The 72,089-nt window shown below is 43.1% G+C and overlaps 1 protein-coding gene across 1 annotated transcript; it reads left to right on the top strand.

The window, feature by feature from the left end:
• The first annotated feature begins 13,376 nt into the window (after nucleotides 1–13,376).
• On the top strand, nucleotides 13,377–61,118 carry GPR50 (G protein-coupled receptor 50). Its single transcript, XM_007530490.2, has 3 exons — nucleotides 13,377–13,453; nucleotides 55,098–55,336; nucleotides 58,288–61,118. Exons 2-3 carry the CDS (start codon nucleotides 55,105–55,107, stop codon nucleotides 59,856–59,858), a joined length of 1,803 nt encoding a protein of 600 aa, XP_007530552.2. The 5' UTR covers nucleotides 13,377–13,453; nucleotides 55,098–55,104; the 3' UTR covers nucleotides 59,859–61,118.
• The last annotated feature ends 10,971 nt before the right edge of the window (nucleotides 61,119–72,089 follow it).

Here is a 72,089-nt window from a genome sequence, read left to right as displayed (position 1 = left end):
CTACCTGTCAATGCACATGTTCAGCAGGGAAGCAAATACAGAAGCCTTCTGCACCCCATAATGACCTTCTACCTTCTGCATAATGACCTTCTACCTTCTACCCATAATGACCTTCTACCTTCACCCCATAATGACCTTCTACCTTCTGCACCCCATAATGACCCTTGGTCCATACTCCCAGAGGACTAAAGGATAGGAAAGCTGGGGGCCGGGCAGTAGCAGCCGGTTAAGCACACTTGGCGCAAAGCACATTTACTGGCATAATGATCCCAGTCCCCGCCCCTGGCTCCTCATCTGCAAGGGGGGTCGATTCACGGGTGTTGAAGCAGGTCTGCAGGTGTTCATCTTTCTATCCTCCTCTCTGTTTTCCCCTCCTCTCTCAATTTCTCTCTTTCCTATGCAGCAACAAGGACAGCAATAGCAACAACAATAATAACAGCAACGATAAACAACTAGGGCAACAAAAGGGCAAAAAATAGACTCCAGGAGCAGTGGATTCATAGTGCAGGTACTGAGCCCCAGCAATAACCCTGGAGACAAAAAAAATATGGAAAAGCTACCAGGGGAGGGGAAGGGAAAGGATACAAAGTTCTGGTGGTGGGAATTATGTGGAGTTGCACCCCTCTTATTCTATGGTTTTGTCGGTGTTTCCTTTTTATAAATAAAAAATTTTTTTAAAGATTATAAATAGTTATAGATGTCACTTAGAATTTGTGGTCATTATTTTGAAAGAAATAAATATTAAATCATGTACATCTGGAGATGGTATAATATTATATGTCAATGTAGAAAGTTTTATATAGATGCAACTCTCCCCACCCAATTTTTTTAGTATGACTCCTATTCCAGTAACCAGAAGAAAAGATCTTAGCTTCAGTACCCTTTTTTGAAGATCAGAATGAGAGCAAGAACACAAGAAACAGTCCCAAATCTGCCGTGAGAGAAATGACATTTGTCCTTGAACAATACTAAAATGAATCAATAATTTCAAATGTTAAAAAAAAATTGAAGGTCCTTAGTCTCAAAAAAAAAGAAGCTAACAATGGCCTTTGTTTTCTGAAACCACACTGCAATGCTCAAAGACATTCTGTGCTGATATTGCTAACTGATGGGAGTTGGGAGTAAGACCCAGTTACAGTGGGAGGGGAGACGGGTTGTAGCAATTGTGTCTCTGTAGTTCTGTGACACAAATACACCCAAGTGTTTCTATTAGTAGTTGAAGGTTGCAATAATATAGTGGAAGAAATTTAGCCTTTGTGAGGCTGAACAAAGAGGGAAGCACTTCCAACTGATGGCAGTAAGTGTGGTTATTCTGATGGAAGCAAAACCAGATTGACAGTAACAGTAACTGATGTGAATACTGTTTTCCAACAAAATTGGTCTCAACTCAGGCTGTGCTTCTATCCCATATCTTTGAGGTTATGCCCCCACTTTATGCACTAATCTGACTTAATATCTATTTTTTAATTATATATATATATATATATATATATATATATATATATATACAGAGAGAGAGTATACAGAGAAAGAGAGAGAGAGAGAGATAAAGGAAGAGAGTGAAAGAGATTATGGCACCAAAGCTTCCTTCAGTGCAGTGGTGGCTAGGTTTGAACCGGTGTTGTGTACTTGTCAAAGTAGTGTACTATCCAGGTGAGCTATTTCACCAGCCCCCTACTCCTTTTTTAAAGTCCAACTGGACTCCTCCATGCAGCTTTCCCTGATCCCCTTCATCTTTCACTTTCACTGGCAGCCTGAGGTGATAGGCTCTAGTTACCTGCAGATAGAATGGCGAGAGCCAGGGTTCAGGAAAAGGAAGTTGGGGAGAGTCCCTGGTTGAAGCACCAGGCTGAGCAGATGATCTCACTCACATGTAGAACTTAAGACAAATAGGAATAGAACAAGGTAAAAGTTTTATTAGTTGTGATATGTTGGAGGAGCCCCCAATGAATCTAAAGGGGGAGGGTAGGACAGGTATAAATGGGGTGAGGCAGTAGTGTCCTCTGGTAGAGGAATATGACATGTTGGTGAAGGGTGTGGTGTGCTGACACTTGTCACAGGGAGATAAGAAACTGTACACATGAAACAAAAGCCATGTAAATCATCATTTACCTTTACAAAATTACTTAATTAAGAAAATGCTCAAAAAATGAAATAGCCAGGCTGAAGGTTAAATTCCACCGACTAGGAGTGGCCCACCAGTGAACAGTGAAGTGCTTATCTTCACTATGGGGAGATTGCTCTCTCTGTGTCTCAGATTCCAAATCTGTTCAGTGAAGTTGTGTTAGCACCTAACCCGTGGGCCACTACGAAAATGAGTCAAGTTGATGAGGCAAAGGATTATGAACAGTGAATCCTCGAGCACTACTTGACAAGCAATACACAGCCACTAGAGTCTGCCTGCCTTCCTTTCTCCATTTCACTTGCTTAAACTCTTAGGCTCCTCCCATAAGAAGCCCAGAGGCTGGTCCTCTGAGCCTTGGGTTCTATCCCACGAGGACTTCTCATCATTGTGGCCATCAGCCTCTGACAAAAATGGATAGAACAGAAACTCTTGTACCAACAGAAGCCTCTTCACTGATATTTGGATTTAAAATCTGCAGTAGCTAACACTTAAAAAAAAGTTACTGAAGTAAGGGTAAACTTTCAGCTCCACTATGGGGGATTAGGGTAGGGACACAGACCTTTGGTAGTGGGAATGGTGTTAATATAAACTCCTATTAACTTACAGTCTTATAAATCACCATTTAATAAATATGAGAGGGGAAAACAGATTGGATGTCTCTAGATTTTTAATGGATAGGCTTCAGTTCTGAGTATATATTCCTTCAGTATAGCACTTAAGGTTTCAAATTAGTAAACTGAATTTTAACAATAGGCTTAAATTGTTAAAGTATTTCTTTTTAAAAATATTTATTTATTCCCTTTTGTTACCCTTGTTGTTTTATTGTTGTAGTTAGTTATTGTTGTTGTTACTGATGTCATTGTTGTTGGACAGGACAGAGAGAAATGGAGAGAGGAGAGGAAGACAGAGAGGGGGAAAGATAGACACCTGCAGACCTGCTTCACCACTTGTGAAGTGATTCCCCTGCAGGTGGGGAGCCAGGGGCTCGAACCGGTATCTTTACGTCAGTCCTTGCGCTTTACGCCACCTGCACTTAACCTGCTGTGCTACCACTCGACTCCCTTAAGGTATTTCTAATAATAACTTTTAAAAATACTAAATCACCAATAATCTTAGACCAGGGAGGCCAGAAGCACCTGATTCAATCAGTATATAGGATATAGTTATTTGTAAATAGCATTAGATGACATAAATCATGGTAAGGTCTTGCATGGTATAGTAAATCATTACCATGGGATTTTAAAAGTAAACCAAGCTCCCAAATAAATTGGTTATAATAATAATTATTTATCACCTTCTTAAACTCCAACACATCAAAAAACCTCTTTCATTTTCTATAAAACCTGTATTTCTCCTAGTCCTGGAACATCTGGCACTTTGCTCATTTTCCTTCATGCTTCTCTGGATCTATACCACTTGATACTGCATCTGCTGAGCTCAACCAAATCAGTGCGACCAGTATCACCTTGACATGTTTCACTTTGGATTATATCCAGAGATGCCAAGCATGGAATGTCAACTCTTCAGCTCCATTATTCTGATAAGACCTTTCCTATCTCATACAACTCCTTCACTCCATTTCAGGTGGTGCACTTCCTCACAAAGTCACAGAAGGAGGATATAGACCAGGCTCCGTAAGATAGAGCACATGTGGATATTTACCCATAAGTTAGAGGAAAATATATACCTTAGAGTAAAAGTGCCCAATAGTTTGCAGTGTCTCAATAAGTGCAATAAGAAAATAGAAAGAACTAAAAAAAAAAAAAGTACTTAATCAAATGGGTTCTGCTTAGACCTAGATACTCTCCTCACCTACTACCTATTTCACTTCCCTTAATCACTCCAAGGCTAACCTTGTCAGATAAAGTAAGGAATACAAAAGCTGGGTAAGGGCAAAAAATCAGCACACTCTAATGATGGCCCTTTTGGTCACTACCAGGCCACCCCATCACTTGGGGCCATAGTCAGGGAATCCTGGGATTCCCACATAGATATGATGGGCCTAGATCTCTAACAGATCCCTCTCTCTACCATCACTGGTCATCTCCATCAGGAACAACATCATAAACTCACTTGTGGGCCTCTACTGGACCTTGTCCTCGATGTAGAACAACAGTGGTAGAAACTGCCCCACTCTCCAAAGGGAGGCTGGGTCAACATATGCTGCTACTTGAGGAAGACTGGTCCTGAAATGAGTGCAGCCTAGAATGTTCCTAGCTATGACCATGGAATGTGAGCTCAGACTGATGGGAATGCAGAGATTACACAGGCTCCTGTGTTAAGTATGAATAGACATGGGCTCTTGGTCAGATTGATGGGGTTTATAGTTAAGGGTATTCATGTTTTTCCATATTTGGGAGCTACTCTCTGCCCTGATGCAGCTTTATTGTCCTATCCACAACTATGACACCATCTTCCCAGATAATTCTTTTAGCCCACCTGCATGTTAGCTGCTGGACTCAGGCAAAAATTAGTAGTCATGGGCCCCTTGGAATATACCTAAAATAGACTTCCTAGCTTCTTCCAACATGAAGACCCCAAATCTCATCTGCTGTACTCTTACCTTTAGGTTTATGATTATTAAACAATTTGTTCTGTTTTATATCTTACTGCCATTCAGCCACCAAGTTGCAGATGCTACCATAACAGCAACCTGACTTCCCTGGGCAGATGACCTTACCAATATGTCCTGGAACCCCACATCCCCAGAGCCCTACCCCACTAGGGAAAGATAGTAACAAGCTGGAGGTATGGATGCACCTGTAAATGCCCATGTCCAGTGGAGAAACAATTACAGAAGCCAGATCTTCTACCTTCTGTACTCCATAAAGATCTTTGGTCCATACTTGCAGAGGGATAAAGAATATGGAACTTTCCAATGGAGGGGCTGGGATATGGAACTCTGGTGTGGTGGGGATTGTATGGAATTGTACCCCTCTTATCCCACAACCCTGTCTATCATTATTAAATCACCAATAAAAAAATTACAAGTGGCCAATATAAAATTTAAAAAATGTTACTTATAATCTCAGAGAATCATGGAGCAGTTATTCATATAGACCAGCAACAAACATACAGGCAGGCATTTACAGTGGGAATATAGCAGCATCTCTGGCCATTGACAGTAACAACACAACATCAATTACACAGGATTTAATATAGCAGAGGATGTACAAGTTCTCTGCACTGATTACAGGGCTGCTTTGACAAATTCAGGAAGGTCTGGAGAAATGAAGATATATATCATGCTTATGGCCTGAAAGAATCAATATTGTTAAGATGTTAATTCTCCTCAAATTGATCTACAGAGCCAGCGAGATTTTGATAAAGGTCACAGTAGAGCCCATGTGTGGAAGGCAGCTATGCTCACCACTGTACCAACAATGCCTCCTTGGGCCCATGTGTGAATTGACAATCTGATTATGAAATGTCTATGGGAAAGGAAGGAAGTGAAGAAGGACAAAGCCAAGAGCATGAACACTGTAGTGTACTGAGATTTGTGATAAAGTCAGAGGGCATTTGGCACCAGGTGAGGAGGAAGAACTGAGCAAGGGGAGATGAGTCTAGAAATGGACCTAGAATGTTATCTGATGTATGCCAATGATGATATAGCAGTCCAGTGAAGAAAAGATGGTCCCTGTGGTACATGTGCTTGTCCACCTGGATAGCCACATGGGAGACCTGCATTTGATCCCTGCTTCACACCATTAAAAAAAAAATCCCACAAATGTCATAAATGACATGAGCACTTTAACAACTAGGAAAAAGTCAGGGAAAGAAAGGACTACAAAACTGGAAAAGTGCAAGAGACTGGATCACTTAACGATGGCCTTCTTGGTCACTGCCAGGCCATCCTATCACTTGGGGCCCGAGTCAGAGAATCCTTGGATTCCGACAAAGATATGGTGGGCCTAGGTCTCTAATAGACCAATATCTCCAACATCACTGGTCATTTCCACCAGGAATGTCATCATAAGCCCTCTCATGGGTCACTAGAGGAGCTTGTCCTCCCTATAAAGTAGCAGTGGTAGGGACAGCACCACTCTCTGGAGGGAGACTGGGTCAATCCTCTCTGCCACTGGAGGAAGACTGGTCCTGAAATGAGTGCAGCCTACTATGTTCCCAGCTGTGACCATGGACTGTGAGTCCAGACTGATAGGGACTCAAAGGTTATTGTCTGTCTTTCAGGCTGAGCTCTCTCTCAATTCTCTGTGTCCCAGTCTTTTTCTTTTTTTTTAAATTTTTTATTTACGAAAGGATTAGTGAACAAAAACATAAGGTAGGAGGGGTACAACTCCACACAATTCCCACCACCCAATCCCCATAACCCACCCCCTCCCATGTTAGCTTTCCCATTCTTTAGCCCTCTGGGAGCATGGACCCAGGGTCGTTGAGGGTTGCAGAAGGTAGAAGGTCTGGCTTCTGTAATTGCTTCCCCGCTGAACATGGGTGTTGACTGGTCGGTCCATACTCCCAGTCTGCCTCTCTCTTTCCCTAGTAAGGTGTGTCTCTTGGGAAGCTGAGCTCCAGGACATATTGGTGGGGTCTTCAATCCAGGGAAGCCTGGCCAGCATCCTGGTGGCATCTGGAACCCGAGTATTGAAGTTGAAGGGTTGTCATTCCACACTTGAAGTCTCTGGATACAGTCTGAGGTGAAGCATGTTGAGGTGGCAATCGTTGCTTTGGTTAGGTTGTGATCGGCGGATGCAATATTATTTGGTTTGGATTGGGAGATGCACACGGGAAAGTGGGCCCTATCCAAGGGTTCCAGGACTGGGGGAAGTAGGTGCTCTATAGTGAAGATGTGAGGTTCCTGCTGTCTTAGGGTTCAAAAAGACAATCGATAGTTAATATTATCATCACATTATTTGTTATTTGGGTTAACTTTGAAAAGTCCCTTTGTTATGGTTTGCTGTACAGTACCCAGTATCTTGTATATAGCTGTGCTATTGGATGCTTCTAATCTACTTGGTCTAGGCTTTTGAGAGAGTCCGCATATCAAATACATAGCCTATATATTAAAAAGATTCAGTTTGTCTTTTGAGAAACTTTGAGACATACAATTGATTTCCCCCTCTCATATTAATTAACTACTGATTTATATGTCTACATTTTGCTAGGAGTGTACGTAAACACCATTTCCACCACCAAAGGACTGTGACCCATCCCTCCCGCCCACTCCCACCCCCCACTGGCCCAGGAAGCTACATGTCTACCACTCACCACTGGGTTTTTACTTTGGTGCCCTACTTACAATTTGATCAGGTCCTGCTTTTAGTTTCCCTTTCAGATCTTCTTCCTCAACTTCTGTTGATGAGTGGGATCATCCCATACTCATCTTTATCTTTCTGACTTAGTTCACTTAACATAATTCCTTCTAGCTCTGTCCAAGATGGGTCAGAGAAGGTGGGTTCATTGTTCTTGATAGCTGCATAGTATTCCATTGTGTATATATACCACAGCTTTCTCAGCCACTCATCTGTTGTTGGGCACCTGGTTGCTTCCAAGTTTTAGCTATTATGAATTGTGCTGCTATGAACATAGGAGTACACACCTCTTTTTGGTTGGGTGTTATGGAGTCCTTGGGGTATAACCCCAGGAGAGGAATTACTGGATCATATGGAAGGTCCATGTCTAGCCTTCTGAGAGCTTTCTAGACTGCTCTCCACAGAGGCTGTACCAATTTACATTCCCACCAGCAATGTAAAAGGGTTCCTCTGTCCCCAATCCTCTCTAGCATTTGTTGCTGCTGTCCTTTTTGATGTATGCCATTCTTACAGGGGTGAGGTGGTATCTTAGTGTTGTCTTAATTTGCATTTCTCTAACAATCAGTGACCTAGAGCAGTTTTTCATATGTTTGTTAGCCTTTTGGATCTCCTCTGTGGTGAATGTTTTGTTCATTTCCTCTGCCCATTTTTGGATGTCCCAGTATTTTTCTTTTTCTCCCTGCAAGTCAATCTGAACTGCTTTGAAACTCTGGACAGAAAGAATCTAAGTGGAAACATTCTTCCCTGAGTGTGTGGTGACTATTACTAAGTCATACTCACTGTCACTGTGTCCAGCAAGAGTACAGGGCCTCCAGCCCACCACAGGGAGGCTGGCAACATGGGGAGAAGGAACATAATAGGAGGGGACCACCCATTTTTCTGCTCCTCTCTCACACTTTGCTGATGAACCCTTGCTGCTGGCATGTAAACCTGAACAGATATAGCTCTGTAAATTATTTCCCCAAGAAAATTAAGAACCCAAGAGAGCACATGGCCTTCTCCTGCAATGTGAGAGGTGACCATATCCCCAAGTATTGCCAAGCATCTGCAGATGGCAAAATCACTTGTGGTTTTGAGCCACAGAGACAAAAGAAGGAAGTGGGAATGAGAAACAGGAGCTTCTTTTAAAAATACTTTTTTTTAGACTTTTTATTTATTTTTGGGTAAACATCGAGAGAAATTGAGAGTAGAGAGGAAATAGAGTGGGAGAGAGAGATATGTGAGAGAGAGAAAGAAAGAGAGAGAGAGAAATAATGCAACACTTCTCCACTGCTTCCTTGTGAAGCTTCCCCCCCCTGCAGGTAGACTGGGGGCTTGAATTTAGGTGTCTGCACTCAGAAAGGTGTGTGGTCTCTTGGGTGTGTCACCACTTGACCCCTTCAGGAGACTGTGGAGGATTCTTTGGTTTTGTTTTGGGGCACCATTGCATGCTAGCATTTCATTTCATTTATTTTTTTTTACGTATTTTATTTTATATTGATGAAAGAGAGAAAGAGAGAGACAAGAGCACCAGTCAACTCTGGCTTATGGTGGTGCTGGGGGTTGAACTTAGGGTTTTGGAGCCTCAGGCATGAGAGTCTTTTGCAGAAGCTTTATGCTGTCTCCTTAGCCCTAGCTTGCTACCTTTTCAGAAGTTTCAGGTATGGCTCAATTGAAATGCAAAAGAGAGAGTGAGGAGACTTCCAGGGGGAAACTTCATGCCACAGATTCTGTTCTAACACATCAGGCCTGCTTTAATGCAAACATGCCTTTGGCATACTCCAAGCAAGCTGGGGCAATCCTGTTGAATCTGGACTTGAGTTGCTCACTTCTCTGTTGAGAAATGCCTAATGTTGCTCCATCACTCCCAGTAGACACCCCGATCCCTGCAAAGCCCTCTGTGACCAGACTTCCCATTTATTTTCTGATCATAATTTCTACCACTTCCCCTGTGCTCACTCTAACTCCTGGCTTTCTTACTGTTCTCAAACATTCTAGGAAGCCTTCAATTCAGTGGGATCTGGCCATGGACTCCTACATGCTGGCCTCTCAGAGGTTAGGATGTTACTCAAAGTCACTCCTGGTGGTCCTTTGCCAATGATTATGCACAAATCATACCCTGGTACCTCCTTGTTTTATTTTTCTTCAGTCTGTCTTGTCTTGTTGTATAGATAACACTTCATATTCAAGATTTTCTTGTGTGTCTCTCTTAAGTAGAGGTAATCCCTGCCTTCCAGGCCAGAGGTGACCCAATCTCTTTGCTTTATAAATGTATCCTAAGAGGGGAAAAATAATAATGTTTGGCTTCACACATATTGTTGAATGAATGAATGGATGAATGAATGAATGAATGAATGAATGAACACCTCTCTTCTGTGTGCTCTCTTAGCCTAGCTGGCAGAAGGAGTGGGGAGCTGAATTTGGAGGGGGGGGCGGTTTCTTCCTTGTTCCAAGTGATGGGCTGGGAGTGGTGCTTCAAGCTGGGCCTCTTTATGAGGAATGTTCTCTCTCTCAGATGCCGTGTTCTCAGGATGCTGGGTGGACACAGGGTGTGGAGTGGAACTGACATCATGCACTTGGGACCTAGTACCTCTAACTGTATGCTCTTCCTTGCCCCAAGGTGTGCAGGGAGGCATTCAGGGTCTTCCTGGGGGAGGACACAGTGGCACCTCAGCTATTGGCTGCCCAGAGGAGCAAGAACATTCAGCGTCAGGAAGGCTACTGCTCAGTAACATTGTGTTCTGAACAGAGAGGCAATGAGCCATTTCAGAGACTCTTGGATGGTGACAGAGATGAGCAGATCAGCTGTGTCACCCAGGAGGCATGAGTACATACACACACACACACACACACACACACACACACACACACACACACACTGCAATGATCCTGTGGAATTGGGACTATTATCATTCCAGTTTTTTGTTTTTGATGGGAGTTCACTGCTTCTGGTTGACATTTTCAGATAGAGAGAGGTAGAGGAGAGAAAGAGGGGAGAGCGGAAGAGGGAGAGGGAGAGAGAGAATAGCACTGAAACTTCCTCCATCATGGTGGGGGCCAAACTCAAACCTGGGCTGTACATATGACAAAGCAGGTGCCCTCCTAGGTGAGCTATCTCAGTGACCCACTCATTCCTATTGTGTTGAAAAGGAAACAAACTCAGAGACGGTAGGCACTTTGCTCAGCAGCATACAGATCATAAGTGGTTGAATCTAAAGCTGAAACCAGGCAGCCTAACTCCCCAGTCACACTCCTGGCTAGCACACTGACTTCCCTCAGGGCTATCTACAAGGAGTGTGTGCAGAGTGGTGAGGAGAGGAACTGTTTCCAGTGAGGTGTTGACACTTTCTCTCTCTCTCTTTTTTTCTCTCTCTCCTTTTCTCTCTCTCTTTCTTTCTTTGAAGGTATTTACTCATTCTTTTTTCCCTTTGATTGGACAATTAATAGTTTATAGTAAGTACAGTTGTTGACATATGGGTAAATTTTCTCATCTCACCATGATGAGTTTCTGCAAAGCACTCTCACCCCCAGCCTTAGTCCTCCTCCTCCATCTTGTATCAGAGCCTGAAAGTCACAAGTCACACACACACACACACACACACACACACACACACATACATACACACATGTGGGACTATGTGAAAGCTTGGTAGAGCTTAGGGGAGGTCTCCCATCCTTGGATGGAAGTCTGGAAAGACACCCCTCTTGTTAGCCTCTCTTCTTATAGAGATAAGCCAAGAGGGAAAAGTCTCACAGACTCAGTTTCTCCTTGTTAGTCTCTCAAGCTCACAGGAATCCTACAGGCCTCTCACACTTAGTTCTCCCTGCTAGCAGGCCAAAATGGTTGCCTGCTTTAAGGTTCACTCAAAGTTCATGAAAGTCACTCAAAGTTCACACATCCACTTCATCTTTTGATCACAAAGGAGAACACACTCTATCATACACCCCTAACACCAGACAGAGAAACCCCCAAAATCCTATTTTCTTGTGTCCTTTGATATCTTTGATTTACATCAAGTATTGTTTTTCTTTCTCTACCTCACCTTACTAGTTTAACCCCTATACTTCTCTTAAATACCTTTGGATAATTAACCTGCCTGCATCATGGAAACTAATTGTTTTGACCTTTATGTATCTGCATCAATTCTTGTCATACCAGCCACCTACCATAGGGGCAAGCTGACCTTTAAGAAACTTGTATTTTCTGACATATTTGAAAAATGTTCTTTGTTTAACTTTCTATATAAAGCCAAACCCACCTTCAAATAAATGAGTATTTGTACCAGAATACTCCCCGATGCCTCCTGTCTAGATCTCTGGGGCCCTTAGAGCCAGAAAGAGAGGGTCAGTGACTTGCCTCCTGGCTGGATCCTCTCCATGGGAGTGTCAGCAAACACACACATAAACACACACACACACACACACACACACACACACACACACACACACACACACCCCGAGTCCTTTGCTTTGGTTCAATATACCAAACAGTCTAAGATCTGCTTTGAATTTCCTCTTCTGTTCTTATTTTTCAACTTCTATCTATGCCTGAGCTCATACCATATTCACTCTTCCCTTTCAGTCTTATCTCACTTCACATGGTTTCTTCAAGCTCCATCCAAGATGAGGTGAAGAGGTGAATTCAACATTTTTCATAAATGAGTAGTAGTTTCTTGTGTTTATAGACCACAAATTGCTCAGACACTCATCAGTTGTTGGACACCTGGGTTGCTCCCGTGCTTTGGCTATTACAAATTGTGTTGCTATGAACATAGGTGCACACAGATCTCTTTGGATGGGTGTGTTTAGTTCCTTAGGATATCTCTCTTTTCTAAATCTTTTTTTAAAAAAATCTTTCTTTTATTTATTATTGGATAGAGACAGAGAGAAACTGAGAGGAGACGAGAGAGAGAGAGAGAAACCTGCAGACCTGCTCCACCTCTCATGAAGCTTTCCCTGCAGGTAGGGACCTGGGGCTTGAACCTGGGTACTTTTGCATTTTAATGTGAGTGCTTAACCAGGTGTACCATCTTCTGGCCGCCTTAAGATAAATCTCCAAGGTTATTGCAAGGTTATTGGGCAGGTACACTTCTAGCCTAGTGAGAATTCTCCAGACTGCAGACTTCTGTTTATATCCTCTCCCCACTTCTGGATGGGGTCTTTTTTGTTGTTGTTGCTGAGTTTGGTGAGCTCTTTATATATTAGTTATTGGCTTTTTTGTAGACCCTTTCTTATGCTGGATCTAGTTAGTTAATCCAGGCTTACCTGATGGTGCTGTCTTTGGTCTGGCCTGGGATGCCTGCAAGTAAATGTTAAGGCCCTTGAAAGAACTTCTATAACAGAGATGCCATTCAAGGTCTGGGACTGGAATCAGGTGGGATGCTTCCCTTAGAGACAGAACTGTTATTTGTTGTTGATGGTGAGTGAAACAAATAGAAGCCTAGAGCCCAGGACTATTAATGGATGCTAGAGTCTGGGCGCTCCAGCTCAAAAGCCAATGTCTGAGAGATTTATCAGAAAATAGCAGGTGTATTTTGGTCCAGGCTACCTGAGAAAAATATCAGACTGATGTCTCTAGAGCCATGTCACTCATGTCTTTCTCTCAGGATGGGGTTTTGGATTTTATAGAGAAGGAAAATGTAGGGGAATCTGAGAAAGTGGCAGTCATGCTGGTGAGATAGAGGGGGTCCAGCCACTAGCCTGTCTCTCTAGAAGCATTGTTCAGTAAGTTCAGACAAACCTGCTAAATTATGAAAAAGAAAATTTCAGGTTACATTCCTGTGCCTTGTTCGAATCTGTAGGTCTTTGTCCTGAGTGCCTGAGGAGCTCCATCCCCCTCTTCAAGGTCGTTTCTTGTCTGTTCTTTGCTTCCCATCTGCAGCTGACCACTGCCTTGGAAAACATTCCTTTTTAGTCATTGTAACAAAATGATGATAAGATGGGGTAGCCTGAAGTGAAGGCCATGGAGATGGTTACTATTGCAAAGTAAAACTGGTGTGGGGAAAGGGTGAAGTGAAGACCATAGCATGGTGGCTAGGCTGTAAGTGAAAATAAACTCTCTCCATCTCATCCACAGGATAAAGTAAGTGATGATGGTACCTGTCCACCCAAGGTGATGTTGTGACTTTGGAAGGGAGGGTAGATCTTTGATAAGGGCTATGCTATCTGTACCTTGGGGAGTAGGTATTGAGATTTGGTAGTTAAGTCTGTGGGGTTACCTGGGGCTGCCTTTGGCCTTAGTTCTGGTTGTATAGAGGTGGCATCTCGGGGAACCCTGGGAGATAACCCAGAATCTCCTTCTAATTTGTGTCCTGAGTATCGAGTGGCCCTGGGTGGTTGCTGTGATGAGACTTTCCCAAGAACGACTTAGAATCAGCTCATGTGGCAGACAGTATAGATCCTGCCACCCCTCACACTCGACCCATCCAAGGGCTGCCATTGGGTGAGTGACATGTTGACTGGGCTTTGCGGGTGGCCTGCTTACACTAGTTCACGGTAACTTGGTGACCCCGATGTTCTCAGATAACCATGGGCTAGAGATGCTACTGCTGTCCCTAATGATGGCATGGGTGACAGGCATCTGGAGGGTGATTTTGCTTAGTAGCCTGAATTATCTCTGGACAATCTGCCTATCTCCCCAGCTCCCTGGTACATGGTGAGCTTTGGGGTTGTCTCAATGCTGTTGACTTTAACGTCACGGAATCAGGGGCCTCAGTCAGGTCCAGTGTCTGTGAGAAGCTGGTTTTGGGGCCAGATCCTGGAGCTGCTGTCCTCTGTGACTGCATTTTCTGCAAGGTGACTGCTCTTCTGGTGAGTTTGGCCTGAGTGGAGGGCAGCATTCCTTAGCTCCTGGGTGCTGGGTAAGGTTAGAGTGCTCTGGGCAGTGGGTGGCAAGCCAGTGGGCTATAGTAACCCAGGCCTGGGGCAGAAGCCCTGGATAGTTCCTCCAGCTTCTCAGCCAAGCTGGGCTCCACAGGCACAGTCACTCACGCCTGGCCTGGAAATCCTCACTGGGTCCCATACTCTTTTATTCTGCCAACACCCCAGCTCTTCCCCATGTGCCTATTATTATTATTATTAATGTTAAGTGAGCTAAGTCAGAAGACAAAGACAAGTATGGGATGATCCCACTCATAAACAGAAGTTGAGGAAGAAGAACAGAAAGGGAAACAGTGCCACTGGCTTAGGCTGTCTAGCTCAAGAGGCCTTTTAACCCAAGCTCCACATAGTAGGGGTGCTCCAGCCATCTCAGGTTCTGAGCACCCCAATGACAAGTCGCCTTTCTGAGCTTGGGCTTTACTTGCCAAGTCCTAGGAGGTGGTGGATTGACACCCCCTGACTCCTAACGTTGGTTTGTGACTTGAAATCTTGTCCTGGACAAACAGCCCCTGCAGACTGCAAGCTCCTCCACCTCTGGCGGTGCAGCAGCACCCCCTGGTGGATAAATCGCCACATGATTCATCTCGAGCTGATCTGCGTTGAGGAACCATGTGCAGTCTGTGGCTGCCCCATCTGGCTTTTTGGGTCAATAGGGATGCTTGCCGCTGACTGCATGCCCTGGGGAGCTTTGTGAGCCCAGCTGAGGCAAGTGTGTGTGTGTGTGTGTGTCTGGAGGACGGGACTCGGTTCCGGCTATCTAACTCTCAGTTCCTGGTACCATAAGAAAAGCAGAACGGGTGGTGGTCCTGCCCCTTCTAGAAAGTTCTAAAGGGATAAGATGGAGAACTCTGCTTCATGCCTTGGGCACACACAACATCAGTGCAGCCTCTGAGCTTGTTTGCTATGCTTTCTAATGAAGTGTCACACACTAGGTGACTCAAGAGAACAAATGAGTGTCACCTCACAGCTCTGGAGGCACGAAGTGTAGAATGGAGGTGCTGACAGGCTTGTTCTGCTCTGGAGTCATGGGGTGGGGGTAATGTATTCTGGCTTTTTGCTTTGCTTCTGGTGGGTCACTGGCCATCCTTGGTGTTCTGTGACTTCCAGATGCAGCCTTTCAATCCTTCTTTCTTTCTTTCTTTCTTTCTTTCTTTCTTTCTTTCTTTCTTTCTTTCTTTCTTTCTTTCTATCTTTCGTCTCTTTCTTTCTTTTATTATTGTTGTAGTTATTATTGTTTTTACTGATGTTGTTGTTGGATAGGACAGAGAGAAATGGAGAGAGGAGGGGAAGACAGAGAGGGGGAGAGAAAGATAGACACCTGTAGACCTGCTTCACTGCCTGTGAAGCGACTCCCCTGCAGGTGAGGAGCCGGGGGCTCGAACCAGGATCCTTACACCGGTCCCTGCCCTTTGCGCCACGTGCGCTTAACCCGCTGTTCTACCTCTCAAATACCCAATCCCAATTTCTTTCTTTCTTTTTCCCCTAGAAGAATATATTTATTTTTCTTTGAAATCAGTTTATGTCTTTATTTATTTATTTATTTTTAATTTCTTTAGTGGTAAATTAATGTTTTACATTCGACAGCAAATACAATAGTTTGTACATGCATAACATTTCCCAGTTTTCCTTAGAGCAATACAACCCCCACTAGGTTCTCTGTCATCCTTTTTGGGCCTGTATTCTCCACCACCCCCACCCACTTCAGAGTCTTTTACTTTGGTGCAGTAAGACAACTCCAGTTCAGGTTCTATTTGTGTTTTCTTTTCTGATCTTGTTTTTCAATTTCTGTCTGAGAGTGAGCTCATCCTATATTCATACTTCTGTTTCGGACTTATTTCACTTAACATGAAGTTTTCAAGGTCCATCAAAGATTGGCTGAAAATGGTGAAGTCACCATTTTTTTTTATTTAAGAAAGGATTAATTAACAAAACCATAGGGTAGGAGGGGTACAACTCCACACAATTCCCACCACTCAATCTCCATATCCCACCCCCTCCCCTGATAGCTTTCCCATTCTCTAGCCCTCTGGGAGCATGGACCCAGGGTCATTGTGGGTTGCAGAAGGTAGAAGGTCTGGCTTCTGTAATTGCTTCCCCGCTGAACATGGGTGTTGACTGGTCAGTCCATACTCCCAGTCTGCCTCTCTCTTTCCCTAGTAGGGTGTGTCTCTAGGAAAGCTGAGCTCCAGGACACATTGGTGGGGTCTTCAATCCAGGGAAGCCTGCTCAGCATCCTGATGGCATCTGGAACCTGGTGACTGAAAAGAGAGTTAACATACGAAGCCAAACAAATTGTTAAGCAATCATGGACCCAAAGCTTGGAATAGTGGATAGGAAGTGTTACGGAGGTACTCACTGCAAACTCTAGTGTACTTCTGCTTTCAGGTATATATTTTGCAGTAGTTTACAGATACGTGTGAAGATATGCTCTCTCTCACAGAAACTGGTGTATCTCTAGGTTTTGGGACTTTGTTAGAAAGTGAACCAACTGAGATGAGATTAGAGTATACTATGAAAGGAAAGGTCTCACCCGAGTAATGAAGCCGAAGGGTTGTCATTCCACATGTGAAATCTCTGGACACAGTCTGAAGTGAAGCCTGTTGAGGTGGCAATCGTTGTGTTGGTTAGGTTGTGATTGGCAGATGCAATATTATTTGATATGGATTGGGAGAGGCATACGGGAAAGTGGGCCCTGTCCAAGGGTTCCAGGACTGGGGGAAGTAGGGGCTCTATAGTGGAGATGTGAGGTTCCTGCTGTCTTAGGGTTCAAAAAGACAATCGATAGTTAATGTTATCATCACATTATTTGGTAATTGGGTTAACTTTGAAAAGTCCTTTTGTTAGGGTTTGCTGTACAGTACCCAGTATCTTGTATATAGCTGTGCTATTGGATGCTTCTAATCTACTTGGTCTAGGCTTTTGAGAGAGTCTGCATATCAAATACACAGCCTATATATTAAAAAGATTCAGTTTTTGTTTTGAAAAACTTTGAGACATACAATTGATTTTCCCCCTCTCAAATTAATTAACTACTGATTTATATGTCTACATTTTGCTAGGAGTGTACATAAACACCATTCCCACCACCAAAAGACTGAGGCATCCCTCCCACCCACTCCCACCCCCCACTGGCCCAGGAAGATGCATGTCTACCCCTCACCACAGGGTTTTTACTTTGATGCCCTACTTACAATTTGGTCAGGTCCTGCTTTTAGTTTCCCTTTCAGATCTTCTTCCTCAACTTCTGTTGATGAGTGGGATCATCCCATACTCATCTTTATCTTTCTGACTTAGCTCACTTAACATAATTCCTTCTAGCTCTGTCCAAGATGGGTCAGAGAAGGTGGGTTCATTGTTCTTGATAGCTGCATAGTATTCCATTGTGTATATATACCACAGCTTTCTCAGCCACTCATCTGTTGTTGGGCACCTGGGTTGCTTCCAGGTTTTAGCTATTATGAATTGTGCTGCTATGAACATAGGAGTACACACCTCTTTTTGGTTGGGTGTTATGGAGTTCTTGGGGTATAATCCCAGGAGAGGAATTACTGGATCATATGGAAGGTCCATGTCTAGCCTTCTGAGAGTTTTCCAGACTGCTCTCCATAGAGGCTGTACCAATTTACATTCCCACCAGCAATGGAAAAGGGTTCCTCTGTCCCCACAATCTCTCCAGCATTTGTTGCTGCTGTCCTTTTTGATGTATGCCATTCTTACAGGAGTGAGGTGGTATCTTAGTGTTTTCTTAATTTGCATTTCTCTAACAAGCAGTGACCTAGAGCAGTTTTTCATATGTTTGTTAGCCTTTTGGATCTCCTCTGAGGTGAATGTTTTGTTCATATCCTCTGCCCATTTTTGGATGGGGTCATTTGCTTTTTTGGTGCTAAGTTTGCTGAGCTCTTTATATATTTTGATGATTAGTTTCTTGTCTGATGTCTGGCATGTGAAGATCTTCTCCCATTCTGTGAGGGGTCTCTTTGTTTGTTTAATAGTTTCTTTGGATGTGCAGAAGCTTTTCAATTTGGTGTAGTCCCATTGGTTTGTTTCTGCTTTAGTCTTCCTTGCAATTGGGTTTGATTCATCAAAGATGTCCTTGAGGTGTAGGTGGGAAACTGTTTTACCAATGTTTTCCTCTAAGTATTTGATTGTTTCTGGTCTGACATCTAAGTCTTTGATCCATTTGGAGTTAATTTTTGTTTCTGGTGAGATAAAGTGGTTCAATTTCATTCTTCTGCATGTTACAACCCAGTTTTCCCAGCACCATTTATTGAAGAGAGCCTCCTTTTTCCATTTAATCCTTTGGGCCCCCTTATCAAAGATTAGATGTCCATAGGTGTGGGGAGAAGTCACCATTTTTAATAGCTGAGTAGTATTCCATTGTGTATATATAGCACAACTTGCTCAGCCACTCATCTGTTGTTGGACACCTGGGTTGCTTCCAGGTTTTGGCTATTACAACCAATCCCCATTTCTATCTCAACATTTGCCCTCCACGTCTCCTCTCCCCTCATCTTTATCTTTATCCTCCCCCTTTAAAAATAATTAGATGCCTGCTCAGCCCTATCTTATGGTGGTGCTGAGGATTCAACCTGGGACCTCAGAACCACAGGCATGACAGTCATTTGCATAACCAATATCCTGTATCTCAAACCCAGGCTTTTATTTCCTAATCCCAGTCTTGTGAATGTCTCTATATTTGACAATTTTCACTCTAGTTGTGATTCAGTTATGAATCTTGAATTGGGGAGGTCATCATGAGCTATCTGGATGGGCACAACATAATCACAAAGGTCCTTATAATCAGGGGGTGGTGAGAGCCAGAGAAGGAGCTATGACAGTAGAAGCAGGACCAGAGAGTGAGAGACAGAGACACCAGAGCCTCACCCAGTTCTATTAAAGGCAGTTCTGAGATCTGACCTGGGGCCTCACTCACATGCAAGTCACACACACTATATCTGAGTCACCTCCTCAATTCTCAATTCTGATATATATGTATATGTATGTATGTATATATATATATATATATATATATATATATATATATCCTGTTATTTATGATAGTTTTTCTTGCTTTTGTCTTTCTTTTAGCACTGCACTGCTCAGTTCTATGTTGTGATAGCTAATATGGAGATAGACTACAAATATTGTCTAGGAAGATGGTGTTAGAGTTGAGAATAGGACTAGAATAGGACTAGCTGGATCATGGCAGAGAGTAGATCCAAAGTTGAAGAAATTATATAAACACAATTAACTGTTTATCCTATCGATTTGACCCAGGGCTCATGCATATTTGCATTGAGCACAGGAGCCTGTATAGCCTCTGAGTCCCTGTAAGTCTGAGATCACAATTCATGGTCACAGTTAGGAACATTCTAGGTTGTATGCATTTCAGAGTCAGTTTTCTTTGAGTGGCAGAGTAGGCAGACACAACCTTCTTTTAGAGAGTGGGGCAGTCCCTACCATTGCTAATTCACAGTTAGGGTATGGTCCTGAAGAAGGATGACTGAAGTTTTAACAGAACTGTATGGAAGAAATTAAATAGATATGTCAATATACATATATATGTATTTGCTGTCATTTTTAGATTTACTTTTTCATACTTACCATTTTTTGTGATCTATAGTGGTTTGCAAGATATTAAAATAACAGGTAGAGCTTCACACTGCACACACAAAGTTCTATGTCTACGCCCTCTTGACGATAGCCACTAGAGTTCTCACAAAGTCTTAGAGACAGATTGTTTGTTTCTTCTTCTTTTCTAAGTTCATGTGTATCAGTTCTCTAGATTTTACATATGAGTGAAACTAGCCGGTAGCTGTCTTTTCTTTACTTATTTCACTAAACATAATCACCTCCAGTTCTATTCATTTTGTTACAAAGAACACAATGTCATATTTTCTTATTGCAGAGTAGCATTATGTGGTGTATATATCCTATAATTTTGTTAGCCATTCGTCTGTTGACGGACTGCTTACACTCTGGCTATTATGAATATTGCACCCATGGGGTGGCTGTGTCCATTCAAATTTGTGACTGTGTGTCTTTTGGATATATTGAAGGTATGAAAAAATAATCTAGGGGCCTAGTGGTGGTGCACCTGCTTGAGCTCACATGTAACAATGCACAAGGACCCAGGTTCAAGTTCCTGGTCCCCACTTGAGGGGGAAAGTTTTGCAAGAGGTGAATCAGTGCTGCAGGTATCTCTCTGTCACTCTCCCTCACTATTTCCCCCTTCCCTCTTGATTTCTGGCTGTAACTATCCAATAAATAAATAAAGATAATAAAAAATCAAAAAAGAAAAAAGTAAATCTAAAAATGCAGCAAGTATAAATACACATATATGTATATATATACTGACATATATATTTAATTTCTTCCATACAGTCTTTTATTACATATTTCCTTTCTCAGGTTGCTTCAGGATATTATGTGTATTTTGTAGTTTGTTAATTTTCATTGCTGTGTAGTTGTTTTCTACTGTGAGATTACCACACTCCACATTTCTATGCTGTGCTTGGAAATCATTTGGGTTGTTTCCAGTGATTGATTATTTCAAACAACACTATGAATATTCTCCCCTACATGCTTAAATACATACATACATTTATATGGAAGTTGAACTACCAGGTCCTAAATCATGCAATGATCAACTGTAAAGTTAGAAAACAAGTCATAATTGAAATTTGTTTCCATCAGCAATGTTTATGATTTCCCAATGTTCTGCATCACTACTAATACTTTCTATCAATAACCTTTTTCTTTTCTCATTTTTGTGATTACTAGTAGGTTACAAAATTGCAAAATTAACATTTTTCTGAATTTTTTTATTTTTAAATGATTTTCAAGTTATAGAAAAATTGTCCAGAATAGCACAGAAAACTCTGTGTCCTTTGCCTAAACTCACCATTTTCCCTGTCTGCTCTAATTTTAAATGTTTATTTTAATAAATGTATAGATTCCCATGAAGTTGTAAAAAAAAAAATGCTATAAAAGATTCCATGCACGCTTCACACAGCTCCCCCTACTGATATATTCTGTGTATCTATAATACAGTATCTCAACCAGGAACTTGACACTGGCATAATAGGTGTGTGTGTGTGTGTGTGTGTGTGTGTGTGTGTGTGTGTGTGTGTGTGTATGTGTGTGTTTATTTCTGTGCCATTTTATCTTATGTGTAATACTTTAATCCACCACTGCAATAAAGGCACAAAATTATCCCATCACCACAAAGATCTTCCTCATATTACTCTGTTACAGTCAGATGATGAAATTATTTTCTACCATTTCCCACAATGATCCTTTCTCCCTATATATCACTAATATTCTCTCTCTCCCTATAATTTTAAGAGTGTAACTTGAACCATACAGAATATGTTGACTTACATGTCTATAGGTGTTATTTTCTTTATTATTGGGGGATTAATGATTTACAGTAGAGTCTTTAACACATAGGCACAACCTCTCATCTCCCTTTGATCAGTGTCTAGGAGATGTTTTGGGATACAATTTCACCTCTCTTCAAATGATGTCCTATCACATCCCACCTACTACCAAAGTATCCATATTCCTCTTCCACAGTGCATTGAACTCCCTCCACCTTTTAGCCCCCTCCCCATCCTCTTCTACTAACTCACTTCTACTTCAGAAATCAAATTATTTTTACTATTTTGAGATATATCCAGATTATTTTTTGTAGGCTTGGAAGTGAAAATTCACATGTGAGTGAGCTCTAACCTCATGCTTGTGAGAAAGAACTATATCAGTAAGACCAAAAAATATAGCAGCAGCAGCAGCAGCAGCATGTGTGGAGGAAAAAGAATCCTTGAATGCTGCTGGTCAGAATGGAACTGGCCCTTGTTATTTCTTCAGAAGCCTTATCTACTCACTGTATGGTGAATATCCTCAGGAAACTGGTTATTTCCCATCATCTTCAGTTGCTCTCAGAATATGAAACACACTACCCTCTCTCCAACTTCCTCCACTTCTCAGCTCTCTGACACCATTCTCCTGCTGATGGGCTTCTTGAGAGTTTCCAAGAGTTTGCTATCATAAACATTGACTCATCACAGTCCCTTGTCCATGACTACGTAGTTTCTGTCTTATATGAGAGTTTTTCTGGGCCATAAACATAGACTTCTAGGGATAGAAGGTATAAACATTCTCTAATTTTCTAAATACTGCCATATTATTCCCTGAAGTATCTTACAATTTAGATTCCTAGCTTCAGAGCTCAAAAGTCCCTGGTTCCCCTCAGAATTACCAATAGTCACTCTCAGGCTGTAAAGAGTGTGCTAATAGAACAGGCATAAAATGTTTTTTCTGTGCTTAGATTAACATTTCTCTGATCACTAGTGAGGTAGACCATCTTATTATCTACTTGGGTTTCTTCTGTGAGCTTTATTTTTCATCCACTGATCAACTTGCTGTGTCTTTTTGGGTTGCTTTGTGTAAGATGCAATGTTTGCTAAAATTTAAATGCCACATACATAGTAAAGGTACAATTTCTAGTATTTCTATTGTCCTTCAATTTAAAATATCGTGCTCCATTTCATAGGAAAGTCTGACTTTTTTAAATTTTCCCTTTTGTTGCCCTTGTTTTTTATTGTTGTTGTAGTTATTATTGTTGTTGTTATTGATGTCATCATTGTTGGATAGGACAGAGAGAAATGGAGAGGGGAGGGGAAGACAGAGAGGGAGAGAGAGAGAAAGATAGACACCTACAGACCTGATTCACCACCTGTGAAGCGACTCCCCTGCAGGTGGGGAGCTGGGGAATCGAACTGGGATCCTTACAGCAGTCCTTGCTCTTAGAGCCACTTGCGCTTAATCTGCTGCGCTACTGACATTTTATGTGATCATTTTCCTCATTCTTTTTTCTTATAGACTGTGCTTTTTGCATCTTCATCAGAAATCCTGCTCTGCTCCAATGCCTTAAATTTGTTCTTATTTCTTTCCTCTGATACATAGTTGTGCTTTCCAAATGTGTGTGTGTGTGTGTGTGTTTTAATCTATTTGGAATTTATAAAAGCCTCTCTGAGGTATGACACATATGAGGAAATGCATCCATTTTAAATATATGTTTTATTTGTTTTTCTTTATTTTATTTGATAGTATAGAGAAAAATTGAGAAAGAAGTGGGAGATCTAGAGAGGGAGAGACACCTGCAGACCTGCTTCACATCTTATGAAGCGTTCCTCCTGCAGGTGAGAACCAAGGGTTTGAACCCAGGTCCCTGCACATGGTAACATGTGTGCTCAACTGGGTGCACCACCACCTGTTCCCAGAAATTCAGTCATGTAACTACCACCAGATTATAAAGTAAACCTATTGCCCCCCCAAACTATTTTATGTCCTTTCCAAGTTAATTCCCATCCTCAGCTGCACCCCAGGAAAACAACTTCTCTCTCAGTTTTTGCTGATACTATATCAGTTAGTTCTTCTGTAATCTGACATTTCAAATAAGTATAATTATGATTACTTTTTTGGTGAAAAGCATCTTTTACTGAGTGTAAAGCTTTTGGGATTCTTTTATACTGCTGTTTGTATCCATATTTTGCTCTGCTACTATTCATAATTGTAACTATTTATTCCATTCATTTGCTCATTCATCAGTTGATAAACATTGGGGAATCACTATATATGGGCTGTTATTAAGCTGCTACACATGTACATATGGTAGTCTTTGTGCAGACATATACTTTCTTGTCACTTGTGAGAAAAGTTTCTCTCTCTCTCTGCCACAGGGTTATCTCTGAGGCTACACAATCCATTGATCCTGATGGTCATATTTCCCCCTTTTTTCCTCCTTTTATTTGATAAGGCAGAGAGAAATTAAGAGGAAAGCAGAGGGAAAAGAGGGAGAGAGAAAGACACACACAGCACTACTTTACTGCTTATGAAGGTTTCCCCTGCAGGTGGAGACTGGGGGCTTGAACCAGGGTCCATGAACATGGTAACATGTGCACTCAACTGGGTGCAACACCATCCAGTCCCCTAATATGCTTTTTGAAGTAGTTGCACAATTTTGCCTCACCACTAACAGTGTATGAATGCTCCAGTTATTCTGAACCATTGCCAGTATATGGAATGGTCACTATTTTTGAGTGAGATGCAATATTTTCTTGTTGGGGTTTAAAATTTTTTTGTCTGCTTGATGGCTGATCATGCAGAGCATGTTCTCATGTACTGACTGATATCTGCTCATCTTTCCTGGTACATGTCTGTTGAATTTTTTTCTCATTTAAAATGTTTAGAGCTTAAGAACAAAGAACAGTAAGGGGGAAAATAAGGTGAAACTTAAACTACATGGGGTGTATTGCACCAAACGATTCTGAGGAAGGAGGGAAGGGGACAGAATGAAGGGAAATGGGGGTCCTGGTGTCTCTCCTAGATGCCAGTGAAGGGGACATGAGAAGCCGTGCCTAGGTGTTAAAGACTAGACTGTAGACCATTACTCCATAATAAAATCTTAAAAACATTTTGGTAGTTTAGTTTCTTTGATTGAGGCATAACTATTCTCTATGCAGTCTATGTGTTCACTAGGTGTACATAGTAATTTTGCCTCCTTAATGAAGCCTGTTCATTGTAATCTGGATGATTGGTGGACTTTAATTTCTTTTTTAAATGTTTATGATGGTAAATAAATAAAACTATGAAAAATTTTAAAATAAAATAATTATCTTTTCAGAGAATTCACTAATTTCTATGGCAATCCAAATGTCCTAATGATTTTTTTCTATTCAAAAGTGTTACAATTCTAGTATGTTTTGAACTAAGTTGGCTACGTAAATGAAATGTTTTCTGCCGTCTGGATTTCAAGGTTTTTGTTCTCTTGACCAGTGGATTCCAGATATGTGCTTATGGTGGATTTATGTGCCTAGTCTTCATTGAGTCTTTTGACCCATAGGTTTGCAGTATTTACTAGATATCAGAGAAATGGACACCATTTTTCAAAATTTAATTAATTTATTTATTTGATGCCACCATTGTTTTTACAGGGGTTTAGTGTCTGCATAATAATCCACCACTCTTAGTGACCATTTTCCTCTTTCCTTTCTTTTTCCTTTTTTTTTTTTAATTTTGTTATTTATAAAAAGGAAACATTGACAAAGCCATAGGATAAGAGGGGTACGACTTCGCACAATTCCCACCACCAGGCCTCAGTATCCCATCCCCTCTCCTGATAGCTTTCCTATTCTTTAACCCTTTTGGGAATATGGACCCAAGATCATTGTGGGTTTTTTTTCTTTTTGATAGAAGTTGAGAGGAGAGGTGGATATATAGAGAGATAGAGGGGCACCTACAGACCTGCTTCACCACTCATCAAGCTTCCCCCTCTGCAGGTGAGGACTAGACTTCAAGCAGGATCCTTGTGCATGGTAACATGTGTGCTCTACCTTCTCCACCACTACCTCGCCTCCTATTTTGCAAATATCTTATACTCCCATCTGAGTCTCCAATCATAAGTAGTTTGAATTGTTTATACTGTCCCCATGATCAAGAGAGGTCTGATTATTTTTCTGTCTTTTATTCTTTCTGTGTATTAATCTGTACAAATTTCATTGCTAAGTTTTCAAAGTCATTGATATTATCTTCAGAAATACTCAACTGGCTGTTACTTTTATCCAGTAGAATGTTCACTTCAGATATTAAGTTTTTATGCACTGAGAATTCCATTTGGCTCTTTTTATATCTGTAATTCCTTTACTCAGTTTCCTCATGTTTAGACATGTGTCCATAGTTATAAAATGATCTTAATGTCATGGCCCATTAGTTTCATAATCTTCAGTGGTAATAAGACACATTTTCTTGCTTCATAGTTTACATGATGTTTTTGCTTTAACTGAATCCTAGAAACTGTAAATACCACCTTACTATCTGAATATATCTTTCTTCCTTTGGAGATCTTGGGATCTACTGTTGTTGGTGAAACATTTGATTTGCCAATATCTCTAATCCCCTTATGTATAGAGTTTAAACAGCTGGGGGCAAGGTTGGAGTCATCTTTGCTCTAAGGATCTCTCCTTAGATCCTAAAATTGATTTCAGAGCTTCCTGAAGTCTTGGCCAAGTGCTCTAGGTGGACAATGAACAGTCTTTTTTCTTCTTTGTCAGAGCCTAAGCACCCCTGAGACTTGTGGGAGCTTCTAAAGTAACTCTGCTTAAACCTCTCACTTGAACTTGGTGGTTCACTTGATGATCTGGGGTCTCCAACTCTACTACACAGCCAGATTTTACTGCTTTGCTTGGGTCCCTCCTCCCTTATCAGGCACCAGCTGATTCATTCCTCTTCTCTAACATCATAATCAGGTGTTGCCTTTTGTCTAACAGCTACAGATAGTAACACTAAATCATACACGTTTGTCCAACTTCTAGCTGTTGCTTATAGATGAGGAATGCCAGGTTCTGTAACTGTTCGTGGCTCAGACAGAAGTTTAGATCTATCTTATAAGCAATATATAAAACATAAACATGACAAATTATGAAGAAAGGCGGTATGCATATATACACTCATCATGCACCCCAAGGAATAGTTAAGATTTCCAGATGCAGGCTTGACTGATGGGTGGTGTTTGGGCTGTTGGCCCCGTTTCTTCAGACTCAGAACCGAACACACATCCACACAGTGATCATCTATACTTCCTTATTTGCAAGTATTCATGAGTTGGAGGGACGATTTGGCTAGAATCAAGGAACACAAGTGAGCAGAATCACATGGGGTTTGCAAAGTCGTCATTTCTCTATTTCTCTGGTGTTGCTATGGTCTCCTTTGACCACCAGAGGGCGAGCCAGCGCCAAGAATGACCTGCTCTTTCTGGGTAGTCAGTTTCAAATGGCGACCGCTGGTGCAGCAGGGCTAGGGCCTCCTTCCTTGGGACAACCAGGACTCCCTACTGCAACAGGGCCCCAGGTGACCTGTGCCATATGTCCACTGTCAGAGATAGAATCTCCTTCTCCTCCAACCCCTGCTTTTAGAGGAACTCAGCCTGGCCTCCAGGACGACCCCTCGACCAGACCAGTGAACTGAGCTATTCACTGCCCCCTCCTTTTTTTTTTCCAGAGGTCCCTAGGACAGAAGATAGTTCCTCTTGAGTTCTTCTTGAAAGCCCATTATAGAAATTTGCAGAGAACCGGGGTTCCCCATACTTCCATGAACTTCAAGTATGTGTGTGTGGGGTTGAGGGGAGTGGAGGGCTTCTGTAAAGGGTGGGGACTGGGGGAGGGGGAGGCAGTCAATAGATGCTTGGACCCCCTGGTTCAATAAATATTCACTGAATAAATGGTTGAAAAGAAAAGGGAATGAGTGAATGGATGTCAGATTAAGAAAACAAAGGAGCATCCGTTAAAGGTTTCATTGGTTGTTGCTTAAGAAAAAAAACAGTGAAGTAAGTCAGAAACAGAAGGATGAATATGCGATGATCTCACTCACAGGCAGAAGTTGAAAAACAAGATAAGAAGAGAAAACACTCTGGTAAGAAAATTAAATTCAATCCCTGGCACCACCATAAACCAGAGCTGAGCAGTGTTCTGGTGAGAGAGAGAGAGAGAGAGAGAGAGAGACTGAGACTCTCTGGGATAGGATGGGGAGCATATGATCAGGTCCTGGAATAGGATGACAGAGGACCTAATGGAGGTTGTATTGTTATGTGGAAAACTGGGAAATGCTATGCATGTACAAACTATTGTATTTACTGTCGACTGTAAAACAGTAACCCCCAATAAATAAAATTAAATAAGAAAAAGAAAAAAGAACAAACATTTCAATACATAGAAAATGCAAAATAATCCAGTGGGGAACTCCTGGAATTATCAAACAACATAGTAAGGTTGCAGGCTACAAGATCACTGATTCTTGATCATTGGTACTCTACACAAACACCAAATTAGAAGAATTCCAAAAATGAATTCCATTCACCATAGCAGAAATGCCATCAAATACCTAGGAATGAACCTAACAAGGTAAATGAAGGATCTTTATAATGAAAACTACAAGACACTTCTCAAGGAAATAGAAAAAAATACAAAAACATGAAAAGACATCCCATACTTATAGATGGGAAGAATTAACACTGTCAAAATGACTACTCTACCCAGAGCCATATACAGATTTAACATAATCCCTATCAAGGTCCTACCAAATTTCTTTAAGTGAGTATAACCAAGATATGAAAGTTTATCTGGAAATAGCACTTACTGAGTATAGTCAAAGCAATCCTGAGAGAAAACAGCAAGAATAGTGGAATCATGCTGCCTGACCTCAAAACATAGTACAGAGACATTATAATCAAAATTACCTCATAGTGGAACCAAAATAGACACACAGACCAGTGGAATAGAATTGAGAGTCCAGAAATCAGCCACCATACCTACACACATTTAATTTTTGACAAGGGAGACCAAAATATCAAATTGAGAAAGGAAAGACTATTGAACAAGTGGTGTTGGGAAAATTGGGCTGTAGCATATGCAGACGAATGAAACTGCTGCTCCATTTACCACTGTGAAAAAAAAGTCAACCCCAGATGGAGCCAAGATTTAAAATTCAGGCTAAAATAAAGTATTTAGAGGAAAACATAGACAAATCTGTCTTTCTTAACAGTTTCTGTAACATCTTCACGGATTCTAATCCAATTGCAAGGAAAATAAAAGCAAAAATAGACCCATGTTACTATATTAATTGAAAAGCTTCTGCTCAACAAAGAGGATCACCGTCATAACAAAGAGACACTCCCCACAGAGTGGGAGAAAATCTTTACCGTTTATCAGGGTTGATAATCAAAACACACAAAGAACCCACCAAACTCAACAATAAAAAGACAACCCATTGAAAAATGGGAGGAAGATATGGGCAGAATCTTCTCCAAGGAAGATATCCAAAGGGACAACAGACATATGAAAAAATCTCTAAGTCTGATGATCAGGGAAATGCAAATCAAAACAACAACGAGATATCACTTCACACTTGTGAGACTATTACACATTAGAAAAGACAGAAATGCCAAATGCTGGAGAAGCTGCGGAGGGAAAGACACTCTCCTATATTATTGGTGGAAATGTGACTTGGCCCAGCTCCTGTGGGAAACAGTCTGGAGAATCATACAAACACTAGAAATGGACCTACCAGCAATCACTCTCCTGGTGATTTACCCAGGAACACCAAAAACACCTATCCAAAAATACCTATGGATACCAGTGTTAATAACATCACAGTTTGTAATTAGCCGAACTTGGAAGCAACCCAGTTGTCCAAAAAGAGTTGAATGGCTAAGGAAATTTTGGTACTTATATGCAATGGAGCACTATACAGCTGTTAAAATGATGAAGCTGTCGTCTTTGCAATATAATGGTCAGAACTTCAAGGTATCATGTTGAATAAGACAAGCCAGAAAGAGAAAGACCAATACCAGATTATCTCACTTAAAGGTGGAATTGAAGAACAAAGAACAATAAGGTGAAACCTGAATTAGGTTTGGTGTATTGCACCAAAGTAAAGCACTCTGGGGAAGGAGGGAAAGAGACAAGAAGAAGGGACATTGGGATCCTGCTGTGTCTTCTAGACCCCAATCAAGGGGAGATGAGAGGTTGGGCCTATGTGTTAAAGACTATAACCCTCCAAATAAAAAATCGCTATATCAAAACAATAAAAGTATTTAAATTTTTTTGGAAAAAGTGTACATATTGGTGAAAAGGTTGAGATTGGTGTTTTTCTGCTTCAGAGTTTTCACACTGCCTTTGAATTGCACCCATCCACTTTCTATCCACAAAACAATGAGCCTGCTAGGTTATGTGCAGCGGTGGGGACTCATCACTGCCAGCGTCTGCCCCAGCTACACTGGTATTCCTTTGGCCTCAGAGATGCTTGCCCCTTAGTAGTCAATTATGGTACTTCAACCCAATGGAATACTAAGCATCAGTTTAAAAGAAAAAAAGACATTAGGACGGTCTTTATGTGTTGACATGGAGGTATGCTTTAGAGATATTTTAAGTGGAAGAAGCTAGGGTCAGACGAATAGGCATGCTACCTCACCACTTAGGAAAAGAAGAAGAGAACAAATGGATACTATCAAAACCTTTTTTTAAAGACCATTCTCTTAAAAAAAGAAGCCTCTGGTAGGGGTGGGTGGGGAGCCTTGCGAGGAGTGAGGCAAGGCTGCAGGTATCACTATGTCTCCCTCTCTGCCCTCTTCCCACTTGGTTTCTCTCAGTCTCTATCCAAATAAAATAAATAAAATGCAAAAAAAATAAAAATAAAAATTTAAAAGCCTTATAAAAGTCTAGACCTCCTATTCACTGTGTGTAATTGAAAGTGGTTCAGACATTTACATACAGCTGTAATGGCATCAGGGGAAGGGACCTATCTCTCAGCCCCAAAGCTTCCTGCATCTTTTTAATTTTTTTTGTAGGAAGAACACTTAGTGTGAGGCCTCCTTTCTTCACCAGGACCACTGAGCGGAATCTCAGGGTTCTGCTTTCTGGTCTAGAGTTGCCCCCACCCCAGTAGGTAGCACAGAGCTGCTGGAATTTCAGATCTGCCTTTCTGCCAACCTGTGTCTCAACACCAGCCTCTTCAGGCCCCCTGTCCTGAAGGTCTCACTGCTGCTCACTGGAGGTGCTGTTGTTCTACCAGTGGGCTTGTTCCTTCAGTGATTTTCCACTTGTGAGTGACGTTGCTTAGCTGTGGAGTAGGAGTTGTGCAAATGGCTTCAGGTGTGACTAAGCTCTGACATCCCCGAATGTCCCCTCCTCAGCTTCTGTCCATGATCACAGGTCACCTTTCCCTTGGAACCTTCTGGAATCTCTGAAATAGTTTTTGAAAATTAAAAATAATAATTATTTAGTTTTGTTGCCCTGACACTCTGTAAACCTCTAGCACATTTTTGTCCAAAGAAAATATGAACACGAAAGCTGTATTAGGGAAGGAGGAACTGAGGTGTGGTGCACCTAATAGAGCGCACATTAGCATGCACAAGGACCCAAGTTCAAGCCCTTCAGTCCCCACCTACAGGGGGTGGGGGAGCTTCAGAAGCAGTGAAGTAGGGCTGCCGGTGCCTGTCTCCTCTGTGTGTGTGTGTGTGTGTGTGTGTATGTGTGTGTGTATCTTTCTTTATCTCTTTCTCACCCTCTCTCCACTATTTCTCTCTGTTTTTCATTTTATATAAAAAAGAAAGAAAGAAAAAGAAAAAAGGAAGGAAAGAATAAAAGGAAGAGAAATGGCTCCTAGAAGCAGTGGAGTCCTACAGGCACTGAGCCCTAGTGAGAATCATTGTGGCAAAATAAAAATGCAAATTAAAATTAAAATGAACTTTTGACACACAGAAACAACTGTATTTTGGAGGGGTTGGGAGCATCAGAATTTCCCCTGGGAAGTGGAATGCTGTTGGGGGGGGGGGGAGAGAAGGTTTTGAAAGCTCCAAATGAAGTCCTTTCGCTGCAGTCCCCTGGGTCCCTGGGGGAGATGGCAGCAGCAGCAGTCGTGACTGTCATTATCTGGGCACAGATGACTCACCCTGCAAGAACCACAATCAATCACATTGGCTCTGACTTTCAAATCAGCTCATTCTCAGTAGGAGAGCTAGCTGGGAAGTCTGTTTGCCACCCCCTCAGCGTAGGGGTCTGTCTGGGGGTGCACCTGTTCATATGGTGGAGCTTGTTAGGCAGACCTTTTGGGGGGGGCAGCCTTCACAATTAAAGTACTATGGGGGCAGGGCTTACTCTCATCCTCCTCTTTATTCAGGGAGCATCTTAGTTCCAGCTGCCCTGGGGACCCCTCCCTGGTCTCTGCTCCCCAAATGAAGGCAAGATTTCCTCTTAGAACTTTTTTTTTTTTTGCTGCAGCTTGACTTCCAAGCTCCACCTTATAGCCTCAAGTCACATATCCACCTGCTCCCTTCCTTAGTACTTCCAAATTGGCTTTGGTTCTGTTGGTTAAGTTAACCCTGTTTTCTTTATAAATGGGTATGTGCCTTTAAATAATTTTTTCCAGCCATGCTGCTTTATTTATGAAAACATGTACATAGAAATCAATGGTGTGCTTCTTAGCTGCCTGGGAAATGCGTCACAGGGCTATGTTCTATGCATTGACGTCAGAGAATCTATTTCTTCCAGGGCTTGAATATCATCTAACAGTGGGAAAACACAGGCGAAACGGTGCAAAAAGAAGCACACAAATCAGGAAATGACTTCCTTCTTTTTGGAAGCTGTAGCACAGTGCAAAAAGTGGCCTCACATGAAAATAAAGGCTTTACATTTGTAGATTATGTGCCGCCATGCTTTAACGTGGAGGGACCTAGAATGGCAGCACTCATGCCCCCAGCACAGCTCCACAAACTCCCCCATCATCAAGAGCCCTCATTTGCACAGCACTTTTCAAAAAAAGTTCTGTCTTCAGCACTAAAACAACAGCACACTCACACATGGTGCCAGGTGGTAGTGCACTTGGTTAAAAACATAAGCTACCACATGCAAGGATGCGGGTTCAAGCCTCCAGTTCCTACCTGCAGAGGGGAAGCTTCACAAGTGGTAAAGCAGGTTTGCAGGTCTCTCTTTCCCTTTCTTCCTCCCTCTCCTCCCCCTCTCTCCTTTCCTCCCTTCCTCTCTATCTCCTGCCTTCTCAATTTCTCTATGTCTCTATCTAAGAATAAATAAAATAACATATTTTAAAAGAAAAACCATTAAAAAGGCTCACATTCTTTGAGCCCCCAGCTCCCCACCTGCAGGGGGGTCACTTCATAGGCGGTAAAGCAGGTCTGCAGGTTTCTATCTTCTCTTCCCTCTCTGTCTTCCCCTCCTCTCTCCATTTCTCTCTGTTCTATCCAACAGCGATGATATCAATAACTACAACAACAATAAAAAAGAAGGGCAACTGTTGTTTTCGCCAGGCTATGTTGTTTTCGCTGGGCTGGCTTCACGGGCGGGTAACAGATGACCAGGGACTCATGGTTGAGCTGTAGGCAGTATCTCTTTATTCATGTAGGACACAGCACAATCTCAGCTAAACTAAAGTACCCTAAAACTCACAATGCTGTCTTTATATATACTTGCCAAGTAGGGTGGAAACAGGATGTGACATAGAGAGGGTGGAGAGAAAAGTGACTGGTGAAAATCAGAGTGTGACAAGGAGGGGGCAGAGCAGGCGAGAATCCTATCACTGAACCACCGATGCCCTGGAGGGAGGGTGGTGCTTGTTAACAGTGGTTATGTAAATAGAATGCAGTGGTTATGTAAATAGAATAGTGTTAAGCAGGGGGGATTTAAACCAAATGAAACAGAAGGGGTCTCATGCATACCAACAGGCAACAAGAAGAAAAATAAATAAATAAATAAAAGGCTCACATTCTGTTGAATTGGCATTGATTTTTCAATACTGTAAAATTAGAGGACTTCGGGGGCCGGGCGATAGCATAGTGGGTTAAGCACACATGGCATGAAGGGCAAGGACTGGCATAAGGATCCTGGTTTGAGCCCCAGGCTCCCCACCAGCAGGGGGTTCACTTCACAAGCAGGTCTGCAGGTGTCTGTCTTTCTCTCCCCCTCTTTGTCTTCTCCTCTCTTCATTTCTCTCTGTTCTATCCAACAACGACAACAGCAACGAGAACAACAATAATAACTACAACAATGATAAACAACAAGGGCAACAAAATAAAGGGAAAAAATGGCCTCCAGGAACAGTAGATTCATAGTGCAGGCACTGAGTCCCAGTGATAATCCTGGAGGAAAAAAAAATGGAGGACTTCAATTTCTCTCTCCCTCTCTCTCCCTAACACACACACACACACACACACACACACACACACACACACACACACACACACACACACACACACACACACACACACCAGCATCATCAAATTACTAATGCCCTCAAAAAAAGGTAAAAACCTCTCTGTGATTCCAATACTCCCCTGTTTCTTCCTTTAACAGTCAACATAACTTTCACAGAGTATAGGAATATGTTTTTTTTGCAAGTTTGTTTTCAGGTATTTTCATCTTACTCATGACTAAAGCCACTGGTAGTTGTCCTTTGCTATCTGACTTATTCCACTTAGAATCATAATCTCCAGTTCCATCCATTTGTCCCAAAAGACATGATATCATATATTTTTACCAGTTGGGTCATATTTCATGGACTATATTCTACAGGGTTTTTCATACAGTTGTTTATCAGTGAACATTTATGCTGCTTACACACTTTGGCTAATGTGAATACTATTGCTATGATCATAAGGGTGCATATCTCCCTTCTAATTAGTGTTTGAATGTCCTTTGGATAAATGTCTGAGTGCTATTGCTTGTTCATAATGTAATTCCGTTTTTATTTAAGTACTGTCCATGCAGTCTTCCAGAGGGGCTACACCAGTTTGCATTCCCACCAGTAGTGAAGCAGAATCTCTTTTCCTCCACATCCTCACCAATACCTGTCATTTCCTGGTTTATTGATGCAGATAATTTTCTCAGGTGTGAGATGGTATCTCAGTGTGGGTTTAATTTGCATTTCTCTAATGATAAGTGAAGTGGAGCATTTCTTCATGTGTCTGTGTGCCATTTCTATTCTTTAGAGAATTGTTTATTGAGTCCTTTTGGCCACTATTTTATTCAGTTGTTCTGTTGTTGTTGAACTGAACGATTTCTTTACATGCTTTCAATATCGATTCCTTGTTGGTTTTTAAATTTTTTTATTAATTTATTATTGGATAGAGACAGACAGAAATCAAGAGGGAAGGGGGTGATAGAGAGGGAGAGAGACAGAGAGACATTTGCAGCCCCGCTTCACCACTCTTGAAGCTTTCCCCCTACAGATGGGTACCAGGGGCTTGAACCTGGATCCTTATGCACTGTAATCTGTGCGCTTAACCAGGTGTGCCACCACCTGACGCCCAATTCCTTGATATGTGTATGTATCATCTTTAAATTGCTAGGTTGAGTTTGCTTATTTATCTTTGTGGAAGTTCATTTCAATGTGTAGAAGTTTTTTTTTTTTTTAAATTTAACATAGTCTCTTTATTTTATTATTCTTCAGTTTCCCTTGCCAATGGTTTTGAGTCTATACATTTGTCTGTGATGTTAAGGTCCTGAAGTGTTTCACTGATGATGTCGTCTATGCAGATTATAGTTTCAAGTTTAATAGCCAAGTCCTTAATCTACTTTGAATTAATTTTGGTGTATGGTGCTGATGAGATGATGATCTAGTTCCATTCTTCCACATGTATCTGCCTAGTTTTTCCAACACTTCATGATGAATACATTTTATTTTCTGTGTTGATTGGTTTTTACTTCTTTTCATACATTAGGTGTCCATTTATGTGTGGAGTTATTTCTGGGTGCTCTATGCTATCCCACTGGTTTGTGTGTATGTTTTCATTCCAGTACCATACTCAACATTTCAATGTGGTGTCTCATCACTTTTTTTAAAAAATCATCATTCTTTGAATCTCTGCCATATCTTGAGAGGGTAAGTTATAGGTAAGTTGCATCCTCATGCTTCCAAATTCAAGTGGAAACTTTCAGCTTCCAGCAAGACCCCACTTCCTCTCACCCATTACATGCAGGCAGTTACCCACCTCTCTTCTATAGGGAGCCCATTCCTCATGGCATCCCAATCATCTGTAGTATATCGGGCCCTATGCGGGGGACTAAAAATCAGGGAAGAATAAAAGAACACTACCAACACACAGGGATCCTTTTGCAGTGGAGTGAAGTAAATCTGGAGGAAACAGGGGTGTTAAGAAGTGGCGAAGATAAAGAAAAGTGGTTAAGTGAATATTAGAGAGAAAATGGATGCATTGGATCGACCTTCTCGTGGTGCATCCCGTGAGTACCCATTTATTGGGGAAACTGACGATCCTTCCTAGCCGACTTGGATCCCAGTCACTTTCAAAGCCAGCAACAAGCAGCTCCTGACAGCTTTCAACCTGACCTGTTGACTGGCTACGGAAGAAGGGCAAACGCTAGAAGAAGAAGAGAGGAAATCCTCTATTCTTTTAAACTTATGTATCTGATAGGACAGAGAGAAATTGAGAGGGAAGGAGAGCTATATAGGGAGAGAGAAAGAAAAATAAAACAGCTGTAGCCATGTTTCATCACTTGTGAAGCTTCTCCCATGCAGGTGGGGACAAGGGGCTTGAATCCAGGTCCTTGTACATTGTAAGATGTGTACTCAACCAGGTGTGCCACTGCTCGGCCCCTAATCCTCTAATTTTTCAGATGATAGATTATTAATTCTATAGATATTACAGATTTCCCCCCTAAATTTCTATGCTTCATTTTAATTTTTCCCTAGTGCACATAGGAAAAAACAAACTAAAGAATATAACAAGTACTCCTCTTATCCTATGTTTTGTCAGTGTTTCCTTTTTATAAATAAAAATTATATTTTAATAAAGAATCTAACAATGCCTCCTCATCTTTTTTAGTTTTTATTTTGAGAGACCAAGAATGGGAGAAGATAGAGAAAGGGAACAGAGCATCACTTAGTGCTGGGATAAGGTGCCAGGGATTGAACATGTGGCTTCGGCCTTGTAAGTTTGATGTTCTCACAGACTGATTTGTCTTGCCAGCCCTTCCCTGCCCCTTCCTAACAGCTCTCTCTTCTCCATTCTATAAAGGCTGATCTTTCCATTATACCCAAGGGGACTGGGTTTAGGAATACTACCGACAAAACCAGGTTGATGTGCTCATTCATGATCTCTGCTGCTGGGACTCAGCTTTTGACATGTAGTGATCTGGGGAGTCAGGAGGCTGCTGTCCACTACACACACCTTGTTTTTTTACCTGACATGCTGGCTGAGCTGTGCCCACTGCAGATTAAACCAGGCTTCAGAGGGTATGCTGCATCTGAAAATATAATGGACTCTTTTAGCTGAATAGCAAGGATGACAGGCTCTGAATCACTTCTTGCCTGATGGTAGCGCAAGTACTGCCATCCCCACTCAGGGGGAACCTGGACTGACTGCTGGGTGCCAGCTGTGGTCAGAGGCACACATACTGATGTTCGAACTGCCACTGTATGGCTTGTGTGATCTAATCATGAAACAGGGACCTCTAAGATAGTTGTCACCTTGGCATTTGTTAATGACCATGGGACACATTTCTGAAGCAGTAATGGGGAGCATTCAGAAGAAAGAAAGGAAGGATGTGTGGAGTGCATTGCAGGACACAGGCCAGCATTTGAAGGACTGTTGGTTAACACTCTCACATAATACACTGCTATTATAGAGACAGGCTGGAGAGAGAGGTCCCATCTTAAATCTTGGCAGGAGGGGACACAGTGGCTCCAGTGAAGTTGGAAGAAGTGTCCATACTTGTCGTTAAAGTTCGGAGGCTCCAGCAGGCCAGGCTAGCATCGCGGCGGTAGACAGAGACAGAGACTCGGGGACACACGGCTGGGCTGAGAAGCTGCAGTTTAATCTTTATTCACGTTCGGGCAAATCACCACACCATGTGCTTCCCCATCATTCTCCCTCAGCGGCTGCTGCTGGGACTCTGGACATCTTTAGCATAGGGGGCGGGGAGAAAGCGGGTGTGAAACTAGCAAGGGCCAAACCAATTCTCTCAGAGGTCGGGGGGAAGGGGAGCAAACCAATATGAAACATACCAACACATACTGATGTGACTAGAGACACAGTTCGATTTAAGAACACCATGGGTCCATTTTTATAAACTAAACATCTAGTCTCAGGGCCTGATCTAAGGGTTCTAGGGTACTCAGAACCCTGGAATTGACATGTAGGCCTTCTCTACATGGGGACAAAATTGAAAGGAGAGAGATTCATTCAGTCTCTGGATGCTTGTGACCAATGGGCACTGGCTGGAGTACTAAATCAATATGAGTTCTTTCTCTCCAACATTTTTTTCCATTTATTATTTTTATTTAATTTGCTATTATTATTTTATTTAAGAAAGGAGACATTAACAAAACCATAGAATGAGAGGGGTACAATTCCGCATTATTCCCATAACTCGATCTCCACATCCTACCCCCTCCAACATTTTTTATTCTACGTTTACTGGTGAGCAGAATCTTTGGCATTCCTTGTCTGGTAACTGTATCACTCCAGTCTGGCCAATACTGTGTATCATAGCTGCATGCCCACATCATCCCCACTTTACTACACCTTCTTTAGACTTCTGGGAACCAGTGGGGAACTGTCCCCTCCTCTTTTGATAGCTTGGTGAACCTCTCCACTGAACAGGACTAAGTTCAGTTAGAATGCATTAAGGTGGGAGTCGGGTGGCAGTGCACTGGGTTAAGCACAGGTGGCACGAAACACAAGAACCAGCATAAGGATCCTGGTTCAAGCCCCCGGCTCCCCGCCTGCAGGGGAGTCGCTTCACAAGTGGTGAAGCAGGCCTGCAGGTGTCTATCTTTCTCTCCTCCTCTCTGTTTTTCCCTCCTCTCTCCATTTCTCTTTGTCCTATCCAACAACAACGACATCATCAACAACAATAAAAAAATAAGAGCAACAAAAGGGAATAAATAAATAAATATTTTAAAAGAATGAATTAAGGTATAGGTGACCCTCAGATAACATGGTTTTGAACCATGATGTCCATTTTTGAGTGGAGTTTATATAAAACAGATGACACAGGCTGGGAGGTGGCATAAAGCACATCTGTTCCCATGCACAAGAACCCAGGTTCAAGCCTCCAGTCCTCACCATTGAGAAAGTCTCACAAGTGGTAGAAAAATGTTTCAGGTTTCTCTTTCTTTCTCTCCCCCATCTCTTCCTTTATTTTTCTCTCTGTTTTTGTCAGAAAAAGAAACGAAAAGTAGAAATAATAAGAGTAAATAAATCATATGATAGAATCTTACAATCCGGACACACACCATTAAGTTCAAGAGCAAAATTCTGAGGGGTCTAAGAAGTGTACATCTGAGCCTATCCTTCTACTCTGATTAAGGCATAACTGTCATGATAGAAGGCAAAAACATTTTGGCTTTACATCTTGTTAGTTTTATTAAAGACATTTTAATACTTGGGCTTACAGTGTATGAAACCCCATTGCTTCTCTTGTTCTAAGTCCTGAACAAGACTACACCTTAAGTCTAAGGTGGGTCTAGACTCAGGAGTCCTCTCACTTTAGCAGTCAGCCAGCCCCATCATTTTGACCTCCTCTTGGGCTTTCTGTTATTTGGATTTTATTTTCCAAGACAATTCTCTGATGCTGTGACACTGAAGGCAAGAGGAGAGAAAATCTTTAGGCTCAGGGATGCTCTCAGTGATCTCAGTGATCACTCTCATAGGCACCTTGAGCCCTGTTCTCTAGTACTGTACTTCATAGCCACCTTGGCTGATTTTAAATAAACTCTTTTAACTAAGTATCAAATGCCATCCAAATATCACTCTTGCGTATGTAGCCATATTTCACATGTGCAATAACTACACAAGACAAGTAGTTACCACACTGGATGCAAAGAACATCATCATAGAAGTTTCTGTGGAACAGTGCTGGCTCAGAAATCAGGTTGAAAGTGTCTGGAGGGTTTTAGAGAGTTAATGACAAGCACTCTTTCTGAACAAGCATTCTTTGAGAAAAGCATGGTGCCATTTGAAGCTAAACTCAATGTTTGCCTCTGCAAGCAATCACAACACATATAAAATTCAGATAGAGAAAATTGGCAACATATCTGGGAACTTCAGATACTTTAGCACAAAAAGAAAAAAAAAGAAATCCAAGCTTTTCCTTTGCCATTGCCATTTCCTGATTATTTGAATTTGGATCTTTTAATACAGCCCACTTAACATAGGAAAGCTCTCACAATTCTTTTCCCCCATATTTAAAGGGTAATAGTAGTTTACAGCACAGTTCTTAATGTATAAGTAAAGAAAACTGTGGTATATACACAATGGAATACTATGCAGCTTCAAAAAATGACAAAGTCTTTTCCTTAGTCACATCTTGGATGGAACTTGAAGGTATCATGTTAAGTGAAACAACCCCAAAAGTTTTTCCATAATTCTTAGAGTGATGAAAATACACTGTTCACTTTCTGGGGATTAACTTTTCTCTAAATGTCCTTCTAAATATAACTCTCTGTCAAACATGGTATCCAACAGTGATGCAAAGAATGAACTGAGGCTGAGATGCTTTTACTAGTTTTGTTTTGTGACACAGCCCCAGGTAGGCTTACTTGATATTTTTCTGGTAAACAGATTTCTGGATGGGGTTCTAGGAAAAAGCGTTTCATTACACATCACACACAATAAAATGAAAGCTGACCATACTGAAGGTCATTTATTTTTCTGAGTGAATTCTTCAGAAATGAATCTTAAGTATTAGTGTCCTACTAAACTTTCAGTAAATTATTTGCCATTAACTCCACTCCTGAAAAGGTCTTTAAAATATATATTGATCAGAGCTTAGAACTATGAGAACTTCTAGAAATCTGGAACTGATATCCAGAGAGTGAAAGTCACTGGTTCAGAAGAAAGGGAGTCAGAAATAGAAAGCAGCCTCTTTGATCCTGGTTTTCAGTGCCAGGATTATCACACGGAGGAGAAAAGGTTAGCAAACAAATGGCCAAAAAGGGAAGTAGAAAATCAAGGAAGTGTGCAGTGATGAAAGGGAAGGGAAGAGAGGATTGTGGAGGAGGGTATGGTCAGCTGTACCAAACACAATGGAGAGGTGAAGGAAGATGGCAAATGGTGACCATTCATTGGATTTAGCAGCGTGGAGGCTGTCATTGGGTGACCTTGCCAAGAGCAGTTTCAGGAAAGTGGTGCAGGCACAATTCAGCTTACAGTAGAGTGAGGAATAAAGAGTGAGAGAGTCATCCCTCTGTTCATCTTTGAGCCCTAGGCAAAAATAGTGCACAATGATAAGAACAAGAAGAACATGAGCTAGTGCCATATCAGAGACATTCCTGTGTCCTCAGAGCATAATGCTGATGAGTCATGACTGATGGGGACTGGGTGGTGGTGCATAGTTGAGCGAACACGTTACAATGTGCAAGGACCCAGGTTCCAGCCCCTGGTTTCCACCTGTGGGGGGAAACCTTCACAAGTGGTGAAGCAGTGTTTCAGGTGTCTCTTTGTCTGTCTCCCTCTCTACCACCCCCTTCTGTCTCGATTTCTGGCTTTCTTTATCCAATAAATAAATAAAAATTTCAAAAAGTCATGACTGACGATGCTGGGTGAAGAAAGTGCGTCCTGGGGCACACAAGGAGGGAATGTTGGTAAAGAAGGGAGGTGGGTTTTTGCATGAGCCAAGGGATCATTAGGATGTACATGAGATAGTTGAAACATCGCAAAATAGAATACAGGTCTTCCTTTCTGGGGAGAAAGAAAAACATCTACACACACACACACACACACACACACACACACACACACACAATGGGTAGGCTCGAGGACTTCCAGTTCCAGGAATATGGCAGACAAGGCCACCTGCATCTACTGAGAATAATCTGAAGAAATTTATATTATACTAATATCATATTATAAAATTTAAAACATGAAAGATATGAAGGTAAAGAAAGGAGTGATGGAGATTGTACTGTTGTGTGGAAAACTGAGAAACATTATGCATTTACAAACTGTTGCATTTATTGTCCACTGTAAAACATTAATATCCCAATAAAGAAATAAAGAAAGAAAGGAGTGACGGGGGCTCGGTGGTGGCACACCCGTCTGAGTGCACATATTACAATGCACAAGGACCCAAGTTCGAGGCCCCGGTCCCCACCTGCAGGGGGAAAGCTTTGCAAGTGGTAAAGCAGTGTTTCAAGTGTCTCTCTGTCTTTCTTCCTCTCTATCATTCCTTACCCTTGATTTCTGGCTATCTCTATCCAATAAAGATAATATTAATAAAAAAAAAAAAGGAGTGACGATCTTCAAAGGAGAAATTACCTGAAAGGTTAACCAAATAGATCATTTCATCTGAGGGTATTTCCTGATCCCAGAAAACTTGAACTTAGGGTTTGACACTTTCATGGGGCAAGAAAGACAGAGGTCAAACATAAGTACTGGTCTATGGTAATTAATCTTGCTGGAGATGTTCTCTCATTGACCTAGGACCCCAAAGACCTCAATTGTGAGGCCAGAATAAAGCAAGCCTGATTTTTAGATGACTACAAGGAAAGATAGCTGGGCACTGAGAAGAGTCATTGTAAGCACAATATGGCCTCCTATAGACTGTTAGTTGTAACCACAATATGGCCTCCTATAGATTGTCAGTCCAAATTTATATCACTTGTGTGTCATGAAGCTCTAAATCAGAAGTTAGTTTCAGAGTCCTTCCAGATGGATAGTGTCAGGGTAAATAATCTCCAAACACATGAGGAAGTGACATGCCATGAATGAAGTTTAGCAGGAAGAAGAGGTAGGAGAGACTTAGATCCAGAATGACTTCAGATGACCAAGTGAGATCAGGCAAGAATGAGAAAATATTTTTTTCTCTACTTGAAGAAATAAAACAAAATTTGTCAATGTCTTCATCTTGCAGGAAACCGATAGGAATATCTCAGCAGATTTGAAAGACAAAACAAATATCACTTCTAGAAATTAAAAAAAATACATAAACAGAGTAGATAGAACTTAAGGGATAGTAACTAAGTATTCAGAGCAAAAGGACACAAAAGACAGAAAAAATATGGAGATGAATTAGTGACATTAATTATAGAGGTAGAAGGTATAGTATGTTTTTACCTGGATTTCCAGGAGAAGAGCAGAGAGAGAGGTAAATGGGCAATTACTGATATTTGAAGAAGAATTTTCCAGAAATATCAGAAGAAGAGCTATAGATTAAAAAAAAAAAAAAACTAGTCAAGTTGAACCAGAGTAAATTTAAAAAATTAACTTGCACACATCATGGTAAATACGTACTATTAAGGATATGACAGAAAAAAGTAAGTAGCCAAAGAAGAAAGATGTATTTTAAGAAGTCATTTCAAATGTTACTTTAGTTATTTTTTAAGTGTGATTTAATAACAAGATTTGCAAGTATAGGACAGTTAAATGCTGGCTTCACCATGTTAAAAGCAAACAGCTTCACATCCAATAAAATATCTTAAGAATCGGGGTAAAAAGACACATACAAAGAGAAAAATTATCGTAAGTGATGCCCCACAAAGGAAATTCTTAAGAAAACACTTCAGGCTGAAAGATAAAATCTGAAAATCAAAATGTGATTTATTAAAAGAATAGAAGGAACATTATCACCCCCCACCGCCAATAAAGACAAAAAGAAAAAAGAAAAGAAAAAGAAGAGAAAAGGAACAAGAAAGTAGTATTAAGCTACTGTAGACCATTAACCCCCAATTAAAAGATTAACGGCGGGGAGTCTGGCTGTAGCGTGGCGGGGTTCAGCATAAGTGGCACAAGGGCAAGGACCAACTTAAGTTCTAGCCTCTGGCTCCCCACCTGCAGGGGAGTCCCTTCACAAATGTCTACAGGTGTCTATCTTCCTCTCCCTTCTCTGTCTTCCCCTCCTCTCTCCATTTTTCTCAACAACAATGACATCAATAACAACAATAGTAACTACAACAATAAAACAACAAGGGCAACAAAAGGGAACAAACAAATATTTTTAAAAATTATCAGCTTGTAAAATATCAGACAATAAATGCTTTAACAATGTGGGAGGAAAGGAAGTCTTAATTAACTGAAATAATAATAGTAAGATCTTGCAGATTTTGAGACAAATGTCAAAATTAAATCACATGAAAATAATAATCTATTCCTTGGCAGGGACTAAATGGACTTAAAGTCTCCTAAATCTTCACATTGTAGGAGTAAATCTATTAATTGATTCCAGGCTTCATTAATTAGCCGATTAATAGATTCCTTCATTAGTTAGTAATATGTAGAATGGAAATGGAGATCATAGCACACTTTACTTCAACTGAAAAATAACAAAAGATACTCAGCGAACATAAAGGAATCAGCAAAGTACTGAAACATGGCATGACATGGATGGACTTTGAACACATTATATTCCGTGAAACAAAAGAGTCATAGAAGGACAAATGCTTTCATCTCACTCATATAAGGAATGGTTAAATTCATAAAAACAGAAAACAGACTGGTGGGTGCCAGGGAAGGCAAGGATGGAGGGATGGAGATTACTGCTTAATCGGTGAAGAATTTCAGCTTGGGAAAATGAAAAAAAAAAGTTTAGGAGCTGGATGGTGCCACTGTTTGCACAAAGCTGTGAATGTGTTCAAGGTCTAGGTATAGTTTTCCACAAGAATAAGTTAAGTATAGCTTAAAAAATAATAAAATAAAGCCCAAACAATACTGTAATCATTAAAGAAACTTTATCAGTAGTTAGAATTGTCCATAAAGAAAACTCTAGTCAGGTCATTTGGTTGGCAAGTAGTATTAGATTTTCAAAGAAAAATCAAGCTTACATTAATTTTTTTTGAATCTGGGGAACTAGGGGATACTTCCTAACTTAGAAATCTAGCAAAAATTTAAAACCAAACCTAACAAGGACAGTGTAAGAAAGGGAAATTTAAGAGCAATTTCATTCATGCGCAGAAATTGAGAAGCCCAAACTAAAAGGAAAGAAGGTAAGTATTCGGTAGAACAGATTATAGCAAACAGATTATGGCGACATACTAGAAGGATGACATCTGAAGAAAACAAAGATGACTTTACACTAGAAAATGGATCAGTATAATTTACCACATTAACAGACAAAAGGATACGATCGCATATGCCAATAAATGCAAATTATACATTGAGTAGAATCCAATGCACATACATGTAAAAAGTGTAGCAAACTAGCAGTGAAAGGAGATATGCTTACACTGGTAAATACAGGGACATTGACACTTAAAGGTGAAATATTGGAATATTTCTATGTAGCACTGCACTAAAAATTGCAACTACTACGTCTCAACTACTGAGGCAAGGCAAGGAAAATAACAGCCACCCATATCCACAGATATGATTGCCTATATAAACAACCCAAAAGGATCAACAAATAGAGTGTCAAGGTAAAAAAGCTAAGCAAGTCTGCTGCAAGCTACAATAGCAGTAAAATACATGCAATACTTTGACATGATCATGGCATGGGTATGGCAGAGGAAGATATTTCATGTTGAGCTCTTCTGTGAGCCCAGTTTTGTAGGCTGGCAGTTTCAGTAGGATCTGGAATGATGGTATACAGAGAGTGAGGTACAGGCAGACTATCCTCCAGACCCTGCAGGAGGCCAGGGCTACTGGGCTTTCTCTGCAGGCCCAGGCCCAGGCCCAGGCCCAGGGAAGGCACCAAACCAGCCCCGCTCATGCAGAGAGCTCCTTCCTCACTCATCTATCATACTTACAGGTCCAGCATTCTGGTCTGCAAGTTCCACACTGGGTAAGAGCGAGGAAGGGCAAGAAGTTGTATTTCCCCATGACTGAAGAACATAGTTTAGAGCTCTTGGGAGAAAAGGACCTGGCAATCACCTCAAATTCCTTCCCTATCAAAAGATCTGAGTTTTCCACAAAAGCCAGAGAGGATACTAAGAGGAAGGAGGACTTTCGGTATTTTCAGTAAATTCCTCTGGCTCAAGAAGAAAAGGAAGAACATATTGAGAAGCCTGTTGGCCAAGTGCCACCATTTTAATGAGAAAATAGGACCTCACTATGAAATACCTGCTTGGGAGAGGACAGAAGTGCTAGAACTTCTAGCTTGCTGTCCGTGGGCACTCTGAGGATTTGGGACAAGTGAAGAGAGCCTTGTGGATCCCACAGGCCAGGCTGGACAGGAAACCTCAGAAAATCCCTGTGATTTTTGTCCCAAATGGGAGCTCACTAGAGTGTAATCATTGACTCAGTCTAATCACTCAGAGCGCTAAATCCTTTAAACCTGTGGGGATTGGCAAGTGAAGCTCCAAGAGAAACGTCTGTGAGGCCAGAGACTCTCAGATTTGGGCCAATGTAGGTTTGCTTCTTGATCTCTCTCTCTCTCTCTCTCTCCCTCTCTATCTCTCTCTCTCTCTTTCTCTCTCTCTATTTAGGAGGCTAATTGTTTACAGTACAGTTGTTGGCACATGGCTTCAATGTCTATCTCAACAGTACAGTTGTCTGAAAAGCACTCTCACCCTAAATTAGGACCATCATCATGTACCAGGGCCTGAAAGCATCCCCCAAACCCCATTTCTGCCCTGCTTCCACTGGGTCCTTTGCTTTGGTGCAGTACACCAAACCCAGTCTAAATTCTACTTTGTGTTTTCCCTTTTTTTTTTCCTCCCCTTTCTGTTCTTCTTTCTCAACTTCTGCCCATGAGCGAGATCTTCCCATATTCATCAGTCTCTTTCTGGCTTATCTCATTTTAGCATGATTCCTTCAAACTCCATCCAGATAAGGTGAAAAAGGTGAATTCATCATTCTTAAAAGCTGAGTAGTATTCCATTGTGTTTGTTTACATACCACACTTTCTTAACCACTCATCAGATAAATGCAAATAAAGACAACTGTGAGATACCATTTCACCCCTGTGAGAACATTATATATCAGAAAAGATAGTAACAACAAATGCTGGAGAGGTTGTGGGGCAAAGGAACCCTCCTGCCTCCTGCACTGCTGGTGGGAATGCAAATTAGTCCAACCCCTGTGGAGAGCAGTCTGGAGAACACTCGGAAGGCTAGAAGTGGACCTACCCTATGGCCCTGCAATTCCTCTCCTGAGGATATATCCTAAGAAAATACATCCATCCAAAGAGATGCACGTACACCTACTTTTATAGCAACACAGTTTTTAATAGCCCAAACTTTTATAGAAAGTTTCAGTGATTTCCTCTAGGAAACCTATAAAGGAACAGATGACACCTTGAGGCTGATCTTGCCACTTTGTCCATTTCTCCTTTTGTATTGTAGCACAATCTCCCTTGTTGTATCATCACACTAAACTTAGGGCCTGCACACCCCACTGTCATTCAGTCTTCCTTATGAAATGATCTGCTGCCCAAGGTGACCGAGCAATAATAGCAGTAGTAGTTACAGTTTTGGCCACTTTCCCATAGGACCATGGTATAAAAGAAGTTAGGAGAAGGGTGGGGGTAGATAGCATAATGGTTATGCAAATAGACTCTCATGCCTGAGGCACTGAAGTCCCAGATTCAATCCCCTGCTGCGCCATAAACCAGAGCTGAGCAGTGCTCTTGTTAAAAAAAAAAAAAAAAGAAGTTAGGAGACAAGTCCTTAAACTTGGAGGTGGCTTTATATATTCTGACTTAGGATATGGGTTCCAGGCAGGGAGGTGATACCCTGTTCAATGCTTAGAACTGTATTTGACAGGATGGAACAGTTCTCTACTCTCCATAATAAAAAAAAATTATTATTATTATTTATTATTATTGCCATTGGGATTATTTCTGGGGCTCAGTGCCTGCATGATGGCTCCTACTCCTGTTGGCCACTTGCCTTTCTCTTTCTTTTTTCTTTTTGATAGAAACAGAGAGAAGAGGAGAGAGAGAGAGAGAGAGAGAGGTTGAGGCTGAGAGACTAGGCTGTGGCACAACCAGTTGAGTGCACATACTACCATGTACCAGGACCCAGATTTAAGCCCCCTCATTTCTACCTGCAGGAGGGAAGCCTCAGGAGATGTGAGGCAGGTCTGAAGGTGTCTCTCCTTCTCTCTCCCACCCTCTCTCTCCCCCTCTGCTCTCAATTTCTCTATGTCCTATCAATAAAATAGAAAAAAGAGAAAGGGGGGACGTGTTTCTGGGAGTGATGGATTCATTGTGCAGGCACCAAGCCCCAGTGTGATAACCCTGGTGGCAATTTAAAAAAAATGAGAGAGAGACAGAGACAGAGACAGAGACAAGCCACCACCTGGCCCCATATAAATGTTTTTTTTTATATACAAGAATTCCTTTGAGGGGTCCTGGAAATAACATCAGGGAGCTGCCACTCCCAAGAGTGTTCCGAGAGACTTAGAATCCCTTTCAGATGTCCCTGGCAGCAAAGGCACAACATTTCAACCATGAGCTCAGATTGAAACATGCAGTTGTTCATCCCTTGAATGACAGGTTCAGAATCGCAGGAAGGTCCTGTTGTCCAGCTCAGACCAATGTGAGACAAATGTTTCTCTGGGGCTGGATCACCAATATCTCGAGTCTGCAGATGATGCTGGAAGATGAGTAAGAGACACACACAATCCACACACTGGCCAGGGTGGGAGTCAGAGGAAGAACTAGATTCCCTGGTCTTGAATCAAGTCTCTGCTCCCCAGAATTGGTGGCAGTGCCCCCACCTTTGTCTTGGTGGGAGGAAGGCAGACCCTTTACCAGCAAAGGCCGACCCCCCCGCCCCCACTATGACTCCTTTAGAACCAGCAAGAGGTGACACTTGGTCTCAGCATGGCTGGGGACATAGTGGGTGCCCAATGGAATATGCATTTCTAATAAACCAAGTATAGCTTAGCATAAAGATGTCCAAATACTGCAAAGGATAGATATATACTAACAAGTGATTAAAAATTGGGGTCAGGTGGTGGTATACCCAGTTGAGCACAAACATTACCATGCACAAGGACCAGGGTTTGTGCTCTCACCTGCAGGAGGGAAGCTTCATGAGACGTGAAGCATGTCTGCAGGTGTTTCTGTATTTCTCTTCCTCTTTATCTCCCCCCATCTCTCAACTCTCCATCCTATAAAATAAAAAAGAAAGAAATGAAAAAAATGGCCTCTAGGAGTGTTGAATTTGTAATGCTGGCATGAAGCCTTAGCAATAATCCTGATGGCCATAAAAACATTCGATAGAAACAGAAAGGCAGAGAGAAATTAAATGTGAATACAGCACTGAAGCTTCCTATAATGGTGAGGTGACCAGGCTTGAACCTGTGTTATACAAAGCAAGTGAGCAATTTTTCTGGCCTGTAATTCAATTTTTTAATGATTTACTTGGCATTGGACTTTTTCTTTCTGCCTTGTGTCACTCAACATGATGCTTTCAAGTTCTCACCATGATATTGCAAAGGAGATGACTGGGGAGCCGAGCAGTGGCACACCTGGCTAAATAGACATAGTACTAAGTGCATGGATCCCTGTTCCAGCCCCCAACTCCCTACCTGCAGGGGAGATGCTTCACAAGCAGCGAAGTAGGTCCTCAGGTCTCTGTCTCTCTCCCTATCTTCCCCTCAGTAATGCTTGCACTGAGCTCCATAATTTTAATGGCTGCCTAGTATTCCATTGTGTATATGTACCACAACTATCCTAGCCATTTATTTGTCACTGGGCATCTGAGTTGCTTCCAAAGGCAGGGAATAAGGAAATTGGTCTGAGTTTGGCATATTGCACCAAAGCAAAGGACTCTGGGGAAAGGGGGGGATAAAATGAAGGGACATCGGGGTCCTGGTGTGTCTTCTAGACATCAATCAAGGGGAGATGAGAAACTGTGCCTACGAATTAAAGACTATACTGTAAACCATTAACCCCCCTCTAATAAAATAATAATAACACAAGATTTCTTTGGTTTTGAGAGAGGGGGACAAAGAGGAGAAAGACCAGAGTTCAGGACTCAGTTGAATTGTCACAGGGACTCCCACTCAGTGACTGCCTACTGTGGGACTTCCTTCTCAGACTGCTGGAACTGTGGTTTCAAGGAAGAGCTCCCATTTCACCCCAGGACCAAGATATGGGGTAGGAATGAGCCTGAAAACCCAAACATAAGCCTCTTCTGTAGCAGGGCTTCTTAGAGCTGTTGTCAGAATTAGAGGAGAACTAGGAGAAAGCACTGAGAACAGGGTGGGGCAGCTGGCAAGCTCCCCAAGGTGTTAGCCATCAAGTGCTGTGTGGATAGGCCAGGGAGAAAGGAAGAGGCCATGATCAGTCCTATAGCCCCTTTCTGACATTAGGGTGGGCAACAAAACAGGCCCCAAGGAAGCTGGGATGTCACTGTTGACACTAGAAGTTTTGCGGATGATTAATCAGAAGAATAGTCTTTAAATTCACTACTGATCATGCTCAGCTAGAGTGAGAAAGTAGGAGACTGGATATTGTTCATTAAAGCTTTGATTAGCAGGCGCACTGAATAAGGAGAAGGGAGACGAGTGCTTCTATAAGTAATTAAAGTGCTGCTTCTCTCCCTGGTAACCCTTTGATTTGAACCTCCTAACCTGTATGTAGTCTTCATCAGGTGCTAAGTTACCAGAAGTAGAGGCTGCTAATTATTTTGGTGAGCCCTGATTGCAGGAGAGGAAGTGAATCTGCCCTCCTCTCTCTAAAGACTCAATCTTGGGGGTGGGGTAGGGCAGTACAGTGGTTCTAGCCTTGATGAATTCAGTCCAGAGGGTTTGAAGAAGGCAAGCTTTCTTTCAGTTTATTTAATACCTGTTAACAGTATCTCCAAACTGGTAAATGAAACCCAATATAGTCTGTTTGGGGGGTAGGTAAACAGCCTCAGTCTCAGGCTGCTCTAGGCTGGCTTGCTGTCTTGACCCAGCTGGCTCTGCTTTCTGTGACTTGGTTCCTGCTGGAGCCTGCCCCTTCCCTGCTTTCATTATGAACCATACCGAGAAATCTGATGGTTTCATCTTGATTATATATATATATTCCATATCTGTGAGTTGGTGAGAAAGCCAGTCTCTCTGTATGCCCTTTACTATATAACATGCTGTCTTGTGTTATGGTGGCCTGGTGTTCTTGTGTGTACCCATCAGGTGACATTTTCCAGGAATTATAATTCAGAGGAAATAAATTGTGCTCCACAGATGGATTACAGACAGACTCAAGTTTAGGCAGCACAATGGCTGCTGAAGGCTTCCTCCATTCCAAACAGTGCTGTAAATGCTCCTGTGTATTATCTCATGTAATTCTTCCCACCTTGTGACAGGCACAGAGAGACTCATGACAGCCCCAAACTAGAAACAACCAAGCAGTCCATGCACGGATGCATGGGCAAAGAAAATGTGTTTAATCCATACACTGAAAAGCTATTCGATTGTTAAAAGGCTTGAAGTACTGAAACATGCTGCAGCCTGAATGGACCTTGACATTATTATTCTGGGTGAAAGAAGTCCAGTGCAAAAGGTCACATGGTTCAGGGTCCTGTTTACATATAATGTCCAGAATGAACAAATCTGCAGAGACAGAAATCAGATCAGTAGTGGAGGTGAGGGTGGAGGAAATGGGGAGTAACAGGCATTGGCTAAGGGCCTTCTTTGGGGATGACTGAGAAAAATTTTCTGGAATTTGACAGTGATGGTAGTTGCACAGATTTGTTACTACTACTACTACTACTACTATTACTACTACTACAAAGCTCTAAGAAATCCCACCACTGAATTGTGTACACTGGAAGGCTGAGTATACTGGCACACGAATATCTGTCAGTGAGAGCTACAATGGCAAAGAGAATATAGACACCACACTACCAAATGACGAAGCAAAACACTGTCTCAAGAAAGGGGTCCCTGGGAAAAAGGCTTGGGCAAGAGGGTAGTGGGCCTAAGGTTATGCCTGGGCTTCCTCTAGCCTTAGCATGACTTTGGTTAACCCTCTATACCTCTCTGAGCCTCGGTTTCCCCATCTACTAAATGGCATTGTTTTGAGAAGATGCATCCATAGTAAGGTTTTGGAAACTTCTATATTTCTACCTAAAATGACAGTGTGCCAGCCACAGGCTGCACTGACAAAACACTTGAAGGCTGAGCAGAAATCTCCCAGGTGTGATGCAAGCTGACCATCAGGCGGGTAATGCCACCATAATCAGGGCTCTGAACAGGCAATCACTATCCTGGTGTATGCAGAAAAAGCACTTACTTCTGAGCAGGAAGGGGAGGCTAGTTCCTGGTCACCCTTCAAAAGACTGGTCCTGATGACCACCTTTCCCAAGTCAATGCCCAGTTCTTCAAAAGACAAGAGTTCTGACAGCCAGGAGGAAAGATTTCAGCATGCACAAGAGGGAAATGGTTTTTCCCTTTCCTAATGAAAGTCTTCTAATGATTTATGAGAGTTAGAATAAGCCAGGGCATCATTCTGACATGTGCTGCTCTGGAGAATAAACCTATTCTGCTGCTCTACTGCTTCACACTCAGTAGCAAAAAAAAAAAAAAAAAAGGTTTTAATGTTGATCTTCTTTACAAAAAGGACTCAAGGAACCTTAATGTCCTGTGTGCCCTTTGGGTAGCAGGTCCTCACTACACAGTGAGAGTTCCTTGGGGGTGGTGGTGGTGAGCAGATGTGTTTTAACCTTGCTTAGCTTCAGGACTGCAAAGTCTCTATATAATTTCTAGCCTGCTGATTCAGCCTCCTTCCCAGTCTCCTCATGCCCCCACCCCAATCGTTTATTGGGACCAGCTTCTCTTCACCCAAAGAATGTCCTGTATCTTGAATCTTGGTCCCCACAGCTATCAGATCTGAAACAAAGTGTTTCTGTTCCCCACCCCTCATATCAGGGCTCAGCTTGGGTAGCAGGACCCAAGTGAACAGAGAAGACTCCAGTGGACACATAAGGAAGTCACAGCCAGAGTCCAAGGAAGAGATTCCCACACTCCCCCCACCAAAGTCAGTGAACTTACTGCGCTGGGGTCCTAACTTCCCACAGGAGTGCGCTCTGTATGTCTCATAACTGCATCAACGTTCAGCATCTTTATGGAGACAGATCATAAAAAAAGAAGAAGAAGAAGAAGAAAGAATCAATTTGGGCAGATGCACATCCCCTTCATTACTAAAATAACTGCCTCTCCTACTTGTCTTGAAAAATCCAGATCCCATCAGATCACGGTCAGAGTTCAAACGAGGGTGTGAGAGTCCAAGCCCCCGCCTGCGGGCCACCTCCTCTGAGAGTACAGTGCGCTCTATTAGACAGCTCTTTACAGCATTGGCAGGGTGGGAAGCAGGAAGACCACCATATCTTGAGCCACTAGAATGAAGATTTCCTTTTTTCCCCCTTCCTCCACATTTCTGCTTATTTACATTCAAAGCCGCTTCTTGCTGGGGCGGGAGGGGGGGGTGGAGGAAAAGATAAAAGAAAAAAAAAAGCAAAAATAAAAACCTCCAGACCTTTGAGGAAGCAATGAGAACATCAGGATTTGACTTCCCACCACCCTGTGTTGACAGGCTTTGGAGTCCTGGCTTTCTTGGGGGGCTCCCAGTTGCCTATGGTGGCAGAGACCGCTGGATGCGGGCAGAGCGCCCCGGGAGAGCAGCAGCGTAAGAGATAATGAATGATGTGAAAAGAGGCTGCAGGCGGGTATTGTCATTCCTGCCGAGTCTCTTCTCAGCAGCGGGATCAGAAGGCGTTGGGGAGGGGGCGCCAGCTGCCAGACTGGGGACTCTTCCCTCTCAGGGCAGCTCGGCCTCAGTGAGCGCGCGCATTCTCCGTCTCCTGCTGCTCCTAGCTTATCCTTAAAGGTCCCTGAACACCGATGTGGTTAGTGGAACCACCCCTCACCATGTCTGCCCCCTGGCTTTCGGGGCAGGAGGTTGGTGGTGCTCAGGGACAGCGCCACAAACCCCCTCCACACACACTCCGTCCCCCATTGCGAGGAGGACAGAGAATCTGGGACAAGTTTCAAGGTGTTTGTAGAAATTCGGGGGAGTCTTCTCAAAAAGAGCCGTGACTTTTCGCAGGAGGTGGGGTGGGTGGTGGCATACATCCACTCCAGTGACCGGGCTCATTGAGGAAGTTGGTGTAGCCTGGAGCATTGGGCAGGCTGCTAGGTACCCGGACACCTGGGGAGGAGGAGCATCCGTGGGTGCGAGCCAGGAGACCCAAGGCAGAAGAAGCCTGCAGTCAGGGGATGGCGCTGGAAAGCGACTCGGGTGAGGACCTCTGGGCCGGGGTGTGAGGTCTGCCCTGTTCTCCCCCGCTGCTCAGCCAGAACCTCTGAGCCAGTCCCGCAGCCGCCACTGAGCAGCACCGGATTCCTGAACCTTTCGGCAAACGTTCGGGATGCCTCCTTACAGGAGAGGAGCTCGAACCGTTTGCCCCAGTTTTTTGGCGGAGCGGCAGCCTCATAGTAGGGCTGTCTCTCTCATTGGACTTTCCCCCAAGCAGCCTCTGAGCTCGGGCCACTGGAACAGTCAGGGTGTCTGTCAAATAAGAAGCAAATGAACGAACGAACTTCTTCTCTTGAGCGCCCCAAAGTTGAGCACAAGCAGCTACTGGGTATTCCCCTGGTCCCCAGGGCGCAGACCCACACTCTGCCCTAGGAGCCCGGAGCAGGGACCGCTTCTTACTGAAAGCACAAGTCCCAGGTCAGACTGAGAAGCCTCTGGCCAGCCAGTGGCGCTAAGGGAACCACCAAGAGGGCCAGCTCAGAGGGTCCTGGTGCAGCTGGGAGTGTTCCTCGCTTTGAACTGTGGACCCAAGTTGGGGGTGAAGGACCTTACAACTGCTCCCTCATCCCCTCATGTATGCTTGGTGCTCCATACCAGCAATAGAACCAGCTGGATGAATTGCTCTCTCAAGGATGCTGTAGATTCCTGAGTCTAGGGTTCCACATTTTTCTGGGGGCTTCACATTAGTTTGGGTTGACTCACGACCTCAGGAGGGGCTCCATATCCTTGTCTGAATTCTCTGTTGCTTGCTAGGGAGCTTGCATAGGCGGGAGAATGTGCTAGAAACAGAATGCGCAATAGCTGGTGGTGGGAGGGGGGAAGTGGACTCCAAGCTAGTCACGACGCAAGGTACCTGAGGGATTGCGGGGGTGGAGGTGGGAGGGGGGCTTGAGGGGAAGCACATACAAGGCAGTCGGAAGCAAGACGACAGCTCTTTGTGGATTTGTCCAAGAAGAGTTGGTAACAGAGACAAGGGTGGTTAGGGAGTTTTGATTGGTCAGGGGGTGTGGTTTGGGGTGTGGCTAGCCTCTTATCGAGGCTTTAAAAGCTCATCGGAACGGGGCGGGCACCTGTCATTTGCTCTCTGGTTCTCGGAGAGGAAGGCACGCTTTCCTGGAGCTCCTGATCTGTCAACAGGTGTTCGATGTCTGGACCTACCACGGACTTCCCGACGATCTCCGGCGGCAGTATGGAGCCGAGCCCGCCGGTGCCCACCCTGGATGACTGTATTGGCTGTAAATTGCCGGATCCGGACTACCCACCGGTGCTGGTCACCATTATGTTCTGTGCCATGGTCGTCACCATCGTGGTAGACCTAATCGGCAACTCCATGGTGATCCTGGCCGTGTCCAAGAACAAGAAGCTCCGGAATACTGGTAAGCCCCTCTCCTTTTCCCCTACCCAGCCTGCAGCCCGTTCCAAAGCCCGGGGCGCTAGTCTGGGCGCCCCCAACTGAGACACACATAAAGGAGATCCTCTCATGGCTTGCCCCTGTCCCTAAGCCCCCCGCCATCCCCGAGGGTGGTGTTCTGCCCGGGGTCCCCTGTAAACTCGGAACTTTTCGAGGCTGCGGGAGCACAGAGTGTCAGTGGTGGGCTTCCGAGCTCCAAGCCCGGGATCCCGCGGCGCGTCGCCCGCCCAGCCCTGCCAGCCAGGTTCCGGAGCTGAAGCCGCGGCGGCCGGCGCTGGAGCGGAGAGGCCAAGAAGCGCACACCGGGCAGGTCGCCGCGGAGGTGGTAGAGGTGGCGGAGCGCCGAGGAGCAGCTGCTGGCTGGCCGCCGCCTCCGGGAAAGTTAAGTTGGCGGCTGCGGCGGCGGTGCTTTTCCGGGCACAGCGCTGCCGCCGCGCCCTGCCTCGGACTCCGGGGCGGCTGCAGAGGGGATCCGGGGGGGCTCCGAGGCGGCTGCGGGCCTGGGGGGGGGGCTCCAGAGCCTCTGCGAGGGTTCTGGGCGGCTGCGGAAGGGACTTCCACGCGGCTGAGATGTCCGGGGCTGCTGTGGGGTAGGCTAACGGGCAGCTGCATGGGGATCCGGGCGGCCGCGGGGGGCTCGGGGCGGCTGCGGGGGTCTCTGGGGCGGCTGCGGGGGTTTCCGGGGAGGCTGCGGGGAGACCTCCTCGGCGGCTGCAGAGGTCTAACCGGGCTGCTGCGGGGAGAATTGCCGGGCAGCTGCGGGGGTCTCCGGGAGTCTGGGGAGGGGCTCCTGGGCGGCTCCGGAGAGGCGGAGCGCAGCCCTTGGTCTGCGGTGCGCACAGCTTGCTCTGAGCTGGCGGAGCCGAGGACCGGGCTGCTGTCCCGGGTCGGCAGCGGAGCAACGGCGGCGGGGAGCCGGGATCCCGGAACCAGAGCGGTAGCCGGCGCGTAAGCGGAGACTGGGGCTGGGGGCTCCGGACTAGGACCGTGGCGAGGCGGAAGGTGGGCTGTGGGGAACTCTGGGGCTGCCGGGGCGGCGGGGGACGATGGAACGATTCACTAGCTGCCCGTAGGTGCCTGGAGAGACCTGGGCACTCAGAGCCGGGGCGCACCGGGGGCTCGGTGCGCGGAGACCGCTGCGGGCATTGGGGTCTGCGGGACAAGAGGGAAGAGGCTCGGGAACGCAGGGGAAACACTGGTGAGAGGGAGGAAGACTGGGAGGCGACCCCAGGCTCCCTGGTCCGGACGCATCAGCCTTGGCTGGCGCTGACCGCGGGTGTGGGTTGAAGGGGTCCAGGAGGGTCTGCTTCCAGCAGGCGGGTCGCGGGGGAAGCGGCGGGCGGCCTCAGGCAGCGGGGGTCTGTCCCATCTCAGGGGCAAGGGCTCCCTAACACTCCACAAGGCTCAAAAGGTTCCGACAGGCACCGTGTCACTAAAGTTTTCTTTAAAACTCTGATGGCTGTGTCTGATTGTCCAAGCATTCCTTGCAGCCTCGGGATTACACACTCAGACCCCCTTCTCAAAGCCACTGGGCGCGCTCCCAGGCGGCTGAGTCCTGGAGCCCCAGGCTGGGGCTGGGGGCTCCGAGAAGGCCAGTTACCCCCCCTCCTTTCTCCCTTTACACTCTAATAAAGGTTTTTATAACTGCTGTGGTTCCTTAGGGGTTTACAGCCCCGTTTACCCCCATGACCATTCCTTTGAGGAAAACCCTAGAAAGAAGCTCTTCACTGGAGAGGCAAGGCAGAGCCTGGGAAGCGCCTGTGGCGGGCGGGTGGCAGAAGGGCCACTTCTTTGCTCTTTTAAAAGGTGCTCCTTCTCTCCTGCTCCAGGAGGAGTGTGAGCCCTGTGGTGTTTCCAAAGGGGCATAGCGCCCGCTTGGCTTCTCTCCTTCCTCCTCCTCCCTCTCATGCGTGTCTGTATTTTGAAAAGGTTTTTAGAAACACTTTCCTGCCAAAGCCCTCCAAGATTCTAGTGGGGACAGACCCTCCCTTCACCTTCCTGTTTAGCGTCAGGCTCCAGAGCAGTTCTGGGGCTGGGGGCGTGGAGGGGGTGCCATAGGCTGGTGCAGAGCGCGGAGCACTGCCCTAAGCACTCACCCCAAGTACCCTGGCTCCCAGCTCGCTCATTCTGGGGTCTCAGAGCCCATTATCAGGGCTTCCACCTCCCTTAGGAGCCTTTGCTCCTAGGTTACCTGGGGAAGGTGAGCGCTTGAGTGGTCGGCTTTAGATTTACTGTCTGGCTTTCATGGGAAGGACCCCGAAGAAACTGAGAGCCCTTCGCTTTTCCCCAGTTGTGCCTGTTTATATATGCTTGGTGAAAGTACTGGGTGAGGGTAGGGGGTTTGAAGATATTTTCTTTTCCCTTTTTTTCTCCGGGAGGGGGAGGGGGGAGGAGGTTTCCTGTAAACACTCCCTACACCCCCTACACACACACACACACACACACACACACACACACACACAGCTTCCCAATCACAGCTTCCTCTCTTTTCTCTTTCCCTCCTCACATCCCTGTGAAGTTTCCCCTACTCCCCACACTCCTACTGTAAGGGAAAATCTGTGCAAGTGGTTGTGTTTGAAAGTGGTAACTGCGTGACCCCTCTGACTGCAGAGGGCTCCTTGCTCCCATCAGCAGCTTCTCTTGCCAGGCCCAGGTGATTGTTTAAAAGGGGGGTGGTGGTGGAGAATCACACTGGGCTGGGAATGGGGCACAGGTTGCCCCCACCTGCTCCCACAGTCCCTGGGACTTGCTTGTCAACACCAATGCAAATGCCCCTGCCTTTCTTTCAGATATGCCTGGAATTCTCAGAGGACCTGCCCCCTCCCCCTGCTAATGGAAATGGCTGCCTTTCCATGCTTAACCTGCTGTCCTTGTGTCGTCCCTCTTCCCCGCCCCCCCTCCCCGCTTGTCCTGCAGGAAACATCTTCGTGGTCAGCCTGTCTGTGGCGGATATGCTGGTGGCCTTCTACCCCTACCCGCTGATGCTGCACGCCATGGCCGTGGGCAGCTGGGATCTGGGCCACTTCCAGTGCCAGCTGGTGGGCTTCATCAGCGGGCTGAGCGTGGTGGGCTCCATCTTCAACATCATGGCCATCGCCATCAACCGCTACTGCTACATCTGCCACAGCCTGCAGTATGAGCGCGTCTTCAGTCCGCGCAGGGCCTGCATCTACCTAGTGGTGGTGTGGGTCTCAGCGCTGCTGGCGGTACTGCCCAACATGTACGTGGGCACAGTTCAGTACGACCCCCGCACCTACTCCTGCACCTTCAACTACCTCAACAGCCCGGTCTTCGCCATCACCATCGTGTGCATCCACTTCGTGTTGCCTCTGCTGATCGTGGGCTTCTGCTACGTGCGCATCTGGACCCGCGTGCTCGCGGTCCGTGCCCTGGCGGTGCAGCACCCAGACAACCAGCTGGCTGAGGTGCGTAACTTCCTCACCATGTTTGTCATCTACGTGCTCTTTGCAGTGTGCTGGTGCCCCCTCAATGTGCTCACGGTGCTGGTGGCTGCCAGCCCCAAGGAGCTGGTCAACAAGATCCCCAACTGGCTCTACCTGGCCGCCTACTTCCTGGCCTACCTCAACAGTTGCCTCAACGCTGTCATCTACGGGGTCCTCAATGAGAATTTCCGTAGGGAGTACTGGGCGGTGTTTCATGCCATGCGCCACCCTGTTCTCTTCCTCTCTGACCTCTTCAATGAGCTTCAAGAGAGGCAGGAGGCCAGGGTCCTGGCGCGTGCCCGAGCTCGTGCCCGAGACCACGCCCGAGATCAAGTCCATGAGCAAGAGCGTGCCCTCACCGGTCCTGCTGTGGAGGAGCTGCCGATGAGTGTCCGGAATGTTCCACTGCCTGGGGTCAGTGTGGCTGGTCAGCCCGAGCATGCCTCTACCCCTCCTCGGTCGACCTCTGTCCTCCGCAAACCTATCTCCTGCCGTCCCAGGTCTGTCTTGAGCCACTCCAAGAGCACTTCCAGCCACTCCAAGTCTGCCACCGTGTACCCAAAGCCAGCTTCTGTCCATTTCAAGTCTGACACTGTTCACTTCCGGCCTGCCTCTGTCCACTTCAAGCGTGACGCTGTCCATGTCAAGACCACCTCCTGTCACCCCAAGTCAATCATCTCCGCTGCCAGTCACTGCACCACTCTCTTCAGCCCCTCCACCAGCCATCCTATGCCCACCACCCCCACCCACACCAAGCCTGTCACCTTCCACCCTGAATCCAGCTCCGACCTCCCTGAAGGCAGTAGCTCCAGCCACTCCCAGGCCACCACTCCCAGCCATCTTGAGTATGACATCTCCTGCCTCCCTGGGCCTGCCTGTAGCCCTGCCACTGGGTCTCCTGACTCTGGTGTCAGTCCTCTGGAGTTTGTTGCCATGGCCACTGGTGAGCTTAGTGGTCCCACCTTGGCTGCCACTGCCACCTTCCAGTGCCATGAGGTTGTGGTCATTGATGTGGAAGTTGATTCTGATGAACTGGAGCTGTGAGAATTGTGATGGGTGGACTATCCAGGAGACCTTTCCCCATTTAGTCTAGCAGATGTAACCCACAGTGAGAGACACCTTACTGCACCTACACACACACACACATACACACACACACACACACACACACACACACACAGTGAGCCCCACCTTGCCTCCAGACAACCCTCCCCACTCTTTACATAAGTGTGTGTATGTTGTGTGCAAGCTTGCTCTTCTCAGACCAGATGTCCCCTCCCTGGACATCTGTCCTCCTTAGTAGCCTTGATCTTGATTTCCCCCACCCCTGGCCCCCTCTCCTCTCCTCCTCTTCTTTCCTGCTCTCTTCTCCCACTCCCTCAGGGTGGGGGAGGAGTGCATGCTGTCGCGAAAGCTTCTGTACTGTGACCCGTGACTGTGACTTGACTGCAAGCTTCATGTTCCCAAGTGTGCCAGTCTCTGTTGTACTTTCAACGGCAGTCAGAAAGGCAGTTGAGAGAGTGCAGGTTTCTTAATTCCAGCAACAGATCTGAGCAGGAGCCCATGTGTGCTCTTTTTAAAATCAATGTTGCTGCTTCTGAGATCCTAATGGCCCAAGGAAAGGTAGGGACACCGAGAGTGATTTCTACTTTGTGCAACGTCACACCTTGGTGCTGATTTTTATAAGTCAATCAGGAATGCAAATGATGAGATGTTTTTACCTTCTTTGTAGCCACTTGCCAATTTTCTTACTTCCTTGACTTTTCCTATGATTTAGTTACAGAAAAATAAAACACTTCCTTCTACTATCTGAACTCTGGTTGCTAGGACCAATTTCATATTCCAGCTCATACCTACTCCTGACCTCAGATATTTTTTTCCCAGCAGCTTGATTTTTCTACACTTTTCACTTTTTTTTCTTTTTAATTCAAAAGGGAATTGGGGCTAGTACACTGGCAGCCAGAAGTGAGTGGAAGGAAGTGGAGATTGTGAGTATTTCTTTAAGAGCTTCCCTTGCCTGGTACCTCCATGCCTCCAGGTTGGGCATGGAGGGGGAAGTGAGGCTCAGTGGCCCACAAGGTCATATTGCACATGTCTTTTTGATCAGCACACTTGAAAAGCCAGGCAATGAGTTTTCTCCGGCACTCTGGAATTGTTTGATATGAGTTTCAGTCATTGATCAACACTCTACACAAAATCTACTTGTGCAGGTGCTTGTCAGTAGATGTGGGACTGTATTCTACTGCCTTAACTGGATTCTGTATTTGTGGTAGCACTCAAATAAAACTGTTTCTGTGGCTTTGCCGTGTTATTTGTGGATCAATTTACTTCCTATACTGGGCTTACTTATGGGGAAAGTGGTGGGTAGGTAGCAAAGCATGGGGGGTGGTTCCATTTGGTCTTGGGGCTTCAGGAGACTGGGGTGCTAGACCCCTTTCTGCTGTGAGCTTGCCTTGGAGCAAGTTACATGATGCCTCTGCCCCCCTTTTTACTCAGTAAATGGTGTTTGTGTTGAGGTCTGGGTGAGATGGGTTGATGGGGGGATTCCCTGAATTTGGGGTGTCACTAGTATGGTGACTTCACCTATCTGCTCTGGGTCTTCTGGGTCATGCTGCCCGTACTTCCCCCAAACCACTCCCCTCGTCCTTCATTTATTCACTGTGAAGAAATGAAACCTCAGTAATGCCACAGCCCCAGAAGCTATCATCACAAGTGACAGGGAGGCGCAAAGGATAGGCATGCGTGCCCCTTCAGATGGAGGGGGGGGTGTCATAATCTCAGCCTCTGATCAAGAATCATGAGGTGCTGAACTTAGTCTCAGACAACTGTGGAATGACAAGAAAATGCCCTTGGGTTGGGGAAATAGCATAATGGTTATGCAAAAGGACCTTCAAGACTGAGGCTCTGGAAGCTCCATGTTTGAACCCCCTGTATCACCATAAGCCAGGGCTACATAGTTCTTTGGTAAACACACACACTAAAATAAAGTAAAACAAAACAAAACAAAACAAAATAAAATAAGAAAAAATAAAAGAAAATGCCACAACTAAAGTCATGCATGAAAAATAAAAGTAGAATCAAGTTAATGTACAGTAGTGGGTCATATTCACTGAGAAAATGTACCTAGTGAAAGCACACACATTAACACAGACACAGAGGCACACATCTGTAAGTTCTGTCCAGGCTTGGTCAGGCTGGCAGTGTAAACTGAGTTCACTGTCACTTCCCATGCCCACAGGACAGTGTTTCAAGACTTCCAGGATGACTGTGGGACCTCTGACTGATTCCCATTACAAAATGTCTGTCAAATATTCCCAGACACCCCTCAAAGTATAATTACACCTGTGCTAGCAAACAGGCCACAATTGCCCCTTCACTGTGGTGTGTGTGCTTCCTCTCTACACCCAGCTCCCATACTGGGGTCTCTGTGGTGGGATTCAAGAGTTCACACCAAAGCTACTGTGTCCCAGGGGATGGGACAAGATCCTGACAGGTGATGGGACAGTTTTCCAGAACTTTTGGCACCTGCCACTTTGTTCCTAAGTGACCTAAGCAATGCTGCAGATGCCTAGAGTATTAGATTCTCAAGAAAGCAGCCACTTTATCCACCCTGTCCATCTGCAGAGCTGAGATCATCAGTCTTGTCCATCCCTCCTCCCCTCCCTTCCCCCATGGGACAGACGGGCCCAGCACAGGGACTTCTGGGCTTCTGTACATGCCCAAAATGCTCCCCACCCCTCCTTCCTTCTCTAGTCCTCTCTACCCTGCAGAGGTCAAGAAGCTGCTTCAAGGGGCGGGAGGGGGGGGTAGATAGTATAATGGCTATGCAAAGAGACTCTCATGCCTGAGACTCCAAAGTCCCAGGTTCAGTCTCCCACACCACAATAAGCCAGAGCTGTGCAGTGCTTTGGTATTTGCCTCTGTGTCTTTCTCTCTCTGCATCTCTCTAAAAAAATAAAGTAAATAAAATACAGAAAAAAAAACGCTACTTCAACACAACTCTTGTTTGCCAAGTCCCTGAAGAGTGACAGTGGTAAGGTGGTCAGGGTTAAGAGGCTTCAGAGTTCTCTCCCTGAAAATTCAGGGATTTATGCCCGTTAGAGTGAAAGGAACAACTTTACTTGCTTCCCCAAAGTGAGTAGTCACAAGCAGCCTAGGCCTACATTTCCATGATCAAGGGATAAAAACAAAATCCAAGCCACTCTTACATGTTTATTTTATGTGATGGCAGGGCCTAAGGCCCATGTGCCACCATTACACAGCAGCCTCCCTGGGTCAGCTCTACCATTCTTTATTTTAGGGATAAGGGAGAGAGAGCAGAGAAGGGATAGAGGAGAGACCCCACACCACTGCTCCAAGTGTTTTCCAGGCATCATCGTCCATGGTGCTGCCTCATGGTGCTGGGGCTCAGTCTAAGTGTGTTACAATGTGCGCTTTACTACATGAGCTGCTTTCTGATTCTGCATGAAATTAAATGACAAATTTGCCCCTGTTTTAACATTTATTTACTTATTTATTTCACCTAGAGTCTTATATCAATAGAAACACATACCATCCCCACCAATGTGTCCTGGAGCCCCACTTCCCTAGAGACCCACCCTACTAGGGAAAGAGAGGCAGACTGGGAGTATGGATTGACTAGTCAATGCCCATGTTCAGTGGGGAAGCAATTACAGAAGCCAGACTTTCTACCTTCTGCAACCCACAATGACCCTGGGTCCATGCTCCCAGAGGGATAGAGAATGGGAAAGCTATCAGGGAAGGGGATGGGATATGGAGATCAGGTGGTGGGACTTGTGTGGAATTGTAAGCTTCTATCCTATGGCTTTGTTAATGTCTCCTTTCTTAAATTAAAGAAAAGAAAAACAAACAAACAAACAAAAAAAGAAACACATACCATGTGTTCTTTTGTTTCTGTTTTCCTTTTTAAAAAGCTGTTAGAAAGTATACAGAACATAGATATGATGATTTTTGCCATTTTACATATATGCTTCAGTGGTATCAAATAAATTCACAGTGTTTTGTGATGATTGCCTTTCATCTCTACAACTTTCTTCATCTAGCCAAGAATAAGTTCTGTAGACATTAGGTAGTAATTCCTTATTTACACCCTGCAAGTCCTGTTAACATGTTCTACTTCCTGTCCCTATGAATTTGCTCATTCTAGGCTCCTCACATAAGTGGAATCATACATTTTAGTGGCATCTTTCACTAAGCATAACATCTCAAGCTTTATCCATATTGCAGCACATTTCACTGCTCTATTTTTCATGGTTGAGTAATGTTCCCTCCTATTGCATACCACATTTGTTAGCCCAGTCATTCTCTGATAAATGTTTCATCTTATCCCACTTTATATCAGCTAAGAATAGTGCTACTGTGGTCGCTGTTGCACACTTATTTGATTGAGATCCTGCTGTCTGTTCTTTTGGACATTTGCCTAGGAGTGAAATTGCTGAATTATTTGTTAGTCTGGTTTTGCTTGTTCAATTTTATGTCTTTTAGTGTCACTCATATTTTTGTGAGTATTGATAGCTGTTTTCTCACTCATATGTAGGACTCTTCAGCTTGAATATATCACAATTCACTATTGATAGATTCGATTGCTGATGAAAAATATTAGAAGAGGGAGTCTCAGGCATGGAGTCTTCCTATCTAACAGCTAGAGCCCTTCCCCTGATTTCTATGAATTTTTATACATGTTTCTCAATTGAAGCTTGTGTTGGGATATGATTTTTATGTGCAGTGAATCGCACAAGTCTTTGATATAGAGGTCAATGAATTTGTGCATATGGATACCCCCATGAAATCATTATGCAGATCATAATATAAAACATTCAGCACCAGGAAGGCTCCAGTATGTCAGATAAATTTTGCTGGTTTTTGAATTTCATGGAAATGAATACATATGGAATGCACTTTCTTTTATGACTATTTTATCATTTTTATTTATTGCATAGAGACAGCCAGAAATCGAGAGGAAGGGAGATAGTGAAGGAGAGAAACAGACAGACACCTGCAGCACTGCTTCACCCTTCATAAAGCTTCCTGCCTGAATATGGGGACTGGGGCCTTTAACTCGGGCCCTCGTGCATTCTAACATGTGCCCTCTACCAGGTATGCTACCACCCATCATTTGGTCTTTGGGATTTATCTATATTTCTTTGGCTAGATGTAGTTTTTAAAAAATTTTTTTATTCTGTTGCATAGAATTCCACTCAACTGACTGTAACAATTATTTATCCATTGTTCTATAGATGCAAGTGTGGGCTCTTTTACAGTTCGGGATCATTAGGAGGAAAGCTGTTGTTGCTATTGGAAATACACTCAGAACTGGACTAGCTGAACTGTGAGTACATGTGTATTTACTTTTAGTGAGGACTGCTAAATGTTTTCCCAAAGTTGATGAAGTAATTGGTGACCTCACCAACGATGTGTGAGAATTCAAATTATTCTGCATCCTGACCTACATTTGGTATTTTACATTTTAGCTTGTTTAGTGGGCATCTAGTGTTACTTGATTGTTTTTAGCATGCATTTTTAAAAAAGTGAGTAGTGATGTTCACTATCTTTTCAGATTATCACTGGCAACTTGGATAATATATTTTAGTGAAATATCTGAACACAGTTTTTAACTATTTTAAATGTGAGATTTCTGTGTTATTTGTTTACTCACTTAGAATGCTTTCAAGACACATGTCTGATGTAGCCTGTATTATAATTTCATTGATTTTTAGGATTGAATATTATTGTTCTTTATGTAGACATAACATGCTTATCTATTTATTTGTCAATGGAGGTTTGGAATGTTCTCATCTTTAGACTATTGTGAGTAATACTCTTGTGAATAATGGTGTACAAACAAATGCTTGGTAGATATAGAAAACTAGAGGTAGAAGAGTAGTATGAGCCTAAAGCAAGTGGACAAAAAGCAACAAAAGATTAGAGCAGTGGTCTGGGAGATGGTGCAGAGGATAAAACATTGGACTCTCAAGCAAGAGGTACTGAGTTCAGTTCTCAGAAGCATATGTATCAGAGTGATGTCTGGTTATTTCTCTCCTATATTTCTCATTGATAAATAAATAAAATATTAAAAAAGATTAGAACAGACACTATAGACATTGAAAGAAGGAAACTGATAGATAAAATTAATGAAATCCAAAATTTGTTTGTTTGAAAAGATCAATAAAATTGACAAGACACTAGAGAAACTACCTAAGAAATAAAGAGAAAGGACACAAAGTGCTAGTATCCAAAATGAAAGATCATTATTACTGATCTCATGACACAAATATGATAATAAAGGAATGCTATCAACACCTCAATGGTCATAAGCTCAATCAGTAGATGAGGTGGAGCAATTCTGAAGGATACAACCTGCTAAAACTGATGCATAGGGAAATAAGTTAGCTGAATAGCCTTATATCTAGTAAGAAACAAAATAGTTAATAATAACCGTCCCTTCCCAAAAGAAAGCACCAGTTAAAGATGGGCTCACTAGCAATATATATACATATATATATTCCCTGTTTTCATGGAATAAAATTTAGCATATTTTCCAACATGTATCTCACTGAATAGTATTTTCGAATCAACATGTACACTCTCCATTCTCTCTTATTTATTTTTATTTTTTGAATTACCAAAGCTTTAAATTAATTTATTTATTTTTAATTTATTCATGTAGAGGCAATTTTTAAACTTTAAACTACTTACAAGATGGAGTTCTTTTTTTAAATTTCTTTATTGGGGAACTAATGTTTTACATTCAACAGTAAATACAATAGTTTGTACAAGCATAGCATTTCCCAGTTTTCCATATAACAATACAACCCCTACTAGGTCCTCTGTCCTTGTTGGACCTGTATTCTTCTTATTTATTTATTATTGGGTAGAGAGAGAAATTGAGAGGAGAAGGGGAGATAGAAAGGGAGAGAGACAAAGAGACACCTGCACCACTGCTTCGCCAATCGTGAAGCTTTCCCCCTGCAGGTGGGGACCAAGGGCTTGAACCTGGGTCCTTGTGCACTGTAATGTGAGCACTTAACCAGATGTGCCACCACCTGGCCTTCTCCATTCTATTTTTTAAAATATTTCATTTATTTATTTTTAATGGCAGAGAGATACAGAAAGAGTCATACAGAGCACTACCAGGGCACTGCTTAGCTCAGGCTTATGGTGGTGCTAGGGACTGAATTTGGGACTTTGGAGCCTCAGGCACGAAAATCTTTTGCATAACCATTATGCTCTCTCCCCAGCCCCTTTTCATACATATTTCACCGAATGATTTTTTTTCCTGTGGTTCACTGTGATGTTTAATTGCAATATCTTCAATTTCACTTATCTTTTGAAATAGCAGATCTGCTGTGAACCACATCCAGTTAATTATATGTCAAATACAATATTTTCCACCTCTAGATGTTTGGTTTGGGGCTGTAAAAGTATTTTCCATCTTCTTAAATTACAGAGTAGTATTGCACTGAGTATATATCCCATAAGTTTCTAATCCTCCTTTGATGAACATTTAGTTTACTTGGTCCTCGATTATTATAGTCACTGAAGCTTTGAACAGAGGGGTACATATATACCTTCAAATTAGTATTCTCGTGTCATTTGAATATTTATCTTAAGAATGGTATTGTGTCCTTTGGGACAGAATGGATGGAACTGAAAGTGACTATGCTTAGTTATGTATGTAATAAGCTGAAAGACAACTATGGGATGGTTTCACTCATATGTGGACTATAGATAATTGAAGCACACATATTTACAAAAAATAAGCAGCTGAACTCTAAGAATTTGAGAGAACTGGTCAAATATTCAAAATCTATTCCTTCAGGTGGTGAATGTTTTCTTATATGTATCTTTTTGAGTTTTGTACAATTTGATATTTTGGGGTCTTCAGTCATTAAGTGGAACCCCAACGATTCTCCACTACAAGAAGGTCCTTATATGTACTCTACCCAAGACATTGTGACTTTTCAGGATTTAGGAAAGTTCTGGCCTTGCTTGTGTACAATACCCTGATGCTACTAATTTACCTGATGGTTCTTTCCTCAACTGTAGATGATTTTCTCACATGAGTGTTTTTTCAGTTCTTTATTAATTATATATATATTTTAATTTATTATTGGATAGAGACAGGGAAAAATTGAGAAGGAAGGGGGAAATATGGAAAGAGACAGAATGACACCTCCAGCCCTGCTACTCTTGAAGATTTCTCCCTGCAGATGAAGATTTTAAATTTTCTTTTCTTTTATTTTCTTCTTTTTTTTTTTTTTTTTTGGGAAAAAGCAACTTTATTTACTTTTATATTATAGAATTACATGTCGACAGGGGTTTGAATCCACACCATTCCCACCAACAGAGTTATGAATCTTCATCACATTTATACATAGTTGCCCCTTCTTTTTCTGATTCAATCCTCTCTTCCCCTCTAAGCCACTGATAACATCTTGGCTACCTCCATATGTCCCTCTCATTTTCCTTTTCTCTCTCTTTGGGAGCTGATGGAGCTGCAGTTCAGAGCCCTCTTATCTTCATCCTATCATTTCTCCCCCAATGGGAGTGTGGATCAAGATTGTTTATGGGGAGCAGATCGTAGGAGTTCTGGCTTCTGCAGCCCCTTCTCCGCTGAGCATGGGCATTGACAGGTGGATCCAAACCCCCATTTATCCTCTCCTGTATTGTTGATGAAGGCCATTCTTACAGGTGTGAGGTGGTATCTCAATGAAGTTTTAATTTGCATTTCTCTGGTGATGAGTGAATTAGAGCATTTCTAATTAGAGCAAGTCTGTGGGCCATTTCTTCTTTGGAGAACTGTCTATGCCTGTCCTCTGCCCACTTTTTTATTTTAGTTCTTTTTCTTTTTGTTGAACTGAATGAGTTCTTTGTAGATTTCTGATATCAACTGCTTGTCTGAAGTATGATGTATGAATATATTCTCCCATTTGCTTGGTGTCCTGTTTATCTTTATGGAGTTTTCTTTTGATGTATGGAAGCTTTTTAATTTGATATAGCCCCATTTGTTCAATTTTGCTTTTCTTATCCTTGCTCATAGGGTGAAGTCTCCAAATATGTCTTTAGTGTTAATGTCATAAAATGTTTCACTGATATGTTCTTCTATGTATTTTATACTTTCAGGTCTGATATCCAGATCTTTAATCCATTTGGAGTTAATTTTGGTGTATGGTGTTAATTGGTGGTCTAGTTTCATTTTTCTACATGTGGCTATCCAATTCTGCCAACACCATTTGTTGAAGAGACTTTCTTTTCCCGAATGGGCAGATTTGGCCCCTTTGTCATATATATATATATATATATATATATATATATATATATATATATATGTATGGATTGAGTTCTGGGCTCTGTATCCTTTTCCATTGGTCCATCTGACCATTTCTGATTACTATTGCTTTGTAGTATAATCTGAAGTTAGGTATTATGATGCCTTCGTTTTGCTTCTTTTTCCTTAGAAATTTTTTTTTGCTATTTGTGTTTTTTTTTAAGTTCCAAAAGAATTTTTGAATAATGTGTTCAATTTCCTTGAAATATATCATTGGGATTTTACTAGGGATTGCATTGAATCTATAGATTGCTTTTGGCAAAATTTCCATTTTAGTGACATTTATTCTCCTAATCCATGAACAGGGGATGTTCTTCCATTTCTTTATGTCATCCTCTATTTCTTTTAACAATGTCTTATAGTTTTCCTTGAAAAGGTCCTTTACATCCTTTGTTAGATTTATTCCTAGGTATCTGATCTTCTTGGATTCAATTGTAAATGGTATTGCTTCCTTCAGTTTTCTTTCTTCTGACCCATCTTTTGCACAAAGAAATGCCACAGATTTATGGGTACTGATTTTGTAGCCTGCAATTTTACTGAATTTACTGATGATTTCCAGTAGTTTTTTGGTAGAGTTTCTGGGGTCTTCTAGGTATACCAATATATCATCTGTGGATAACGAGAGTTTAACTTCAACCTTTCCAATTTGGATCCCTTTGATATATCTTTCTGGTCTGATTGCTATGGCAAGGACTTCTAGGACTATGTTGAATAAAAATGGTGAGAGTGGGCATCCTTGTCTAGTTCCTGACTTTAGGGGAAAAGCTTTCAATTTTTCCCCATTGACTATGACATTTCCCGTGGGCTTATCATATACAGCCTTTATTATGGTAAGGAATTTTCCTTCCACTGCCAGTTTCTCAAGGGCCATTATCATAGATGGGTGTTGCACCTTGTCGGAAGCTTTTTCTGCATCAATTGCTAGAATCATGTGATTTTTATCTTTTTTTTCTGATATATTAAATTACGTTTATTGACTTAAGGATGTTGAACCATCCTTGTTTCCCAGGGGTAAATCCCACTTGATCTTGGTGGATTATTCTCTTAATATGTTGTTGTATTCAATTAGCCAAGATTTTATTGAGGATATTTGCATTAATGATCATTAGAAATATAGGTCTATAGTTTTCTTTTTTGGTGGGGTCCTTTCCTTCTTTGGGGTCAGGGTGGTGTTAGCCTCATAGAATGTGTTTGGAAGTGTTCCCTTTTCTTCCAATTTCTGGAAGAGTTTTAGGAGGATGGGTGTTAGTTCTTCTTTGAATATTTTGCAAAATTTATTAGTATAGCCATCAGGGCCCGGGCTTTTGTTCTTGGGTAGGCTTTTGATTACTGTTTCAATTTCTTTACTAGTGAATGGCTTGTTAGGTCTACCTACTTTCGCTTGTGTTAAGGTTGGCAGTGGGTATGACCCTAAGAATGTGTCCATTTCTTCTAAATTGTAAAATTTGGTTCCATACAGGTGTCCATAATATTCTTGCTTAATCTTTTGAATCTCTGCCTCATCTGTTGTAATATATCCTCTTTCATTTTTGAGTGATTTTTATCATAGCATTGTCTCTTTTTCTCTTGGTGAGTGTACCTAGTGGTTTATCTATTTTATTCATACTTTCAAAGAACCAGCTCCTGGTTTTATTAATTTTCTGAATGGTCTTCTTGTTTTCTATTTCATTGATTTCTGCTCTGATTTTCACTATTTTTTGTCTCTTGCTGACTATTGGTTCTTTTTGTTGCTCCACTTCTAGTTGGTTAAGGTGGGCTACCCCACATATTCTTATCATTATCCTTACTAGTTATTTCCCCTGTTTATTAATGTGGGCCTGTATGGCTATGAACTTTCCTCTCAACACTGCTTTTGCTGCATCCCATATGGTCTGGTTTCTTCATTTACATTGACATTGAGTTAAGGCTTAATTTCTTTTTTTATCTCTTAAGTGACCGATTTATTGTTCAGCAGCATATTTTTTAGTTACCAGGCTTAGGGGAAATTTCTTTTTCTTTTTTGTTTGATTTCTAGTTTCATACCTTCATGGTCTGAGAGGATGCATTTTATAATTTTAATATTTATATATTTGTTTAGACTGTCTTTGTGGCCCAGCATATGGTCAATCCTTGTAAATGTCCCATGTGTATTTGAGAAGAATTTGTATCCATTTATTTTGGGATGGAAAGTTCTGTATAAATCTATTAAGTCCATTCCATTTATGGTTTCATTTAAGTTCACTCTGTCTCTGTAGATTTTTTGTCCAGATGTTCTGTCTCTTGCTGTGAGTGGTGTGTTTTAATATTCTACTATTACTGTGTTGCTATCAATGTCTCCCTTAAATTCAGTGTTTGTTTTATACAGTGATATATATATATTGTTGTTTGGGTTTTCCTAAGTTGGGGGCATATGTTTTTATGATGGTTGTATCTTTTTGTTGGAATGATCCTTTAATGATTATGTAATGCCTTTCTCTATCTTTGATTACTTTTTTTGCCTGAAAGTCTATTTTTTTAATATTTATTTTATTTATTTATTCCCTTTTGTTGCCCTTGTTGTTTTATTGTTGTAGTTATTATTGTTGTTGTCGTTGTTGGATAGGACAGAGAGAAATGGAGAGAGGAGGGGAAGACAGAGAAGGGGAGAGAAAGACAGACACCTGCAGACGTGTTTCCCCACCTGTGAAGCGACTCCCCTGCAGGTGGGGAGCCGGGGTTCGAACCGGGATCCTTATGCCGGTCCTTGTGCTTTGCACCACCTGCGCTTAACCCGCTGTGCTACAGCCTGACTCCCCTGAAAGTCTATTTTATCAGAGAATAGGATAGCTGTCTCTGCCCTTGGGTGGGAGTTATTAGCTGGGAACATCTTGCTCCAATCTCTTATATTCAGTTTCCATTTGCCTTTTCTTTGGATAGGTATTTACTGAAGATATAATGTATGATCTTGT

The sequence above is a fragment of the Erinaceus europaeus genome, chromosome X (genome assembly GCF_950295315.1).
Source record: "Erinaceus europaeus chromosome X, mEriEur2.1, whole genome shotgun sequence".
In the NCBI taxonomy this organism is placed as follows: Eukaryota; Metazoa; Chordata; class Mammalia; order Eulipotyphla; family Erinaceidae; genus Erinaceus; species Erinaceus europaeus.
This window is presented reverse-complemented; position numbering and strand designations above follow the sequence as displayed.

Bases quoted from the DNA above. Each gene is read 5' to 3' on its own strand.
- GPR50 (XM_007530490.2), top strand. From the start codon at position 55,105: ATGTCTGGACCTACCACGGACTTCCCGACGATCTCCGGCGGCAGTATG. The intron at 55,337-58,287 runs GTAAGCCCCTCT...CTTGTCCTGCAG, and splicing joins CAAGAAGCTCCGGAATACTG to GAAACATCTTCGTGGTCAGC.